Consider the following 72089-nt stretch of genomic DNA (forward strand, 5'->3'; position numbering starts at 1 on the left):
TCATGCCTGGGAAGGTGAAGGAGCATACAATCATGGGAACTGTTTCCAAACACACTAAGGAGAAGAAGGTGACTGGGAGCAGTCAGTATGTGTTTATGAAAGAGGAATCCTGCCTGACCAACCCAGTAGCCTTCTATGATGAAGTGCCTTGCTCACTGGACAAAGCAAAATATCATGGATGTTGTTTGCTATGACTTTGCTAAGACCTTTGATACTGTTTCCCATAATATACTGACACAAAATAATGAACTACGGACTAGTTAAGTGGACAGTAAGATGTAAAGAAAATGACTGAACACCTGGGACTGAGGGGTTAGAAACAGTAATGGCAGTGAATAGTGCCATTTCCTCTCCCCAGTAAAAATGCTTTTCTACACTGTCCCAGGAATTTTCCACCCTAACTACCCACTTATTTTTCTCTTTCCTGAAGGCAGCTGTGAAATAATCATCTGCAAAACTTAAAAATAGATGCAATTTAATGAAGAAAGTCATTGGGTAAAAAAGATTAGACATCTACTCCTGCATCTTACAAAATGTGTTAGGAGATTAAGATGTACTAAATGCCTTAATAATTAGTGATTAATAATTCATGAAATCTCTTACATATGACTGCATGATGTTAGAGCATTACATAGCACTCCATGTGAGCTACACAGCATAGTCTAATATGCCATTCTGTACATCACTAAGAATGTATGTAGTTTTAAAGACTCCATTTGATTGACTGTGAATACCTATGGCATACATAGGTAACACTGTAACAATTTCAGATGCCCAGAGAAGAGCAATACTAAGAGAGCTTAAATATTGGCAGTATTTCAAGTTGACACCTGCACTGTTAACATTATGCTGTTTAGCTGTACTTACAGCAGCTCCAAATGCCATTTGATTAAAACACACTGGCCACAGGCATTTTCCCTATGTTACTATTTACACTAATTGAGTTGTCCTAGTGATAGTAATAGTTCATACAAGCTAGAAGTAAAAAGAAATAAAATAAAAAATAAAAGAAGGTTAGGAAGCAAGGAATGCTTTGTAACATGTGAAAACCATGTTTTTGAAATGGAAGGTGTGTCTAAACCACTATTTTGTGTCATTCACACAACCAGTGCTTCAAGAAATCACTAGCTTAGGAGCGTGTGAAACTTTCTGCTACAGAAAGCATGGAATAGAAAACTGTTACATGCTGTGTTTCAGTAGCCCAACATCAGAATTTGCATCTCAAAAAATTCTGTTACCTTCTTGTACATTCTTCATTTCAACAGTGCTACTACTTCTCAACAGTTACTACAATTCAACAGTACTACCACTCCTCTGTAAGAGTGGTCAGGCAGTGGAATGGGCTGCCTGGGGTGGTCATGTAGCCACCAACACTGGCGGTGTGCAAGGAATGTTTGGATATTGTGTTGACGGACATGGTTTTGTGAGAACTATTGACAATAGGTGGATGGTTGGACTGGGTGATCCTGTGGGTCTTTTTCAGGCTTGGTGATTCTATGACTCTATGATCCATTTCCTCACTGCTATTTCCATGCCCCTTCCAAATTCCCAGTTTCCTACATAGAGACTTCTCCAAATGTTATACTTAGAAATCCTTTATATCTGCTTATTTTACTTCTTCTTTGGGAAAGAGAAAAAAATAACAAACCATGTTCTTGGGTTTTATATGGCTCCCAAGAAGGTGATGGTTTATTCAAGGACATTTTAGACACTGTCCTTGGAAACTCTTTTAAATGCAAATATATATGTGACAGTAAAATGAAGAAGCATGTCAGATTATACAGATTTCCCAGCATCTGACACAAGAACTTCACACCTTTTTTTTTTTTTTTTTTTTTTTTTCCCTATATATATATGTATATATATATATATTTTTTTTTTCCTAACCAATGATTAAATGTCTCCAAATGATTATTTTCTCAATAGTGTTGAAGACAAATAAGGTTTGAACATATACCTGCATTTATGAAATTCACACTTACATTTTAAGACTGATTTTGCTCAACTGATCAGACGATAATTAATTCCCACAGAAAGGGAAAGTAGGGAAAAACATTGTTGGACAATTTTCCATTTCCAAATAGAATTCCATACAGTTCTGACTCATTTTTGTTCTGGCTTCCATGTTCATTAGTAATTTCCAAGGTTTTTACTGATGAATAGAAACAGACTGAAATTCCTCTTAGTGAGGAATTCTAGGAAACTTCACCTTCCATAAAAGTTTTGATCTGATGCTGTAGGAAAGAGGACTGGGGATCACGTCTACAGTTCAATGATATGCGCATAGATTATAGTTGTCTTAACCCACAAACCAGTCTCAGAGATAGACTAATATAGTAGGAGCTTAGCCAAATCTTTCACCTGGAAAATGATAAAGCAACTTTGAACTAGAATCTCTCATTTGTTTGAGCAAATTGTATTTGGTTCATTAATCGGTTGTTAAACAATAGTTGTTTTGGCAAGCTTTCTATATCAGGCTGCCATTTTAGCCTTTGGTTGAACATTGTGTTTCAACAATGTTCTTTCATTACATGTTGTTTGTATTTGTCTTATATACTCTGATCCGAACCATGTATCATTATAATGAACTTTCAGACATTAAATTCTCTTGGCCTTTGCTCTACATTGCCCATGTCATAATTTTACTATTCTAGTACCTTCTTTGCTTATATTACTATGCCTATACTATCACTCTACTATTTTATTTTATTGATGTACTATCTTAAATATCCCATTACTACACTAAACATAATTGAACCAAAATGTATTCTGAGAGAAGTTTGTTAGTGAATCATTTTTTTTCCTATTCAAAATAATGCCCCAATATTCACTTTCATGCTTCAACTGGCATGTATTCTACGATAACACACATTTTAAAAGCTCTTAGGAATACATCATTAAATCTGTGTCCAAATAATTGCCCAATACTTGCTAATCATAATTTATATATTTTTTGTATATGTACATGTACTATGTGCTCCTAAGAAGTACTCCCAACTTTATGTTAGGACAAGCTTACATCAGATACTCTTCTTAAATTTTATGAATGTTCACCAATTAAAAAATTAAAGCCTTGGAAATTACACCAGACTAAAAGACAGAAGAACTAAATCCTCAGTTTTCCTTTATTCTAAGGAATCTAATAATGTTTTAAGCAAATACAGATAACATAGTGCAATGCATACAAGACTCTTAAATGCCAGTTGCAAAATGTCAGCAAAACTCTGCTAATTAGTGGGTTGAGAGCATAGACTGCCTGATGAGGTACCACTAGTAAATCAGCAAGAAAGTAAAGGTAAAAGGGAAGGGGTGGGAGAGAGAAGGAAAGAAAGGAGAGGAGGCAAGAGTAAGATTTAGTCAGTAAGGAAAATTTAAGGAAAATCCGCAGTGTCACTTTACAAAATAGGATAGTGATGCTTCCAATACAGCCGTAGTATTGCATTCACACCAGTCCAGTCCTCTGCTTAGTTGTTTTCTCAATTTATCCTGTTAGGGATTGGCTTTCTGAGGTTTTAGGAGCTAAGCAAACTCCCAGAACTGCTCCGTCCTATCACTGTGTTTTACCAAATGCATGCTACAGTTAAAGTCCAGAGTGAAATCCTGGGCTTTTGCCAGTGATTTCAGCAGGGACAGGTTTTCATACCTGAAGGCATGCAGAGTCTCAACCATTGAGACCTGCACAGCCAGACTTCAAAGCTTAGGCAGCCATCCCCTTGGCTTCTCTACAACCACAGCCGCGGAGCAAACCCACGCCATGATGGCATCTCCCCAGTCCCTGCCTCCTGCCTAATGCAGCTGTTCCTAGCTAGACAAGAGGTAAACATGCTGGAGTTCCTTCAAGAGAGCAACAGGGGACAGGAGTTTTAGCACAATTAAAATAAAGGGCAGTAAGATGTGCTACAAAACAAAACAAAACAAAAAAACCAAAAACAAACAAACAAACAAACAAACAAACAAAAAGAACAGTTGCCACCAGCCACCGTGGTCAGTCTGTGGGCCTGCTGTTACAGCACAGCCTGTCATCACAGCTACATGCGGTGCTCTGAGCATCCCAGGGCAAGACTGCAAAAAAACCTTCCACAACAGCATGGATAAGATTGACAAATTTCTCAGGAGCCAGTCAATAGGACAGTATCTTTGTAAACTCCCAAGTCTCTCTGCACAAAATCAGCAGGTATTCACTAATAACTGTATAAATGAAACAATGTAGTGCCATTTATGTAAGATAGGATGCTAATTTAGCAGGGTTCATCTCCAAGATCCAGCACTTCAGCACTAAACAGGAGATATTAGGAAGGAAAAATAACAATATCACATGTGAGATAGATAAAATATTAATATCTGACATTCATAATTCATACTTGGTTGAAGCACTATGAAAGTTGCTAAGACTATGCAAAATCTGTCTTTGACATCAAAAGCAAAGCTGCATATACCTCAAAGTGGTTTTGTTCTTCTCCATGTATGTTCCTTCAGACATTATTAACTTGCTTCTTCATGACCTGGGGAAGACACGTGCCACTGAAGTCCCTTTTGTAACTGCAAGGTGACTTCTCGTGCTATTGATATCAGTGACAGCTCTTGCATGTTCAGATAGACCAATGAGGTCAACACTTGCTTGATTCAATTCTGCCCAGATCTGATAGTAACATTCCTACTTAGGTTTGTTTGAAAGGGGAATCAGTTTTGTTTCATGTCATTATGAACAAAAATGTAACTGCATGTTCTTAGACACTGTCACAGAAAAAATGTTTATGGGAGTGTCTGGACACCCCTAAATGACTCTGCTAAAGTAATCAGGAGTTTTAGAACCAGTACTCACAAGGAAGTTTGCAGTAGAGCACTGCAGAGACCCGTCTGTGTTGTAAACTTTAGTTAGCTTTCCAGTATCACATTGAAGAAGAACATTACAGTCCTTAATCAATGTTAGTTCAAGAAAAGTCTGTATTTCATCTATTCTTCCTTGCTCTTTCAGAAATCAGATGGAATTTGTTATTAAAAAATGTAGATTTTGATACAGCTGTCTCAGCGCATGTTCTCTTTACCCAGAGAGAGAAAATGTTCCTTTGGACTTTGATACAATAAGGACTGAGAGCACGACATATTTTTAAATGACTCAAAGAAATAAAACATTAAACATAATATCACTGACTGTTATCATAATACCTTCCAGACTTCTAAGGAAGAGAACTATAAATCTTCAGTACATCAAAACTTGTAAGAATTCCTTCCTGTCTCATATACAAATTAACTGAATATATGGTCCATAGGATTAGTTGAATACAATAAAATTCAGTGCAGCAAACACTGCCAGAACATTAAAAGCAAGTATGAGCCTGTAAAACACTTCATAAACTTCGTAAATATCATATTTATACCACTGAGTTTTATTTCCTCAATTATTTGAAAAGCACTTTCAGTTTCAGCTGTTTGATAGTTACAGACATTATAGATCCAATGCCTTTTGTATATTTACTATGGCTACAAATTTCTCTCCATCTCCAGTGTTTACCCAGATGATTTTTTTTTTATTTTTATTTTTTGAAAATGATAACTGTTCTAAAACTTCCACTTTTACAGCTTAAATAGTCTTTGAACCTCCTAGAACACTTCATCCTATTATTATATTGGCCTTCTCTGTATCAGTCCAAATTTACATTATCCTTTGATAATGGACAATAGGATCTTGAACCGACATTTTAAAGAACATCTTACTAATATTACATACCATAGTGCTAGACTGTTCTTGTCTTTACTGAAATATCTTAAATTGTCTTCCTTTCATTACAACAGAATATTCTTCTTGTGCCCTACCAGTAAATCCCATTCCCTCTCCTGGAGTGCCAACTTTAGCTGATAAGTCTTCAATTTAGAGTAGCAATTCTGGATTTTGTTCCTATGTGTATTACATTCTACTGTGTCACTGTATCCTGCTTCCTTAATTTGAGATCAGTGTGTGACCCATCTGTTCCTATTACCAGTGGCATGATTTTTCAAGTGCTGCATCGTCTATACCACGGACTATTAATGTAAACATCAGTCTAATTTTTAAATGTAGGGTTACGCAAATTGGGTTCCACAATTGCTTACTGGAAAATATCGTTGTTCTCCTTTCTTCATCTGACAGCTCTCTTTTCAATGTATCTTATCGTAATCTTTCTTTCAGCTAAGCGAATCATCCCATATTCCTTGCTTTAATTTCTAATTTCATTTCCCTTTCTTTGATTTTAATTCTTGATTAGTCTTCCCTTCAGCATCTACTACATTGCATTATGAGATACTAAGTTTCAGTTCTGATACCTGACACGAGTAAAATAGAGTAATAAGATGAGTAAGCACAGGACATTAAATAAATACTGGATGAAAAATACTCAAGCATCAAGCATCTCCCATCATCCCCTCCTATGAAGTTTTACTATGCAACTTTGATGTAACACAAAATAAAGACAGGCAGAACAAATAATTATCATTAAAGAAAAAAAAAAAAAAATCCTTACCAAGACATTTTCATTCTTCTTTGTCTTCTTTGATTTCATTTTAACTTTTTTTTTTTTTTTTTTTTTTTTTTTTTTTTAACACATTGATATATTACTTCCTTAAATAATTTTCTTAGTTTGTAACTAGGCAAACGGAGAAGAATGATGCACATAATTTATACATGGCATAGATTTTTTTTTTTTTTTTTTTTTTTTTTTTTTAAGCAATAAGAGTCATGTTTTTAACATTCTCATCTTAAGTTAAATCTCTGTGAAAGTTAAGCAACCAGATTTCATGAGAATAAAATTAAACTGCTCTACCGCATCCCACTGGAAGTCCAACAAATTCATCCCAGCTCCAGCAGCAGATAGTAACTGATATTTAGGGAGGAAACAAAGCATATGTGTCACAGTCTTCTCCCTGTATGCTCTCCTGTGCTGACAATCATTATTTAGGGACTTTCAAAGTCAGTATCTCGAGCAACCACTGAAGAGCAAACACTGTGTTTTTTTCTCCTTATTCTTTTTATTTATGCTTTCATCCTCCGTTATGAGTTACATCACTGAACTGCACCTTTTGTTTATTTGCTGTGCAAAACACTGGCTGCTTTCATTCATTTTCTTTTGTTTGTCTGATTATTTCATTTGGTACCTTCCACGTTTTCACTTTGTGAGAAGCTGTGACTAATTCATCCTTCCCTATTTTTCCCTATATCTTATTTGCTAGATTGCAAATCTGTTCAGAACCCAAACCTTTATTATTCCCTTCAATGTCGCTTGGAGGTAGAACATTCTGATTCCTCACTTCAAAGTGAAATGAATTCAAAACTATAATTTTTTCTGTCATTTCACCTAAAGGGACATTTTTAATCCAAGATACACCCATGCAACTTTAAGAAAACTATTTCAATTTAATGTAAACATGCATTGTCTTTATATAAATGGATTCTATTAAAGGCCAAAACATTTAATAAATATATCAATTTCTAAAGACTGTTATGTGTAGATCTTACAGTACAGATTAAATGGCAAATTAAATGGCAAAGAAAAAAATTACTTAGTATTTGTTTGAAATAGCACAATGAAATATTTGGTTATTTTCCAGTTCCAAAAGATCAGGTGAAAATCAAACTATGCAGTGACAACAGTTTCATTCAGATCATCAGAAGTGTGGCTTTTGTTGGCAAATAGTCATTTCCAAATAAGAATAATCATGAGAAATTGAGAATTTCTGAGTCCAAACAAGAAAAGACAGGTTAAGAGCAGAAGTTACCTTTTATTATTCTGAGATATAAAACTGATAGAAGTTCAAATTTAGGCAAAATTTTAACTGGAAAAAAGTTTCAGAGTAGAAGATTTCATCTGAAGTTTTAGAGTGTTTGCGTACTAATATAAGAAAAAGAGAATTGCAAAAACACGGGGCTGTAGGATCCAGAGTCTTACTAAATCCAGACCTCATGTGGAAGTGACTAATGTGTAAAGCTTCAGACCACTGATGATAATTATTCTCTAAATTAAGGATACGCTTTATCCAATGTTCTTTGGTGACTAAGAAAGCTGTGTTTTTAAAGCTAATTAGTTTTTTAGTTATGATCATTGTTGTTTATTGTTCAGTCCCCTTTAGGGTAATTTAGGCTGACCTAAATTAAGAACACTTCATATGTTTTGTTGACGATGCACAATAACAGAACCCCTTGACCAAAACATGTGCTTGACTTTTGTCTCCAGAGGTGGTCTGCCTAGGAAGAAATGTTATATCCAGGGATGCTTCCAACATGAATATCTAGCTGCAGCTCCTTGCTTACTTGGCTAGAATGATTTACCATCCCACTGTAATGGGAAAAAAATAGCCTTAATGCTTTCCTAATCCTGTGATGATGTTACATTTTTCCAAGCATCTAGAGGACCGAAACACAGCCAGCTGGGAAAGTTTTCTGAACTACATAAGGAATTAACAAGATCTAGCTTGCTCTAGGAGCCTAATGGTCTGCCTTCAACATCACAAAGTAGATGGTATTTAGTGAAAGAGCAGAAATAGGATATGTTGAATATTCTTTCCCATCAAACACCCGACCAGCTTACAACAATATCCATCTTAGCAATTCTGTAGAATCACAGAATAATAGAATGTCTTGGGTTGGAACGGACCTCAAGGATCATCAAGCTCCAAACCCCCTGCCACATGCAGAGCCATCAACCTCCATATATAACAGAAGACCAGGATGCCCAGGACTTTATCCAACCTGGCCTCAAACACCTCCAGAGATGGGGTTCTTCATTTTTCCATTATACTAATGTGAAATTTCAGTTATAAATTTAGTCATCCAATATGGGAATATTCTTTTGTAACTTGATGCAGTGAGTCTCACATTTGTTTATATAAATTTATATATTTTCCTCATTTTAAACCAACTATAAATTTCAAAAATATCTTTCCTTTTATTGCAATTTGCCTTTTTTGGCAATAGGATTTATGAAACTTTTTAAACACTCCAGCTCTGATTAAGTAAAACTTAGCAATGCTCTTACTAGCTCCAGCATCACATTACAGCTGATCTGTGAAATACATCATTCCCTTACAAGTCATGCTAATTATTGTCCAGTATTTCATATAGGCCCATGTGCCTACTAAGTCCACCCTTTAATAATTCTGTATATCAAAGGGGACTCTAAGCTAGCTGAATTACAAGTTATATCATGTTGCTCACTTCTTTTTTATCATTGTTTTCTTCTCCATGTCTATGACTCAGAATGCTATCAAAGTGCTAAAGTTCAATATAATACACTGGCGGAGTCATCCTGCAGTAACATGAGCCTGTCACAAGTATCTGTAGTGACTGTGAAACCAAAGCAGCTTAAAATGATGAATACGTTTTCCCTCTTGTCCTTATTCTTTCACTCTAGCCCTAAGAAGGCTAAAATTTCCCTCAAGGAACATCAAATCTAAAAACATCCATGCACATCCATGGTCAAAAGCCCTGCAAAGGAAGAAAGGTAATCCAACATCTCAGTTATGCCAGATTTCTCATGTACAAACCAAAGCCTCAAAACACATCAATAAACTCAAAGACACAGCAAATGGGGCAGGAATTTACTGCAGTTATGCAATACAACACTTCTGATGGGCAGGTCAGCCCGTTTTCAAATAACCTCTCTAATACGCAGACGCTTCCTGCAGATGAAAAAGGCATGAGCAACTCTTAAAGTGCTGTGACAAAAGGCATTTACTCACTCAGGTGGATTTTCCAACTGGATTTTTGAACAGCAGATCAACTCTGACATCGCGGAAGGCCTTCATTTTTCTGGAAGAAGCTCAGAGAAACACAGGAACACAGAAATATTTGTCAGAACCAGAGGCCTACAAGGTCCAGTTGCTCTTTTTCCTTCAGTGCCCATAAGCCCATGCAGCAAGAAAATGGAAGAGTAAGGCAGTCATCTGACACTTCCAACAGCTCTGGACTGAGGATATCATGATACACTTCATTGCTAGTCCAGCATGTATCTCTTCTAACAGCATTTACCACTTTTTCTCTTAAACTCCAACAGTGGCAGCAGGAGCTCTATGTCCAGTGTGTTTCTGTGAGTGCTGGACTTTCTGTAGTAGAGGAAAACAATAGTGGTACAGAGCCAGGCCAGAGGTTTAAGGTTTTTAATTAGGGCTTTTGGGATAGACAGTCTGGGTCATCTGACTCCAGGCACCTATTCTGACAGATGTGGGTTTGTCTCACACTGGCTCCAAATAGAGAATTCAAAAGCTTTAGAAACTAATTTCTGACCACAAGGTTAGTATTCCAGATTATTATGTTTGGAAACAATTGCAGGTCCAGACAAATTCATTCCCTTTCAGTGTCCACAATTACTTCAGTGGAGCATAATGAATTAAAATATTTAGCACCTTTCACGGCCTGGTCTGCTTCTCAAGACAAATCAGGTGTTACCAGGCCTCACAAAAAATAAACCAATTGAATATTGCAGCCATTTTTTCCTCTTCCCCTGAGTCCATATGATAGAGTCTGGTGCAATGCTATGTGTTTATGGTGCAACCATCAGCAGAGCCAGGCTGCCACTTGAACGTGCCACAAGGTACTGCAGCACGTGGCAGTAAGCATCACACACTGCTCGTCACTGCACCCCATACCCAAAGAACTACTGCAATCAACCTCACACTTCCCCTGTGCACTGAGGCCTGTGATGCACTTGCTTGCAGATAAGCAACCATGTAGATGGCCTACAGGGCTAGTGGGGAGCACTGCTGTGTGCTTTCAGCCATTCCATCATTCCTTATGCCTATACAGATGTGCAAGTTTGCTCCTGCCTGATGGAACATCCCCCCTGTCTTCTTGCCACCTACTACACTGGTGGCCTCCTACGTTTCCAGACACAACCAAGCCATCAGCGCTCCTTACTGAGCTTGAAAGCACGAGCAGCTGTAAGGTGCAAACGCTAGGTAGAGGTTTTGTGGAACTTTTGCTGCTCAACCGTGTGTTTGAATGAAAATATATGTATATATTTAGATGTATCTATGGATCTACTTGATCTCCTTTTGAAGTGCTTTATTATGGGTAGATTAAAAAGAAAGCAAACAGAAAAAAAAAAAAAAAAATAGGTTGAAAAGGGGATCGATCCTCCCACAGGGAGCCGCGTGCGCGGAACCTGCGCGGAACCTGCGCGCACCGTGGGGCTCCTCCCGGCCTCTCCCCGGGCGCGGCTCGGCGCGCAGCCGGCGCCGCTGAGGCACAGCGGGAGGGGTTGGAAGCGGAGGGGCGGGACGGCGCGGCGCAGGTAGGCGGGCGGGGCCGGGCGGGGTATCCCAGCGTTGTGCCCGGGACGGGCATTACCGAAAAGGGAAGAAGGGGAGGAAAAAAAAAAAAAAAGTAATTAAAGTCGCCGCTGCCTCCCGCGGTCCCACCCTCCCCACCGGCCGGCTCCTCGGGTAGACGGGAGGGGACAGAGGGAGACGGTCCGCCGCCGGGACACGCACTCCTCGGCGCTGCCCCGCCGCGCAGCATGGCCCGCGCAGCCCCCAGCCTCGTCTTCGGCCTCCTGGTGAGTGGGGCGGCCTGGAGTCGCTCCGCGCGTGAAGGGTGGGAGGGGGGCGCGGATCGATGCGCGGCCGCGGTGCCGATTGCGGGCAGGCGATAGAAAACGGCGCTTCGTTTGATCGCCGATGTCCCGTGCGGTTGTCCCTCCGCCGTGGGGTGCACTGAGCCCCTCGTTGCGCTAGTACCTAGTTTTCTGTACCTTGGATTAATTGTATTTATATTAGCGCATAGCTAATATAAATAGTAAGGCCTTTGTCGGGGAGAATCGGGGAATTGCTCTTTTTCGTTCCTTTTCTTTTTTCCCTTACCATGCATCACTGCTGTGGCCAGAAGCAGGCAATAATACTTTGAGCCTGGAAAAAAGATACTCGGTAGCACCAGAGCACTGCATTTATTATTTTCGTGTTATCAGATATGTATATTTCAATGGGAGCTCTACTATTCCAGACGTGCTGTGCGTTCCTGCTTTTGCTGAGATATTCACGTTAAATCTCACTGAAATGTGGATCAGTTTTACTCATCCTGCTAATTAGATAAAGAACAAAATTCGCCTGTCACATAGGGGAGAGAAAGCCTGCACACACCCTAACCCCAAAAGCTGCTTAAGTGTCTTCTTTGTATGAAGTGAAAGGACATGGTAGCTGTTTTGTACTTGTATTTCCTATCTGTCTTATCATTTCAACTTGTTTAGCCCTTTGGTAGCTCTTTGGATGGGTGTCGAACTGTCCCAGCACTACAGTTTTTGTGTTAGGCGTCACTGATTCTGAAAATATCTTAAAACAATGTAATAAGGGTACGTGACTTTAGTAATTTAAAAATTAGTGTTTGTTGGGATGGGGTTTTACCAAATATTTCTTAATAAGGAAAGTGCCAACTAAGAGTGTTTTATATATGCATATTTTTATGTCTCTGTATACGCATGTGTGTATGTATGTATATATATATATATGAAACAGCACAAACAGCTTTATGATGCAGACGCAGCATTTAAATTGCTTTAATGCAATGCTTGCACTCCCCATTTCAATTTAATTTTTCAGCTGATCTTAGTTTTTCTAAGGTTTGCTAATGACTTAAAGATTTTTTTTCAAGTATTTTTATTTAAATACTAATAAGAAAGAAGTCGTTTTCAGAATTACCACTGGCTGTTTTCTTCTCTATACTTTTAATCCTGAAGATCTTTTTGGTAGACTCTCCTTTTTACCACACTTTCATCCTGGAAGAATGAATGTACTTTAAAGGCAGAATACATTTATTTACATTCTTCTGTTTAAAAGGCAGTGTGATTTTATTTTATTTTTTATTACAACTTTAAATGTGGATAAAAACTAGATCTTTTATATATATGTATATAAAAATCTGAAGTTGGGGCTGAATTACTTGGTGCTGAGAAATGTCTTTGTACCTTGATATATATGATCCTGGTAAGGAGTTCTGGTTATCTGCTCCTTGGTTAACAGCAATCCATTTGAATTTTGAGGAGGACCCCATTTTGTAACAGGTTATATGGGAGTGGTCTGCTGTCATCCACGGCGTTTTATTTATGTCATATCTAATTGCCGAAGCGAGATTTAACCAGCTGAGAATGCGCTTTGAAGATGCAAAACGAGATGTGTTGGCATGTGGGCTTAATAAGACGCTTCTCCCTTTAATGTTCGGCATCACCATGACTCCATTGAGTTAGGGCTGGTTCACCTTTAATGCTCAGAGGCTTTGGCCCTAAATTGACCGAGAGTGCTGCTGGGGAAAGTGTACTGCAGAGCTGTATTTTATATTTACAGGAAATAGATTGCATAGGCAATGTCTCCTAGTCTTAAGGGAAGCTTTACTGCTGATGTCAGTGCTGTGATTTTTGGGAAAACACCACAAATGGTGGACAGATGCAGAGCCTGGTCCTGTTCCCATTCCAGTGCTCTGCATACTGTGCTGCCTGATGGCCGAGGGCTGCTTTCTGGACCATCTTACTGCTTGCCTTTCGAAAAAACAAAGCAACAACAGACGAAACAAAGGCAACTTGAGTAACAGTAGTTATTATTCAAAATATCATGTAGTTTTTTTTCCCCCTAATTTCTTAATTTCTTTTTATTTTAGGTATTGAGCTTGTGCTGTGACGCTTGCAAGAAAGTCACTTTTCATGTTCCCTCTGTGCTCGAGGCTGACACATTGATTGGCAGAGGTGAGAAGCTGCAGATGTCCATCGTAACAGTGCAACATGGCCTCTTTTCTAGGGATGCTGTTAATACTGCAGGAGTGTGTTTTTTATTTAATGGAATGAATGGATGACTGCGCAGCCAGTTGAACAGCTGGATCAGCCGTTTTTGTGGAGGATACGCCCTGTATTTCTTACGGGTTTGAACACGGGCTCTGGGCACCCATTTGACTTATGCTTAAATAGCTCTTGTCAGCTTTCAGCGTACATTTTAAAACTAAAATGGCATTTAGCGCTTTCAGAATTCTGGGGCTTAGTATTCAGATCGGTGGCTTAATATTCCAGAGTGCACCCATAACCCACAGAGTCATTTGAAGAAGACAGTAATTATTTGGATAATGGGAAGGGAGAAAAGAGAACAAAACCCACACAACCCAAGAGCCCAGAAGCCGCTTGTGTGTGACCAGAGTGATTTCAGGGGCTGTGACATCTCAACTCTGCTGGGCTGCTCAGGGCACACGAGGAGATGAGTTGCGGAGGCATCCTGTATGTATGCTCCATTGGGATGGTGCTCCTGGTCTTGGTTTAGGACAGTGTGTAGGGGATGGTGATTCATAGGGGAGGCTGAACAATACACCACTCTCCTTTTTATTCAGTATTCAACAGGCAGCTTTTGAAGGTGTGGCATGGCAGCTGCTACATTCATTACTGATTGAGACTGAATTTGAGGCTTCAGAGGTGCTCTGTGTCAGTCCCAGGGTAACAGAGGTGCATGCTCCAAACCTGCAACCCCCATCCATATTCTACAGTAGGACCAAATGCAGTGCACTTGTAATTTGTCTCAATGCTGCTGCTTGGAAAATCTGGTTTTAAAAGTTGAAAGTACATTGACAATGAAAGGATCACATAGAAGTTTAAATGTTTTCTATGTTCTTGGTGTTTATATTTAAATAAATTAAACTTGATTTAAAAGTAAACTTCACATTGTTATAGTGCTGTAAAAGAAATTGTGTAACATTGACCTTATGCTATTTCCCCCCCCCCCCCCAAACTAGGAATGGAATGCTTGAATGACATTCCTTGTACAATTATTGGGAGAGTAATCATAGGCTACGTAGCATGACAATAAATTAAGTCAGGATTTTCTTCATTGAAAGAAGGTTTTATATATTTCTGACTTATGCTATATTTATGAGACACTATAAAGGAAAGATCCCACAAGGCAACAGCATGCTGAACATAATACTGTTTCACATAATCATCATAAACAAAATACCCATTCTGTTTTTTTTTTTTGTTTGTTTGTTTGTTTTTTTGCAATATGCAGCACTATGATGCACTTTAAACACGGAGGTGATAATTCTGTTCAGAACTAGATTTTCTCTGCATAGATTTACAAGGGAGTGGAGTAATGTTGCAACACTATAGGAAGGCTATGAAACGTTTAAATAAGCAGTTAAATGAAGGGCTTGGTAAGGAGAAGGAAGAGACATGTTTAAAACTATGCTTTCCATGAAATTTATTCTATTTAAAATATCACCTATGTATGTAGGGTGAAATTTAGAATCTAGTCTAGTCTTAGAATTTTATAGCTGTAAAAAAAACTCCGTTCACTGTGATACAGTTGAAGGTTTACTGAGGCACGCTGGTACATAGTTCACTCCACCTTAAAACTTTTTGGTCAAAACAAAACAAAGCCCCACCAAACCCAAGCTATTTTATTTTGGCACTTTCTAAGAGGGAAAAAATATTTGATTCTAAAACATAACACTAACACCTCCATGTGTGTTACAAAGTTGCTTTATCTAGCGCTTAGGTCTCTGCCCTGTATCCTTTTTCAGTGTGCCAAATCAATCTTACTTAGTGCTTTGATGTTGTTTAGGTTAATTATGGCTATCCTGATTTTGCCTCCCACCCCACCCCCCAACTGTTGTGAGGAATTACTATCTGGTGAACCAATTTTAGTGTACTGTATTACACTATAAGCCACAAATATACAGCAAATGCTTTAAGTGTACCGGAGAAACTTGCTAAGATTACCTGACGCTTCCTGTCAACTGCATGGGATTCTGTCTTGTAAATATTAATAAATTGTTCATCCATCATTTGTTCTAGAGTTAGCGTGTATCTCTCCCATCAGTCTGCCTCATAATTTAAAGGCCTTTGTCCTCCCAAGGCCTCTAAATCACATAGACTCAGTCAGTGCTTTCCTCCTGAGGGCAAATCTCCCAAGGAATAATATCTCCAATGGGAATTTGCATTAGTTAATATCTTCACTGATTATGTGGGGCATGGAGCACAAGAGAAACGTAATACCCTCTGATCCACTAATGAACGTGTCTGCAGTGTTCGTTGCATTTGAATGTATTAGTTTGTCTCTTGTTGCTTCAAGAATCCCACCAGTGTAGTAGTATCTTTCTGAGAGGTGGATATGAATTACCCATTTCCTTTACAGAATACTTTCATAAGCACAGTAGTGGAAATTTGTGTGAATTCATTCAAAGCTAAGTGCATAGATGAGTTCTATAGTCTGTATTTGTACTGCTTAAATGCCAAATGATGTGATTTTTAAAGAATGTGTGTCAGAAAATTTTAATTAGGGAATGATTTTTCTCTTTGAGATTGTTTCCCTGTTTGAGTTATTGTCTGAATCTCTTTTTTTCTTGCAGTTAATTTAAATGAGTGCCTTCAGTCTGCAGAACACATCAGTTCCAGTGATGGAAGTTTCAAAGTACTGGAAGATGGTTCCGTGTATACAACATCTGCTGTTTCTTTATCTGATAAGAAAAGGACTTTTACTGTACTACTTAAGGATCTTCAAGAACACGTAGAAAAGAAAATACTTATTGACTTGGAGACAGATGAAAAAAAGGTGGGCCTCTAATTCCAAGGTACCTGCCTTGTTTGGGTGTGATTGTACAATGAATGGTTTCGTGTTGGGTAGCTGTAATTAGATTTTCAGAATTCAAATAATCAGGCAAGCACTCTGCACTATGGTGTGTATTTGTGGCAGTTGTTGATTAAATCTGCAGTCATCCTGCTTGAAAGAGAGGATGCTAATGAGGAGCTTAAAAAGGAATGTCAAGAATCTTAAAAGCCATGTTTGAGGCGTTCAGGCAGATCTTGTTTGCAGTGAAAGAAAATCCTCTTGGATTACTGTCACACATATAATCAGAAATAGAGATCTTAGAAAAATGGATAGCCACTGTGGAAAAATGGGGTGGATGTATGGGAAAAGCGTTATGAAAGTTAAGCAAAAGTATATGGTTATATGAGTATATTCTTACCTTTTGTTTTGACCTGCATGCAGAAGACTAGGCATGCTAGAGATACAGTTCTCAAGAGAACCAAGAGACGATGGGGCCCAATTCCTTCTGTTATGATAGAGAATTCACTTGGACCTTTCCCACTACAAATTCAGCAGGTACATTTTATACAGATCTTAATTTTATAGTGCAACTTCCTTTTAGGTGTTTGTTGTGATTCATGAAGAACAGAAGCGAGCACTCTTGTATTTTCCACTGAGACTATTCCTCTTCCTTCTCAGTCTTGCTCTGTTTTATGTTTCTTGAGATCTGTAGCTGAAATAACTTATGGCTGTAATAGCAACTGAAAATGTGCTACAATTGTAAAAAGCAGAGGGGCATTAGTATGACAGGAGAGCGCACATCTACAAAGTGTGTAATTTAAACAGGAAAATCTCCACAAAAATCCTATAACGTTGCTTAGAAGATTCAGTAGATGCAGGGAAGATAAAATTTTGTCTGATTATATACTTTTTGGAGTTTTGGAGTAAATGTCTGTAAGAGACATTTTTAGTTTAAGACTAAACATGAGCTGTGTGTTATTAGGAAAGGAACAGACAGTAGGAAAACAAATAGACATGAAAGAGAAATACAAGAACTATAGTTATCATTAATGCATCTAACCTTCTCTAGATTACAGAATGACTAGTAGCAGATACGTATGAGTGTAATAACAGAGTCTGTACAGAGCTATCATTCTACTAATCTTATCTGCCTAACTTCTGGCTTTCAGTAGATAAGGGAAGTATTTGGGGAGGGGGTTGTTTGTAAATAGAGAACTGCTGATGTTACATCCTTTCTGCTTCTCATATGATGTACAGAGGCTATTTAAATTGGCATGTTCCTGGACTAAGCTATAGGTTGCTTTCTTTTTCCTTTTTCTTTGCTTTTTCTTCACTAATTCAAAGTCATATTCTCAGTGAATGCACCAAAACTAAAATCTTTAGAGCAGAGACAGAAATAAGAAGCCAACTGCATATGAATGCATACGAGTGCAGTATTTTAGAAATAGTAAATGTCAGAATTGTATTTTTTTTCTACTCATGCTCCCATTTCTTTAATTGTTCAATGATGATAAATGTTTGAGTTTGAATTAACTACCTGTCCCCATGCATGCGCCTTATAAAGAAAGGCAGTTACAAGTTGGTCTGTTTCCCTATTCAGAGAAGCCTAAGCTGCTAAAGAAAATAAATAAATAGAGTTTTATTTTTGTCATTGAAAACTTCTCCTTCTGCAAATGTGATTGTAGAAAGGGGAAGAAAGTGTTAGAGTGCTGCTGCTGTTTTACCCTGAGCTTAAAAATGTGTTCTTTGTAGGTCCAGTCAGATACGGCTCAGAACTACACCATTTATTATTCTGCAAGTGGACCGGGAATTGATCAAGATCCAAAGGGCTTGTTTTACATAGAAAGAGAAACTGGAAATATCTTTGCTACTCGCGCAGTAGACCGTGAGCAGTATCCAAGTTTTCAGGTACTGGGCTCCAGAATGTAAATACAGTTACATCTTTTATTTCTGTAGTGCATGTTTGAAAGCTGGGCTACAGGGGAGACATGGAGCAGACAGGATCTATAATCAGCTGTCTGTTCAGAGTGGTGTGTCTAGTGTTGGAGAGATGAAACAGATGACAAATACAGAAATAGCTGGTTATTCAGATCTTGAGAGTAGCTTTGCTTTTCACTGCCTAGGCTCTAATTACAGCATAGTTGCAGTGAGCTATTGGATTTGCATTGCTTCTAGGAAGAGTCTGAAGTCATCCCAGAGTTTTTCAGGGAGAGTTGAAAAGGTCTGCATAGAAAACAGATTGTGACAAATTCCAGATGGCTCTGTTTTTGAGCTTACTGTTTCATTAACAGGGTAGAGTGCTCTCTCTACTGGCTGAGAAGTGTAAGAAGGCAGCTAGTAGAAATAACATAATAGCTGAATAGCTGCATAATTTGTGCTATTTTTGCATTGCAACTAAAATATGTTGTAGTGAACAGATAGTTTTGCTGCTTTTCTTGATCACATTCTAAATAGCAATAATTATATCTGAATTTTTAGAAATGCTGAAGTTGTTTCAGTGATACCTGAAAAATTGTGTTGAAAAGACTTTGAAGAGATGCCTGACAAATTTGTGGTGGGGAAAGTGACTCAAATATTGCTAGTGAGGGAAATGAAAGATGGGGAAATAGTTCAAGTTTTTGTGTTGCTGTCACTTCCCCTTCCAGGTGGCTGGTCTTGAGGGCACAATTGAAATGCTGCATTTCTTTTTGTTGACTCCTGCAATAAGCTGAAAGTGTAATAATGCTTCATGGTGCCTAAGTATGAAGTGAATTACTGAATTTCTGTCTTACAGATCATTTGCTTTGCAAGCACTCCAGATGGTTATTCACCAGAGGTACCCCTCGTGCATACAATCAGAATAGAGGATGACAATGATAATGCTCCGTATTTTACACAGGATGTTTTTGAGTTTTGTGTCCCTGAAAACTCCAAGCCTGGTAAGAATTGTTTCAAAGTGATCAACACATTTAGCATCATTCAGTATCAAATACATAGTAATGTGCTGCTTAGTCCAATTCAGTGGGATTTCTTAGTATCTTTAAAGCAAAGACTGAATTTTCAAAGAGCAGCTCAAATTTTTTTTAATGATCAGAAATTCCAAAATACCATTAAAGAAAAAAAAAAAAAGTGTAAAGTAATGTGTCAAAAAATGTTTTTTAAAGTGAGATAATTCAGTATTCTTTAAACAGTATAATAAATTCAGAAGACATCTTTAAAATGTATCCACAGTGAACTGCCTCCATTAAATGCTTTGATTGCGAAGACCAAACCAGAGCAACAACTTTAAAAGACAATTTTAAACAACTAAGTTGGTGGTATTCTAAGGTGTGAAATCCTTTTGTTTAAGATTACAACGTGTGTCTAAGGTTTTGAATTAAAGTAGGGCACTTTCTGTCTGGGCAGCGGAAGATCAAAGAATCATCGAATAACCAAGATTGGAAAAGACCTGCAAGATCACCAGTCCAACTGCCCACCTACCATAAATATTTCCTTACTGAACCCTGTCCCTTAGTACTGCATCTAAATGTTTCTTGGAAACACATTAAAGGCTTGTTTGCACCCATAGAAGGGCAGGGTTTTGCCTGTTGCTGAATCCAGATGTTACAGAGAAGAAAAGCAGGAAAATAGCTGGCCACAGAGTAGGAATGGGAAAGTAGTGGTTTGCCATTCCCTGCCATTTCCTAGATTAAGTGTATAGAGTGAGGAGTGTCTTACTTAATTCACAGAGAAGGCAGTGTCTTCACATTCATCCTCAGAGCATCAGTGGCATTTAATTCTCTGAGCTCTTCTACTTTCAACTGCATGAGTTTATGGGTTAATAGTGAAAGCACACAAACTGGGAAAGCAACATGCCCCAAGGGGCAGAACTGCAATTTGTACTGTCAGAAATTGCTGAACGTCCTTTTCAGTTGTGTTTGGGATGTTCAGTTATAAGTAGCTGAAATCTAGACTCTTTATATTTCTTTTGATTATTCTTTTGTCAATAATGGCAACATTGTTTGAGAAGGAAAAAGAAATAAAAGAGTAAAATAGACAATTTTACACTATTCTCATAGTTTCCGTACTATTTACAGTGTTTTCAACACCACTTTTATTTAAACCTAACAGACAATAGCTCTTTTTACCAATCTAAAATAGAAATATCTCTTCAAGTAATGTTTGTCTAATTGTAGATTTTTTTTTTAATTTTTTATTTATTTATTTATTTTTTTCTGTAACTTAAAATTGCTATATTGTGCTTACAGGTGTCATTGTTGGAACAGTGACTGCAGAGGACAGAGATGAGCCGTATACTCTGCATACTGCTTTGAAATACCGCATTGTGTCACAAACTCCTTCTGTAACTCGAGCATTTTCTTTGCATGGTGACTCAGGTGTCATTACTGTGTCATCGCCACATCTGGACAGAGAGGTGATGTTTCCTGAAGCAGTGCACACACTTTGCTTCAGTCCCTAGCATGAGAATCAACAGATAAAGCATTTATGTTACCTTTTTTCTTTGTCTACAAGTTTCTAGCTAAGTCTCCTACTGCTCTCTTATTCAACACTGAAGAGCTGACTGGATTCTTACTCTTTCTCTGTTTGTGAATTGCATGACTACTCTTTCCTCCTAGTGAAGCTCCACGTGGGATGCTCCCTGCTTCTTTACAGGGAAGATGAACTAATTTTACTGCATGTAGCTGGTCAGCCTGCACTCAACAGAAATTTCTCCAATTTGTAAAATCTAAACAGTAACACAGTGTTTCCTGAGATAAGTGTACAAACCATTTATTGTTGTTAGATAGCTTTTAAATAAAGAAGATAGAGAGGTTTTACTTTTTATCATATTTAGAGTTCTTTAGGTTAAAAATAATTATGTTCTGGAATGTTTATGTCACTTCATAGGTGAAAATCCACATTAGTAGTGAATTGCAAAATTGTGCACTTGCAGGCACATCAGGTACAGATTTGCCAGCAAGAGGAAAATGCAGTGACTGAGTATCACTATAGCTGCTAAGGAAGCAGTCACAGTGACTGAGGAGATTAATGCTTGAAAAATGTCCACTGCTTATCTTTTAAAGAAAAATCTATGAAGTGGAGCAGGAGATCTTTTTCTTTTACTCAGGAAACCTGATGCTGCTTTCATGTGTTCTGCAGTGGGGCTACTATCTTGATTTGCAAGCACCTTTCTTGTCTCCAGCCCCTAATTCCCTAGGTTGCTCAGGTATTTCTAGAGTTATTTCAAAACAAACAAAGAAACAAACAAACAAAAAACCCATTTTGTTGTTGTGAGTGATTTGAGAGAAATAAGCTTAATGAAAAGTAGCCACAGACTGAAAGCACTGGAAACGTGGGTGAATACTCTGCAGGGGAGAGTGAAACAGATAAGGGCACATTATTTGAGTCCTCCAAACTATCAGACACTGGGAAGCAAAGGCATTTGTGGATGTACTGGAGAGCTTTATTCGATGTAGGATATGGCTTACACTTTCTAATAGATGCTGAACTCAGTTCTGCTCAGTACTATTTTACTTATTTTCCTTCTAGAACTGTAGGGAAAATGCTCTAAATTCAGCCATGTCCCCTGAAAAATATAACAGTGCACTCTGGAGCTGAGTTGCCAAACAAGAATAAAACATTTATTTCTGTTGTGTGTAACTGTTAAAATAATAATAATAATCAAACTTCTGTTTACTTTTCAGCTGGTGTCCACATACACTTTATTAATTGAAGTGAGAGATATGGCAGGCCAGCCTTTTGGTTTGTGCACAACAGGAACAGCTGTCATTAAGATTGAAGATACAAATGACAATGCACCAACTTTTAAACAGTTGCAAGTAAGTCTTCATAAATTAAGTGACTAAAGATTACAGAAGTTATTTTTATCACCTTTCAGATTTCCCCATGGATGCTTCTTCAAATATGATTCCTAGTGTCTCCAGACAGTTAATGCCAACATGGACCTTTGTGAATGCCATATTGGTTGTTACATTGTTTGATAATTAGACCTGCTGCTTTATTAGTTTTTGTGAGTCAGTGGTCTTATATGACCATTGGGAGAAAGCTAACATGACTAATTCACTTCTGTAATGAACAATCACATGAATCTTGTAATTTAATCATACTATGATTTTTTTTTTTTTTTTAATTTTTATTTTTTTTAAGGGGTGGGGGTGGAGGTACAGATTGACCCCTGAGCATTTTTGGGACCCCATTACCACTGACCAGCCTCTAAATGACTACTCATGTTAATGTCAATGAAGTAGATGTAATTTCATTATCTTCCCTTCTTCATTCACATTTTAACATAAATAATTTTGACTGCTAGCTTTCACAAGCTTTTGCCAGGAAACAAAGCTGATATTGAATTGCTAGGTTAATTTATCTTTTTAAAACAGTGTATCTCAATAAGCATATATACAGCTGAAATGTTATAGGAGGTGTTGGTATGAAAATGGATAAAATACAGTATTGAAGGAGAGCAAATCATTATCTGTGAAGAATACATATACATAATCTTCTCTTTCTGCTACTGTAGAACATCATCAATAATATTAATTCAGAACCATGCTTGCTTCTTGAGCCTGTACAGAATGATACAGCTCTTTAAAAATATGTATATATAAATAAAACTCTTTTGTCTATTGTCATCCAAGTAGAGATATATTTTGCCTTTCAAGTTCTTATGTTTAGTTTATATATATCTACATATAGTGTGTATATATATACATACATGTATAAAAATAATTTAACTTGTGGCATTTTTAAAATGCCATTCTTAATTACATTGTACGTAGATGAGCATCTGTAGCTGATGTAACTTGAGAACTGTGCTCATTTTCCTTTTCCTGGAAGGAGAATTCCAGGCTTTATATCACTGATAGCTGGGAGTAAGTGTAGAGCTATGTTGGCAGGAAAGGGTTCCAGTTTTGGTCAGTGTGTGAGGGGGTGCGGGGGAAGTACATTAATGCATTGAAGTGAAATAAGCCATTGCACCAGCATGGTAAATTGGCTCATTGAGTTTAAGTGCAGTATTGTGGTCTAAAGTTTTAAATGCAGTGTTGTTCACTCCTGAATTGTGGAGTGGTGTTCTATGATTTAAATTTAACTATTTTTCTTTTGATAACTCCAAGTATGAAACGCAAGTGGAAGAAAACAGAGTGAATGTAGACATCCTGAGAATTTCTGCTGTTGATGCCGATGAGTTTGGAGCACCTGGCTCCACAGCTGTGTATGAAATTATAAGAGGAAATGATGACCACACCTTTGAAATTACAACAGACAGAAACACAAATGAAGGAATTTTGTGTGTTGTTAAGGTAAGTAAAAATGGGACTTTAAGAGCAACATTTTTATCTTCAGGTGTTGCTATTATAATCAATAATGTAGAACTCAGAATACTCATCGTGTGTATGCAGAATTCAAGTATTGCTCTGTGTTTTGCCATCTAGCAGAGCATAGTGACTTTTCCTGGTCCCACGGTTTCAGTTGTTGAGATGTAGGAATGTAACTGAGGAATGTTTCATGGACAGGTTTTTAAGAGAAGTGAGAGTATGTGTGCGATCAGGGGAGTGAGGAACACCTCCTCCAGCCGTCTTCCTTCTGGGAGCTGATCAAATTTACTACCTTCAGTTAAAATTTTCCAGACCTTGTTTTTCGGAGTAGTGAGTATATGTCTGCTTTTCTGGGGTGCAGTTTTGCTCTGCCTGTACTTGCTTTGGCTTTTAGTGTCTGTCTGTCGTCTGTAAGAGCTGTGCAATGACAGGTAACATCTAAGGAGCAAAGAAGGCTAATATTAATATTTGAAGGTGTAAGTGGTAAAAGTAGAGAAACTATCTTTTTTTTTTGTTGATGATAACCATTAAAGTTTATCATTTGGGTTCTTAGAGTTATAGTACTATGGTTAGGTTGCATTTGGACTTTGATCTTTGAGGTCTTTTCCAACCTAGCAATTCTATGAATCTATGATAAAGCTATGCCTGTAATTTCTTCTATGTCGTGTAGCTCTGTAGTAGACCAGAGTGTATTATAACTTCAGGATACAAATAACTTTATTAACGGCATAACATGTCCTTGGCAAACGTATCTGAAGAATTACATTTGTAGATACTTACTCATCAGCCCTACAAATTAAGGCATATTTGCAGCATATGATGTCTTACTGGGAAATGAGTTTAGGTACTGGTATGAAGCATGATTGACTTGTGCTGGTATGAAAATATGACCAGTTCGGTGTAGGAGGAGAAAGTCCTTCCACGCATCTCATTCATATTTCAGTTCTGTTGTTAATTCTTTAGCAGAATATTCATCTACATATGTACAGTGATGCTGATTTCCTTATTAGGGACTGTTTTGCATGTTCTTTTCTTTGATAAACTTAGAATGTGTCTTTTTTTATGGTTATTGTTCATATCTTGTCCGTTTACTGTGTCTCAAGCTGGATGTTCCAGATTGATACCTGATTTCTTTTGTAAATAAGAATGGCAGATTTTTACTTAATAATAATTATGAGAAAAGAATGCCAAGTTTTATATTGGCAGTGGGAGGAAAAAAAAATGTGTGTGTCTATGTGTGTTTGTGTATATATATATATATGTGTGTGTGTGTATCTGTGTTTCAGGGGCTGGATTATGAAAGTTCTAAGCAAAGGATCCTTGTGATTGCAGTCAACAATGAGGCACCCTACATGCTGGCTCCACATTCACAACAAGTTGTTCAGAGCACCTGCACTGTTACAGTGAATGTTCTAGATATAGATGAGGGGCCAGTGTTTAAACCCTGCTTCTTCCGCATGGACGCTAGCGAATGTGATGACATTGGGACAAGTATTGGGAAATATCTAGCAGAAGATCCAGAAACTGGAAATAGTGAAGGCATCTGGTATGAAACAGTGTTGTCTACTAGTTTATTTGGAGTAAAGCAAGGAGGGCTGTGGGAAGGGGGAATATTCACATATCTGTGTATGTAAATACATGCATTTGTGTAGGTATGTGTGTATATGTAAATATACACACGTGTGTATTTGAGATCTTCAGCTAAACATGAAAATTATTCTTAACAGCTACAAAATACCACCTGGACAGTGTAACTGGGTCAATATTGATGAAAAATCAGGTGAAGTCAGAACTGTTAGAGTCTTGGACCGAGATCTAGGAGAAGTAAAACGAGGTGAATGCAATATCACAGTCCTCGCAATAGACAGAAGTGAGTACTAAACGTTGTCATCTTCATTTGTAGTTTGTAGAAGAATTTCTTGTGCAAATTTAACATAGCTACAGCTACACTGACTCAGACCAGATGTGCACTTAGTTTGTTGTCATTGTCTTACTTTTGGGATGGTTCTATCAAATGCTTAGGTAATATTATAACCTTTATACATCCAATGGCAGGATTTATTTATTAGCCTTTCTGTGCTAAAACATCAGCTGGAATAAAAAACATACCTTGAGAAGTTGCTTTACAGCTAGGTGTCGTAACTTTCCTTAAAGCTTGGATCTTAAAATTACATGTGAACTACACCAATTTAAATTTCTTTGAGATTCTGTTATATGTAAAATAAGCAACACTTTTAAGAAGTAAATTTGATATAATTTCTCTGTAACACTTATACATGCACTGACTATTCTTAGGTTAGAAAAAAAAAAAAACAGATTAGGATGGATAGATTCAGTTCTTACATGTAGGTTTTGGTGATAAAGTGCACTTCATAGCTGAAAGAAGCATACTGTATCTGAAAGTGTGTTTCCAGGGGAGGGAGAAATCAGTTGTAGGGAAGCATATTTTCCTTCCAGGAGCAAAAATACTGGAAGTCTTCCCTTTTTGCTTTTGTCTCCCAATTTGCCATAACCTCCTTTTGTTTGTTTCATTTACCCTTCTTTTCTCATCCTCCTGTTGGAGCAGTATGTGTACTCACGTAAGATGCTTGTGAACAACAAAAGAAATTCACACACACAAAACATGGACCTTTAGGACATTTTAAATTGGTAGTACTCTTTCTGTTTGTATCGATACACACTGGTGCAATTAACTATGACCAAATTACAAAGAAGAAGATAAGTAATTTTCAAAGCAAGTCAAGGAATTTCTGTGTGGGATCCTGAACTATATAAAAAGATGCACTTCATCTTAAAGGAGTCTATAATTCAGATTTTTATTTTTATATTTTTCCAGTGCAGACTTAACTTGAAAAATTGTCCTGTCTTTCTCACCCACGGGAGTGGACAAACTTGCAGTTGCAGACTTTTTTCTACCTTTTCCATCTTTCTTTTATCTTTTCCCTTCATTACCCACTGGAGGACAGCACATGAATGACACTGACTGTGGCAATTTTTTTCTCCGTCACCAGAAAATACAAGTTCCTTGAAAATCCTGCCACCTTGGTTTATTCCATATAGCAGTTTTTAGAAGAGTGATCTGTTGTATGATCAGCCAAGCAAAGATGTGAAGTGGACAAAAAAAAGCGACGAGAAGGCCCTCTCTGCTTTAGACCAAATCCGTGTTTGCTTTCCACTTTACTTCTCAGCTTGGCTGTTACAGTTAATGATACTTCATTGTGCAGATTAGGACTAGAAATAAAGAAAGGATTGAATATTAGTATTAAATAGTAAAATAATTATTTTTATTTCGTAGATGGCAAAACAGGCACTGGAACCCTTCAAGTTGTCATCCAGCCTTGCGACAGGAATTATCCACGAATTTCTGTCACTGACTATATAATGTGCAGAGACAGAAAACCAATCTGCCTCAGTGCAGGGGATGGAGATGAGACTTCTTACAGCATGCCTTTAGTCTATCGCATGACTGACCGTAGCTTGGGTTCCATGTGGAAGATAACACGGCACAATGGTATGTTGGGCCTTTCTTCTCAGTTTTACTTTCTCCTTCAGCCATGGCCACTGGCCACTTATTTTGCTAAGCAGAGCAGCGGACTAAATGGATTTCACTTTCCACTGAATATGGTTATTCTCATGGGAAATAGCAACAAAATCAAAGAATGGAGGTGATATTAACTGAGATTTGGATTAACTTTTTCCAATTACTGGATGTCCTTTTAATAAATGTTTGTTCTGCTGACAGTCTTTGCTAGCAAACCTAAACAATATTGTTTACTGTAATGAGTTTGGTTAACTTCACACTTTTAAGTTAAATGTTTTTAGGAGGTTGTGTAAGGTTTTGCTTTTCAATTCTAATATTTAGAAGGTGTGGAAAGTATAAATTCTTCAAAATATCACATTCTGTGTGTAGTTCAGTGTCAATACATCAAAACTAGCTTTAAACTAATTAATATGGATTTGACACCAGCTTAATTGTAAGAGTGAAAGATTGTGTTTGCAGTCTGGATGTGGCAGTGGGATTTCATATACTGTTAAAACTGTATCTTGTTTTGTATTTATTTGTTTGTTTGTTTATTTTTGCAGAAAAGTCTGTGTATCTTTCACCAAGGGGTGATATTCCATTTGGAACATACACTATTCCTGTCAGCGTGTCTGATAGTTCAGGAAGGCAGGGAATCAGTGAAATTACAGTTAACTACTGTGATTGTGTTACTCCAAGTGACTGTGGAGCTGCTCGTAGTGCTGGGAGTGTTACTCTTGGTGTATGGGCCATCCTTGCAATGATCTTGGGATCACTGCTATTGCTGTGTAAGTATGCTTTTTATTTTACCAAGTGCAAAACACTTTGTCTGCTCAAACCTGATTCAGACATCTTTACATGTCTCTTGTGTAACTCTAAGCAGTGTTTTACTGCACGTGCTTTGTCTGTATCAATATCAAAGACTTTTAGCTCTCATCTTGTAGTTCGTGTGTGTATTTTTGCTTATTATTCTTAAAAGTACACTTTATGCATGATGTTCTATGTGCTCATGTTAGCAAGATCAAAAAAACACATTCTAACCAAAAGGGGGTGGGATTTACAGCAATTACCAGATCCTGCTGTCAGCTGAGTACTGCAGTTTGTTCATGTGAAAGTTTACAGCTGACTTTGGCTTGTGCGTTCCTATTTATAGGAAGTCTGAAGTCAATTTCCTAACTTTTTTGGTAATCTTTAATGCATCCTGGATTAAATCATAGAGTCTGAGACACTGTTTAACAAGAAGTTTTACAGGAGCCAGCATAATGTTGAAGGACAAGTTAGGTATTTCCATAGCACACTAAACCCTTGAGTATGTTTTGTGTTACTGAAGTTGCTTGCGGATGAAGATTCTGAGCAAGTCAGTATTGTTGTTAACCAGTGAGATGGCCTTACTGTTACATATTGCTGTCACCAAGTTCTTGTTTTTTATCTTTTTACCAGATTCTGATGTAGGCCAACTGGCATCATCTCACTTTTTATGACATGGGGACATGCTATAGTACCAAATGACTCAAAGTGGATTTTTTTCCCATTAGTGGACAACTTGCCTTGCCCCTTCTCAATTTCAGCTAGTTGTTCTTACTTAGATACAACACTTGGACCTGCCCACTTGTGAGGTCAGATAGTTCCATGTTTTATCATTCAGGTCAAACTCCTGAACTCATGATTCAGCCAGGAGGGAATTGTCAGCTGTTGGGATGGCAGAGTAGGGGAACAGCATGAGATGTTGGCTTGCTTTTTCTCATTGTCCCTTGACTGCACCCAGCCAATAAGTACTTGTTTTATTGTGGTTAGGTTTTACCCGGTGTAGCCTGCACTCAGTGATTTTATAGTTGTCTTCACATCTGCCAGCACTAAGAGGTGACCCACTAGAATCATTGATGCAGACCTTGCTGATAGCTGCAACTGCTATTTGTGCTTCCAAGTGGCTCCTGGGCAATTTCCATAGAAGCTTATACATTTAGAGAGGATTGCTCTGTGAACAGTTAGGCAGAACCGATTTATTCTTCATGGCTTTCCTTATTCTTAAGCTAAAAACTGAAGAGAGGTGCTGTCTGAATGAAATATTTAGGTCTTTGTTTTGAGGGAGGTTTAGTTGCTCACAATTTTCTATATAGAATTATTTCTGTCTGAGTCTTACACATAATATTTCTATAAGAACAGTAAGCTGAATTCAAGGTATAAAGTAAGATTGCTCTTATACTGATTGCTGTAACATACTTGGAATCTTTCAGGATTTTTGTCATCCTTTCTGTGAAGCAGAACTTTCTGATACTGGGATCTTCAGCCCACATATTTCCTTATGACATAATTTGTGTGTGCTGTACAATGTTCTCATATAGGCATAAGACATGATTTTTCAACTAGATTTTGTTTTTGTATTATATTGAAATGTTGCAGACTGTTTACATAAAGCTAGCATTTATTCTGGGGAAACCAAAATACATTTTACAGTTCCATGCTATGTTGAAAAATTCATGTAATACTTGAAAAACAGTGTGCATTTATACACTTTTCAGTCTGGGTCTTTTCAAACATAGTATTATTTTTCAGTGATTCATGATACATAAGCATTTAGGCTAACACAACAAAATTTGCTTTCAAGCAGAAGTAAATAACTGTTTTGAGGTAAACTTCATAGCATCTTTCTCACTTCTTTGCAGTAATCCTAATTACAATTTGTGGCTGCTGTGGTGCTGGGGTAATGCACAGGCAAGTGACTGATGATTGCGCTAATCACAACTTAATTATTTCAAATACAGAAGCTCCAGGAGAAGAAGTGATGGTAAGTTGTCTATTTACTTCAATGTAGAAACGTGTAATGATGCCATTGTATTTCATTCTAAGTAATAGAGACCTATTAGCAAATAAGTGGTTTAATAATGGAAAATAAGTAATGAACACAGGGAACATTCATATGCTTTAATATTTTACAAAAATTTGTAAATTCTTACTCTAGGCAGAGTTATTAGCACCGTATACATTTAAGAAAAATACCGGCTTTTACTGCAGAAGCTTCTTCTTGGCCACTAAATGTTTCTTCCAAACTTGTAAATGTTGGGTTTGAAAGTTCCAGGTGAATATTATAATCTGCCACTTTTAAAAATGGGATTAGATGGAAGTTTACTCCTTTGTCCATATTGAATATGTGCAAAACATTGTTGCTGTTCCTTGGAAAAGGAATTTTAAATTTATCATGTAGTTATTGTGAGTAATCATCTCCCTTCTCTTCTGTCCCCCACCAACGAAAAGATTTCTTTAAAAACCATCGAGCTTACTTAACTTGAAAACCAAGATAATCTCTCCTAAAGATGACAGATGTCAGTTCTGTTATTGCTTATAAAATACAATGTAGCGCATAATTTCTGTGATTACATACTAGTTGTTTCTTTCTTTTGTATAAGGTATGCAAACTTTATAAATAAAACAGAATGAACTTTTTTATATGACTGAATACCTGATCTAATGAATTACAGGTGGTTGACTTTGCAAACCAAACATTTAATGTAATATTGTAAAAAACTAACATTTGGGTTATAGTGCATTTCGTTAGGATAAAAACTGATTTGTAGGATCCAGTATCATACTTAAATACAGATTTCCCTCCTATCTTAAGATCTTTCTCTGAAGACCACTTATTGATCTTTATAGACTTCACTTCTAATGATAGCTTATTGTTCAAAATTTCACTGTGCAAAACTAAGCACTTCATTTTTTAGCGTAGAGAGTTTCTGATTGCTCTCTTGTCTTTTGAGTTTAAAAAATACAGTAAAAATGATAATGAAAACAAAGGTTTCTCCACTGTTGACATCTTTTATTAGGATCACAATATAATTCCTCTACAAACTACTGATCAAGTAGGATGTGGAATAAAAACAGGAGATCAACAAACATTTGAAATAGTAGAAGGAAGAGGGCATACCCTGGAATCAACCAGAGGAGGTGGACATCAGACGCTGGGGTCAGTCAAAGGAGGAGGAGGACAGACTATGGTGGACACGTGTAGATACTCCTACTCAGAATGGCATAATTTCACACATCCTCGTTTAGGAGAAGTAAGTATTCCAACACTGGTTTCCTAGAGAGTAGGTTATGATCAGTGCATGTAGTCTCCCCAAAAAAGGCATTTGGGCTAGAAAGCTCTTTGGTTTTGTTTTGTTTTGCTTCCTTGCTTTTCTATTGCTTGTCTGTGTCCTGTTTTGGAATATTGCTCTTATATATTTTGAGGCATAAGCATGAATGACTTTCTTTTCTTGGCTTAAATTGTAAGAAGCATGTGTTTTTTTCATTTAGATCATTTAACTTCACTGATAATATTACTTAAGCTTTTATGAGTTTATTTTTGTTAATTTGTTTGCTTTTATGCTAACTGCTTGCTTGCGCTAACTTAAGCTATGACATTTATCTTAGCAATGTTGTAGGAATGTATGTACAACATTCAAAATGTAGTTACTCTGCGCTTTGGGGATCAAAAACTCACTACTAGACTAACTACTTCTATGTATCAGTTGTTCAGTTTTGAGTGGATTTTAGTTGTCTGGCTGGTTATTTAAACAGGTTCTTCATCTTCTCTTGTTGCATACGTAAATAGTAGAAATGATTTCTTTATTAATATTTATATTTTATAATCTTAATGATATAGACCATTCATGTGCATTTTTTGTATGTAGGAATCCATTAGAGGACACACTCTGATTAAAAATTAATCAATGAAAGGTAAATCAAAAGAAAAATTATTTTTCTGCAATCTTTTTAGAATAACAATTTAAGAAAATAATAATGTGTTCTCTTCCTATGCAGAAGGTGCATCTATGCAGACAGGATGAAGAACAGAAACATTCTGAAGATTATCTCCTTTCATATAACTATGAAGGAAAAGGATCCTTGGCTGGCTCTGTAGGCTGCTGCAGTGATCAGCATGAAGAAGAGGCACTTGACTTCTTAGATCAGCTGGAACCCAAGTTTAGGACATTGGCAGAAACATGTATAAAAAGATAAACAAGTCTTCCATGGTGCTGAAAAAAACTGTAAATAAGTGGCTGTCCTACTTTTGTGATATTAGGTGTTTTGGAATTGAATGCAACAGATTCTTTCTCCTCTTGCTTTCTGGGGGAAAGGTTTATCAAAATCAATTTAGCGGTGAGAGTGTAAGTAACACATTAAATGTACGGCATATTTTTTTTATATACCTACAAGACATCAAAAGTAAAGGATTCAGAACATTGTTTCTTTAGATTACATTCATAGAGTAATACTGTTTTCTATTTAGTTTATACTTCCTATTCTTTGTGGGTGCTTGAAATACAAAACTTAGTATGTCATCCTGGAAAATTTATTTTATTTTTTTGCTTTGGAAAAGGAAAGCTTTTCTCTCTGTTTCTTTGTTTTCTTATAGATCTGTAGAAATAAAACCAAAAACATTACTGGTGGATATCAAGTGCCTTGTTAATTTTTAACGTATGAACCAAGCATATGTGAGATACAAAACACTTTCTCATGTTAAAATAAAAAAATACCAATGACTACACTGGAAAATTTTATATTTTGATTGAAAGTTAAGTATATATATATTGTATATATGTAAAATAATATTCAAAAATATATTTTTCTCCTAATGGGTTACTACCCATCAAACTTGCTATCCCAAGGGATTGATGGCAACAACACGTAGGATATCAGCATTGTATGCACATATATATTTTTCTTTTAAGGAAATAAGAAATTAAAAAAAAAAAAAAAAAACAACAGGAAACAAGGGGTAACTATTGTACTTTTAAATGAATGCAAGATGATTCTCGTTTTTACTTGATAGAAGTTTGTACCTCAGTTTCTTGTGAGTTTAATGTAGTATCATTACAGAAATGAACATTGCCAAGAGTTTTGTCCAGCATACCTTCTTTACTCCTCTAGTTGTGGACATCATGAGACTCTCTTTCTGTAAGTAGAACTGGCAGAAGTTGCAGCCTGAATGGTCTGAACATGTACTCACTAATAATGTGTTTTAGAGGTAGCACTATTTCAGATGTAAAAGTATACTGAGATAAAGAGTCAGTTCAAAGTGCGTTATGCAGTGGTTGTAGAGGAATGCATTCTTACAGTTCTTCGACAGAGATCATATGAATCCCATTTGTTATTTTAAGAGATGTGCGTACATATCATTTATATGTTTTGTATGTACTTGTATCTTGAATTTGTAATACATATGATACATATGGTAGATGACAGTAGAGTAATCTAAGTGTTGTCGTAAGCTATTTCTGGAATTCAGTTTCTGCTTCCTAGGTTTTGTATATTCTTAATAATTGCACTCCTGGTTGTCCTCTGCACTCTGGGAATTCTCTTGTGCCTTGAAAGAATGTCTTCCTGTCTACGAGTAAGACAAACTTCATGCAGTTACTTATCTCTATTTTTCTAATTCTGCTTTTAGCATTTGCTCCATAATCAAATGTCTTAGATACTTTTAAAAATTTACTATAGTTTATTATCTAAGAAGGAATTACTTTGTACCAACAAAGAGTCACATTGCTGTGAATTTCAGTGTGCAGTGTGCAGCTTCTGCTGATTTTGAGCGATTGCAGTTTGTTCCACAGATTATGGTCAGTGAAAACTCATAATAATATGAGTCAATAAAGTTCTAAAATAACACTTTTAAATCCTGTCTCATGCTGTAAAGGGGCTTCAGGCAATTTCTGGTAAGAATGAGCTTGTTAATTATATTAAATATATTTCAGTGTTATTTCAAATTGGAGATGAACTACAACCGCTGCCAGTGAGTGATAGGAGTGACAGTCATCAACAGCAGAATTTTAGATGAGAACCATGATGTCCAGAACTTAATTAAAAAAGAAGTTAACATTACTCATGCAAACACTACTTTTCCTTATCAGTAATATAAATGGGTTTTGCTATACGTTATCCATGGTTAGGCAGATCTGTGGCTAGTATAAGTCAGGATAGCACTGCTGATGTCAGTGGAGCTGTGTTGATTGATTCCTGGTGAAGATCTTATCTCCTAGTGATGTTCTCACTTTCTGTCCCATGTCTTCATTTATTAGCCATACACTTAAGGTGATGTTAATATCCTTCCCTTTCTCCCCTTATTATTATTTTTCATTATATATGCATCCTATAATTCAGGATGTGACCTAGGATAAATAACAAAATACGCTCTTTGAAAATTACTTTTGGGGTGGGATAGAGAAACCTCTAGAAATAATTTCTTTCCTCATAAAATATACTGGTAGTTTTACTTGAAAAGAATGGACCAAATTTATTTGAACTTGAATTGACTTCCATGGTTGCTAACTTCAGAGTTAAAGTAATAACTTATTGAAAGTAAAACAATGTGTTCTACTCTAATTTACATTAAAGATATACATTTCTTTTACATTTCAACAAATGTAATAGGTTATTGCAAGTGAATTAACTAAACTGAATGGACTGTTTCTGTAAAACGAAGTGTAGAAATGTAATTGAGATGCCTTAAAATGTTAGCTGTAAAATGTTTTCAGTGTATGTTTTAATCATGTGACTGGAGACTTAGTATGTTGCATTAACGTTTACGAATACTGTTTTACCAAATAATATTTGTGTAAAACGTACAAATGAAATATTTTAAAATGTATAAATCCACTGGTTGTTATTGTCTTGGATCACATTAAAAATTGTGAAAATTTGTTTTATTCAACTAGATCACACCCAAATTACCTAGTTCTGCAAGCAATGACATTGTTTTACTATTTTGTACAACAGTGAGCAATAAATTTTTGCAAAATAAAAGGAACTTCCACAGAAAGAGTTCATTTCTTATGCTGTTTTATATCGTAAGCTAGCCAGTTTTCTTGTGGGACTTATTCCATTAGGCTCTACCAGGTAGATCTTTGAAGAGGCCAAAGTCTGCTCTCCTGAAGGGTAGGTCTGTGATCTTGTTTTTCACCCTATTATCAGGATCCTGAACTGTGTCATCTTATCACTTCAGCCAAGGGTGTCTTTGGTTTTCACATACCCATTGAGCATCGTCTTGCTTGTGAGAATGAAATTCAGCAAAGCACCTCACTGTAATCTTGATCTCTTTTGTCAGGAAGTTGTAATTGATTAGTCCAGGAATGTTACATATTGCTTCTGTCTTGCTTTCTGTTGCCCTCCAGCTCCTTATCAAGGTGGTCAAATACCATGTGCACCAGATCAGTGTCTGTGAAGCTGCTTCTAAGTTATCTGTAGAAGGCCTCATCCACTTATTCCGTGTTCAGTGACCCTCACCAGGCAGCCACTGCATAATCTCCCACAGCATCTACTCTTCAATTTTTAATCACAAGTTCTCAATTGACAGCATTAAGCAAGACAGAAATTTGGGCTGGCAGATGGGTACTTTCATCCACTGCAGCAGGAAGTTGCCCATTACTGTTATTTTTTCTTCCAGGTTCTCCTGTATGGCTAAGGGTCTGTCAAGACTACACTTGACCTGAAAGTACACTGTTTCCTCCGCCTTGTTGAGGGCAGTGAGCTTGCCTCAGTACACATCTGCTTTCAGTATTCAGGCAATTGATGAATTTCAGCTCAGCTTCATACTTCTGTTGTCCCTCCTTCCAGCTCTGGGTCACACAGTGCTATTGATTCTACTGGGAGGAGCAGCATCATAGGGTCCCTGTGCATCACTGAGCAATGCTGGTCAGGGCACTGAGCCTCACGTTTGAATGCTGGTCATACCCACGAAAGGGGAGCTGTTTACATTCATGGTGCTGAGTTGCTGGTACACTTGAACTTGGGAAAACCTGGGGAGAGATTAAAGAAAATGAGCCCAAAACTGAGTTAACCAAGTTGATCAATTATGCTGAGTCTATACTTAAGCTTCTGTCATGGGTTAAGCTAAAATCTACCTGCACCCATGACATGGGGCAGTTGGCCCGCAGGCCGCTGGCCCAGAAGGAAAAGAAAACACGGAAAAAAAAAGAAATAAATACAGCGGCAACAATCTAAGGAGGCACACTTATTAACTAAATACTATATCGGAATACAGAATAACACAATATAATACAATATAATTGGAATTAAGGCTAACGAATTAAAGTAAAATAAGAGAGAGTGAGTCTCAAAACTGAGAGGTCTACTGTAACTCTAGGCGAAATGGCTGGAACGCTCCCACACGGCTCCCCCATGGCTGGCAGGATCCAAGAGAGCGAGTCCAGCACTGAAGTGACATTATATAGAGTCCGTGTCATATGACTGACCGTGGTGTTCCCTGGGACATTCAGTCTTCTTTTGTGAGCAGCAGATTCGTCAAAATTATTTATGCTTAACATGATGTTATGATGTGGAATACTGATAGCAAAATTACAAAATTGCAAAACCACGACAGCTTCACAATGCAAATGGAATTCAAAGTCTTCTACTGATAGCTGGTTTTTGTTTTTCCTCCCAGATTTAAAGATTTTCCTACGGGAATGCGAAGGGGACAAATAATTCCTTTATCAGAATACGTTACTAGAACAGCAATGTACTTAAGATGAAAAGGGCACCAACTTGTCTAACATTGTTAGACTTACACAGCAAATAAACTGCCATGAAGTCTGTCTTGTGTCATGGTTCTTTCTTTGGCTTTAAAGTATGAATAGATTTATGTTTCTAGGAGGGGCATGTGTGTGCTTTCCAGTGAAGTATGGTTGATTTCTACTGAAGTATTAATCAACTATTATTCTTCAGTGCATCCATTGTGTGGAACTTTAAGTAGAACTACATGAATATTAACACAAGCCTCTTTAATAATCTCTATGAGCTTCAGATAAATGTGTGACATTAAATATCAGACACAGTAGGATTATGGGTTGAAGTCAGATTTGCCAGGTGAGCAACCCTATGCAAATAGATCTACGGAAGCAATGTATCATTTTGCATAGTTCTCAAGCCTTTGTCTTGTGTTGGGTGGAACATGTAAAAAGCACTATACATTATGGCTTTCTGTCAGTAAGTACCTTAAAGAAATCTGGAAGCTGTAAGTACCATCTTCAGATGGCTTGGAACTGACACTGGAATTTATGTTCAAGTTCCCAGAACAATTTGTTCTGCTCTTTGAGCACAGCTTCCTCCCACTAATTTAAAACTTGACCTCTTTAGCTCTATCCTTCAGGTTCCTCCCTTACCCTAGTTTTCCCTTCTCTCTTGCTTTGTTCTCAGCCCTTGCCCCAGGACATGTCTCTGTGTAAACATCATCACTCCCTGAAGGCTTGTTTTATACTTATTTATTTATTTCCATATGTTAAGCTTCCCTGTTGCAGTTTATCCTCTCTTTTTCTCAAATTCCAGTCTGGCCCCTGTGCCAAATGCATCCGAGTGGGCTGCCCACACACCAGGAAAGGCAATGTGGGGAGTGTAAGGAAAAAGCAAACAACCTAGCAGTGAGCATCTAAAATGCTTAAGTGAGGTAATTATCCTGCAGTGAATTTATGATTAGCAAAAATTTAGAATCTTAGGATCATAGAATTGTTTGGGTTGGAAGGGACCCTTAAGGTCACCCAGTTCCAACCCCCTTCTGTAGGCAGGGACACCTCCCTCTAGGCCAGGTTGCGCAAAGCCCCATCCAGCCTGGCTTTGAATGCTTCCAGGGAGGGGGCATCCACAACCTCACTGAGTAACTTGTTCTGGTTTCTCATAGCATCTGTTCAGAGTTTTGGTCATGTGAATTTTAAACTGGAAGTAAAGGCCTCTGGTTGATTGGATTAGTATCACCTGTGTATCTTTGGTTATGGGGCCATGGTTACACTAACAACTGAAAGGAAAATCCTGGTCAACCTTGAACACTTTTAGGTGAAATATGTTTCATAAAGTTCATCATTTACAGAAAATTACAAGTGACGGGTACCAGAACTCTTGAGCAGGTTGGCAGTGGGTGTGAGGAGATAATTTTATTTATATTTTAAATATCACATTCTAGGGAAACATTATACTTTTGAGCTAAAAGTAAGAATTCAATTGGGGAAAAAAAAGTCAGCCTTCACCTGATCCCCAACATTTAGCTTCTCAATGCATTTGATCTTAATCTGTTGAAATTATTCCGAATAACTGAAAGCAGTCTTGGGCAAACAAGGAAACATTGTGCAACTCTTTAAATACGGGTAATTTTGCTGGGTTAACCTGTAATTAAAACATTCCAAATAACTACAATCAAGCCACTACAAACTTATCACATAAATGCTTTAACAGATCAAATAGACCCATAAAGACCAAAGTCTTTCCTCCCACTTTGAGGAGGCTATAATTTGAGCAGATCAAGGAGTATGTAATGAAGTTTTATGCTCCACCTCTGCTCTGGAACACAAAAGCAGCTGGCAGAATTTCCTTACCACCCTAACATCACCCTTAGATCACCTCATAACTTGGTTTTGTTTTGTACACAGCTCACACTGTCACTACCTCAGTAACAAAAAGGAAAAAAACTCAGCAAACACAGAAATCCTTCAGGCAATATTCAGCAGATACACAATTTTCTCACAGTATTATTAAGTTCTATCACAAAAGAGCCTTTGCTGATGATCAGTGACTGTCTATGTCTCTGCAAGTTAATTTTTCCTCCTGCCTTGAAATAACAGGATGACAGCTAGAACTCCAGCAAGCATTTACACAATACATAATCTTTTACATTTAAGACTGAATGGAGAAATTAACAATATCAAAACAAAAAAGTGAAAATTATGGCACTGTGTGAGATAGTATAATGAGACATCCATAACCTCTGTGCTGTTGGCTCTACTAGCTTATTTTCTATCCTATAGAAATTTTATGGTAAAAAATTGTTTGATTCAGCCCTATGTTCAGAATAGATTCAGGACTGAAAAAAAGAACTTTTTATAATGATGTTCTTCTTCCTAAGGAGATTGTTTCCTAAGATGTCTGGATTCAACCTGTTACTTTCATACTGCTGACAGTATAGCATGGATCATCACACTGCTCTGTAACATGATTACCAGGAGAAAAAGAAAGCTTGGTTCGTTCTTACCAGAAAAACAGTCATAGGACAATGTTAAAAATACATTTGTCTTCTTTGTTCACCATGGGTCTCCCTCATTTTTGAATGAAGTCAGGTGTAAATACTGATTGATACTTAACAATTCTCATAAAAATGATTTCATTTTGCCAAAGTCTATTCTGATTTCTGTTAGATGTTTGGATTTACACCCCTCTTTTGTTACTTTATTTTCCTGTATCAGAATAAGATCTCTGAGCCACCAATTTAGGAGGAAGATGCATTTCTTTCTAAGGATCCCATTGAACACTTAAGAAAAGTGATTTCTGCTCCAAGAACTCCTTTAGTAGTATTCATCCATTCAAACAGGAAGTGCATGAGAGGACAGGGCAATTTAAACCCTTATTCAAATCTGATCTGTTGGCAGGAATTAGAGTTTCTGGCAGGAATATCTGGCTCATTTCTTTCATCCTTCCCTGCAGCAAAGGTGTGCATCTCTACATAATTCTCAGCTCTCTGTCCTGGTAATCTAGCCCTTGTTACTGAGCCACAGCAGAGTCTGCATAGAAGAGCAACAGTATTCATGGGAGAGCACAGTCCAGTCTGGAATGCTCTGTATGACTGTCAGAAATGCAGCACTATATATTTTCTGATACTTGGTAAAGTTTCAGGAAGCTGAGAGTCATATCTGAATGTCATTTTACCTTGGCTGAACATGAGCCAGCAGTGTGTCCAGGCAGCTAAGAAGGCCAACAGAGTCCTGGCTTGTAACAGAAAGAATGTAACCATGAGGACTGATGAAGTGATCATCCCTCTGATGATCATGCCCCCCACTGCATGAAAGACATCAAGGCCTTGGACTGTGTCCAGGGAAGGGCAGCAAAGCTGGTGAGGTGTCCGGAGAACAGGCCTTAAGAGAAGTGGAAATTTTCTTCTCCTAAGGTGTGGTGAAGTATTGGAAGAGGCTGCCCAGGGAGGTGGTGGAATCACTGTCCCTGGAGGTGTCTAAGGAAAGGGTAGATATATTACTAAGGGACATGGTTTAGTGGGCCGTATTGGTGGTAGGTGCATGGCTGAACTGGATGATCTTAGAAACTCCTTTCCAGCCTTTATGATTCCATGATTCTAAAGTCTCCTTAGACTTTTTGCTGGAGTAAACCACAATGCCACCATTGTGGCAAATATAAATTTTGGAGGTCTTTTTTGACGCCTTCCTGTTTTTGAGGGAATACACATATACAAGAATTAATAAACAAATAAAAGAATATGAAAATAGGTAGACAGGGTGAAGAACATGTCTGATGTGAGTTTAGCATGGTGGATGGACCTCCCTGCATTTACTTGTGTTAGAATGATAAGAGATAGTTCAATCTGCCAAAACAGCATAGGGATTTTAAACGTGTTCAGAGGAGGGCTACGAAGCTGGTGAGGGGTCTGGAGCACAGGCCTTATGAGGAGCGGCTGAGGGAGCTGGGATTGTTCAGCCTGGAGAAGAGGAGGCTCAGGGGAGACCTTATAGCTCTCTATAACTTCCTGAAGGGAAGTTATACCTCTTCTCTCGTGTAATCAGTGATAGAACTAGAGGGAATGGTTTCAAGCTGTACGAGGAGAGATTCAGGCTGGACATTAGGAAGTATTGCTTCTTGGAAAGGGTAGTCAGGTATTGGAATGCACTACCCAGGGAGATGGTAGAGTCACCGACCATGGGAGTGTTCAAGAAACGTTTGGATGTTGTGTTGAGGTATATGCTTTAGCTGGGAAGTATTGGTAATGGTTGGACTAGATGATCTTCTAGGTCTTTTCCAACCTGAAAAATTCTGTGATTCTGTGATTCTGTGAATTTTATTAGTTGTAATTGCAATGGAAAAGAATGACTTGATTTAGACAGAAGATAGTTTGTCTCAACAGCTGATCCATGGAGCAGTGGTTATGTTTCCAGCTGCAGACTTGTAATAAGATGTCATGCAGGGACTGTCAGTTTTGCACCCATTTATGTATGTGAAGATCTATAAAGATCTGATTGACTGACAAACTCTACTGCCTGTGATTTGCGCATGGAGTTATTAGTGCAGCATTGCTACTGTTAACAAGGACAACAGCTTTGACAGATGGCTCATTTGATTAATGATGGGAACACGATTAGGATAGAAACAGACATCGCAAAAGCCAATCAACAAGAATGGGAACATAACATTGCTTAGCCACTGGTCAAGTCATAGAATAAAAATACGCTATGATGCATGCAAATTTAGAGTCATAGAATCATTAAGGTTTGCAAGATGGATAAGATCACCTAGTCCAACCACCAGTCCTTGCCTGTGACTGCTCTAGACCATGCCACTCGGTGCGACATCCACTCTATTCTTGAGAACCTCCAGGGATGATGAATCCACCACCTCCCTGGGCAGTCTGTGCCAATACCTTACCACTCTTTTTGAGAAAAACTTCTTCCTGACATCCAACCTGAACCTCCCCTTGCACAACTTGAAGCCATTCCCCCTGGTCCTATTGCAACTGGCTGATCAGAGCCTCAAAGTTTGATCCATCAGGGACTGTAGCAGTCTCAGGCTACATTTATATTACTAAATAATCTGGTACACTAATACTTAATCACAAGGTTGAAGCACTTGGTGACAAAGCTTCTGCTTATGCATAGAAGATAGTTAGGGTGATTTCAGGTGTCCTCAGTAAAGATTTAGCCTAATTGCTTGACCTGAACATCTCCATCCATGTGATTAGTTATTATTCAAAGGGTTACTCACTGTTTCAAGCTTTCTGTCTCCATTAGGAGTAATGAGCTTATTTGATAGAAACACAGAGCAGAGCTTTTGACTGAGTTTCCTCCTAAATAAATCATTTGTTTGTCCCCAAACTGGTTGGAGAACTGCAGGGGCATGCAGTAAGTGGGGATGACTATGACTGGGACATTCATTCAAAAATGCTTCAGAGCAAAACGTCAGTGTAAATCCTGTTTCTATGACTGGGCCACTGTTACCCAATGCAGGAACTCTGTGACCCAGCAGCTTGTCAAAGGAATGCATGATCTGAGGTCTGCTATAAATCTCTCTCTTCTGATTGATACAGCAAGAAGTCATCCCTAAATGAATATTGCATGGAACTGAAGAATCATAGAGCAGCTTGGATAGGAGGGAACCTTAAAGATCTTCTATTTCCAACCACTATACCTTGTCAGGGACATCTTCCACTAGACAAGGTTCTCCAAAGCCCCCATCCAATCTGGCTCTGAACATTTCCAGGGATGAGGCATCTCTAATTTCCATGGGCAACCTCCTCCTTTGCCTCACCACCCTCAAACAAAAATAATTTCTTCCTAATAGCTTGTGTAAATCCATCTTTTTTTAGTTTAAAGCCATTAAACTAAAGCCCCTTGACCTATGCCTACAATTCCTGATAAAGAATTCCTTTCCAGTTTTCTTGTAGGCCTCCTATTGTTACTGAGAATCTGCTCCTAGGGTCTCCTTGGAGCCTTTTCTACTCCAAGCTGAACAACCCCAGTTCTTTCAGACTGTCTTCATATTTCCAGTTCTCTGATCATTCTTGTGGTCCTTTTCTGGATCTGGTCCAACAGGCTTACGTATGTCCTACTTATGCTATGAGCTCCAGAGCTGAACCCAGTAATGCAGGTGGAGCCTCACAAAAGCAAAGTAGAGGGGGACAATCTCATTCCTTGCCCTGCTAGTCACACTTTTGATGTAGCCCAAGATACAGATGGCTTTCTGGACTGCAAGCATACATTATTGGCTCACATCCAGTTCATCAACAACCAACACTCCCAAGTCCTCCTCAGTGTACTCTTTGCCCAGCTTATGTTCATACTTAAGATTGTCCCAATCCAAGTGAAGGACCTTGCAATTTACTTGTTGAACTTCATGATGTTCAAAACTCTTACATTTCTCGAGGTCCCTCTGAATGTCAGCCCTTCCCTCCAGCATGTAGAATGCACCACACATCTAGCCAAGGATGCATTCAATCCCACTGTCCATGTCATTGACAAAGACATTAAACTGTGATGCTCCCAATATCTTATGAACACTGCTTGTCACTGGTCTCCAAGAGAGGACCAGTTCTTTATGGGATTATTATATTTCACTAATGTGGAAAGGATACATGAGTTAATACCTTCCAGCTGCCTTCACTAGCAACTACCATATTTATCTGTGACACTCCACAGAGAAAGACAGGTATTTTGCAATAAAAGCACAATGCAAACAGGTTTAATAGTACGAAATCACCAAGTGACAAATTGTTGATAGCATTCAAGTCAAGGTCATATGCACCTCAGGCTATGAAGCTCAAATACACAAGGAAAATAGGATTTGTTTGTCTGGATCAACTTGTAAGTCTGTGGCTCTGTAATGACTGGCATACATATTAAAATGGAAGCACAGAAAACTTTTGATGACATAGTAGATGCAGAATCTGGGACAACTGATAGCATCTTACTAAGAATGAAGAGAATATGAAAAGCAGTTAACATCAAGGCAGAAGACTCATATCAAAACTGGTTAGCTTAAATGTAAGTAATGGCCATGTGAATATGAGTTGTTCCATGAAACTTTCAAAGCAAATTTAAAAAAACAAACAGTATTACGCTGTCCACAGTCTTGAGTTTATGTAAAATATCCTTACAATTAAAATGCTTTCAGAAGGTAATTCTTCACAATTACAGAAGGACTATATTATCCTTGGTGTTGTGAAATAAACATTTTCAATTTCTTGAAGCAGTATTTCCATCTTTGAGATTTTCAGGGGACTCCACTTTCCATTCCAAGCAAACACAGGACAAAGAAAAAATGACAGGGAATGATCAGAGAATATATATTCCAGCAAGCCCTTTAAAATGCTAAAATTCCTCATTGAGCAATTAAAAAAAAAAAAAAAAAAAAAAAAAAAAAAAAAAAAAAAGGAAAAAAAAAACACAAAAAACAGGAAGAGCAGAGAAAATTTAAAAATATTTCTTCTACCATCAGAAGATTTACAAATATCTTAGGTACGCTGACTTGCTTCTCTGTCTCTATTTCAGTAATGTAGTCTGTTTTTAGAAGGAGACGACTTCACAAAGCTGCTCATGAGGTTTCTTGCTTGATGTGATTATTATCGCCCTTACTGAATATTATTCTTCTACATGGCAGTCTCCGACTGTCCAAACATGTCTTACCAACAAGGTTTAATTGATTCTCATCAAAATGAGGATGACAATAACAATTCTCAAAGAACAACGATTGCAACATTTTTCTCACCAATGACTCAGACATGGACAAGCTCGAACATAAATGTAATAGTAGAAGGGAGATATTGAGCAAGTAAAGCTGACTCCTGCCATATGAAATGCTCAGTAAAGCTATTTTGACAAAAAAGGAAAGACACCTTAATTTAACTCTCCTGGAAAGTAACATTAAAATACAAAGCCCTGTCAGGTAACTGGGCCAGCGCAGTAATCAGAAAATGATATTTGAAAGGCAGATTAAACTATAGGGAAGATTAAACTCTTCAAATGTGATCAGTGAAGGCCTGGAAGCAGGAGTTCAGAAACAGAGGCGTGGATCTTTATTTGAACTTACTTAGCTACATGTCATCAACATAATCTGTTTCATGCTTGTGAAAGAGCTTTGTTCTTCTACTGAATCTTTCTTTTCATCATCCTATTTTTGCTGCTTATGTTGGAGAGTGAGACACACAGGAACACACAGCCCATTGGATCAGAATAGGCACAATTCAGTATAAACTTCCTTGAAATACATGCAGATTGTACGCTGGGTCATCAGCATCAATTGGTTTTCTATACAAACCTGTTCCTACCCCTCTGTACTGTGCAATGCAAATGGAGCTGCTGTATCACATATTTTTTTTCCATCGTTCTTCCTATCAACTGCATTCTCAAATGATTTATGATATTCATAACAAATATCACTGTTGTATGGTAGCTATCAGAGGAAGCAAAGACTAGAAGTAAAAGAAACACTGTCAAAAAAAGCCCTTGGAACTAAATAATAACTCTTGACTTTCACAGGAAAAGTGAGGCAGGATGGACAGCACAGACCTCATTTTCGTCTTGAAGGAGGCAATTGTTTCAAGTTGTGTCAGGGGAGGTTTGCATTGGTTATTAAAAAAAAAATCTTCTCAGAACGTGGTGAGATATTGGGAATAGACTGCCCAGGGAGGCAGTAGAGATGCCTCTTGGATTTTTTTAAAAAGGTGAATATCTCAGTGAGTGACCTGGTTTAAAGCAGTCATAGACATGGGCTGATGGTTGGACTAAATGATCTTAGTGGTCTTTCCAACCTTAATGATTCTATGATTTTATGATCTAAGATAAAAATGCAGGCAAGGGCAAGCTGTAAGTATTACTTTAAGTTTTGTGACATTTGAGATTTGCAGCATTCACCTCTTGGGCTGATTTCCCATGAATTTGCATCAAGAATAGGGGGCTAAAGAACCAGGAGCTCATTCACTTGTTGCAGACCACAGATTTTACCAAAATTCAATAGTTGTCAGTTTTGCTGTCAGCTATGGACAAAGGCCTTTTTTTCAGAGACTAAATAATGTGGGTTGTTTTGCTCTAAGGTTTCTGGAACCGCACCTGCCGCATGGATTCATTGGTAAGTTATGTTCAGCTTTACAGCTGTCACTCACTTCATTACAGGCACACACCTATCTTAAACATCAAAATCACACATTATTCTGTGGTATGAGCATATAATTCATAGATTATCTATGGTTTACTTAGGCTTCACTTTGAGTAATTATGCGTTCATAACAAACAATGATCTTAGAGATCTCATAGCATTCTCATGTATGGAAGAAGGCAATTTTATTTCACCATTAATTTTTTTTTTTTTTTTTTTTTTTTAACACAGAAAGGGAACAGAGTAAGAAGAAAGCCTTGATGCAGAAATATGATTATACCATTCCTTATTAAATTTGGTGTTTCTATCATCTTAGTTTGAAGTTACATTTCCTGAGTGAGAGAAAGGCAATGTACTACTGTGCTTTGACAATCATTATCTTACTCTTAATTCGTTTCAGGTTTTTCACAACATTTTAGAAGACAGAAAGTAAAAATTCGGGACTTTTGAAAATAAAATTATATATATATATGTATATATATATATATATATATATATATATATATATATATGAAAAGACTTCATTGCATGTCTTGGCTTGCTATTTTCCTTAGAAATGTTATCAACAGTTGCTCATAATCTCATTTTCCTGTAAAATGGAGCTCGCAGAAATACATGCACATCTACATCTACATTCAACAAGGTAAACTGTAGTTTATTGCATAAATTCAGGCCAAACCCACATAGTCCATTTCATCCTTAGTAAAATGAAATACACCTGTAGATCATCCCAAACATATCTAACAGTAGAACCTGTGTTTTGTGGTTAGGCTCTCGACAGTTCTACAACTGGCAACTTTTGGTGTTTTTTTTAAAATCCTAAATATGTGGGTGCATATCTGTAGATAAGCAGCAGTTAACTGATTATCTTTTTATTTTCCTTTTCTTTTTTTACGGATGAATTATAGTTTTCCTGAAATATCATTTCTCTACAAAAATATGCTTACAGTGCAGGCATCAACAGAACCCTTCAAGTTCATAGTTCATAGAATCATAGAATGGCTTGGGCTGGATGGGACCTCAAGGATCATCAAGCTCCAAACCTTCGATTTCAGGCAGGGCCACCAACCTCCATGTCTAATTATAGACCAGGCTGTGTTCTATACATAATATCTCTGATCATTTTCTAAGAGGTTCACAGTTTCCACTGACAATTTCTATTACTGATGTCTTCATGAAGTATCCCTCAAGTCTCATAAAATCTTCCTAACATTGAAGAAACACTTTTCTCATTCATCTACTCTTTCAATAACCATCTTCAGTGTACACTGAACTAATTAAACAGCCTAATAGCCCAAAAGCAAAACAGAAACAAAACCTTGGCCATCAAAATAATAGTTTTGAGAGAAGTATGTTGATCTTAGCCACTAATTTCCAGGAACCTTGTAAACAGAAACCCTGTTCTTTGTTGTTTTGTTTTATTTTGAAGTAGGAAGGACAGTTGCCTGTACAGATCTTCTAAAGATTTTCACAACTTTTGGGCATAGTTCTCAGAATACTGTGGAAACTTCTTCAACTGTGAAGTCTAAATTCACAAATTCTGGAAGTAACATGCTATAGAATATAATTTGCTTGTTCTAAATTACAGACTTTCAGAAGTCTAGAAGAAGACTTCTATGTTTTATTACATATAATGATGCAGAGTTAAATCCTCATACACACAAATCCTTACTTTCATCTCTTTTTTTTTTCTTTCTTTCTTTTTTTTTTTTTTTCCATTTCTTTTCTTTTCTTTTGAAGCCATGTGATTCAGCTCAATGACATCTACAAGTTCAGGTTGCAATTGCCTCAAGTAATGAACTATTTGGTAGAATACGATCTCTAGTAATTGCTAGAACTGTTCCTCTTTTTTTAACTTTTGTCTAGAAGGAAACTTGCATGTTCTTCCAAAGATTTCTGGTATGTACGTAATGTTTTAAAGATTGAACAACAGGTCAAAACAAGTATAGGTAGACCACTTCATATAATACTTTTTAAAAGACTGAGAACTGAAAGCTTATTTATTTTCACGCAGACTCTGTGTAATCTAGATAAAGATCAATGTAAGATTACTCCTGTGTAAAATCTGGCTTTGGGCTTGCATTCAGTTATAACTCCTCTCCATACTGCTACAGCACACTCTGTTCTTTGCCTTTACTGGCAAAATTTTGCAGCCCTAGTCCATTGAAGAATTCTAGAGCATATCTCATGTATCTAGATTGCATATACACCTGCTCTGCAATATTTTTCCTAGGTTGCCAGTAGTATAACAATGTAATTTTTTTTTCTACATGAATGACAATTCTATTACAAGGAAATGCAACCTTATAACAAAAGCTTATCTGAAGTAATCCATTAGTTTTGAATAAATTTTAAAAAATGAAAGCCCAGACAATCCTTTTTTACTTCAGATAAACGGGTTTCATTAAGGCAGAGCTCAACTAAATATCTGAAGTAAATTAACACAATGAAAGTTGCATCATTCTTTGTCTCTTGCAAGAAGTACAATGATAATTCTTCTCTGCCTTTATCTGTTTTAATTTTAAGAGATGTTCTTTTTGTGGAGGGGCAAGTATGTGCATACATCTGTGAACTGCCAACACTGTCCTCATCCTAGCCTACATCTTTTGATTCCTCAAACAAAGGACATAGAATGATGACAATAGCTCTGACTATATAATCAACTGAGATCCATCCAAAATAGAGTCCCAGTCAAGACTAAAGACCTGCCACACCACTCAGTCGAGTGCCATTACTAGAACATAGAAGAGAACACCTCTAAAGGGGTCTCTTTCCTGCTCCTCATAGTATCATAGTATCATGCAAGTTGGAAGGGACCTTAGAGATCATAGAGTCCAACTCCCAGGATTCGAGCCCTCTAGTGTAGCAGAGCGGCAGTTCTACCACTGTAATCGGGTTATCTAGATTTATCCGTGATAGAGGCTGCTGCCCCTAGAAGGGGGGAAATGAACAAAAACAACGGCAGCAATCTAAGGAAAGAACTTATTTTACTAAATACGAGACACAATATGATACAATATAACTACAACTACTATATCAAACAAGGCAGAGAAAAAGAAAGAGAGAAAAAGAGTCCCGGAGAACCGGGGGCCTACTGCAATCTCTAGGCGACAGGCTGGAACGTTGCTGATAGAGCGAGATGGCAGGGATGGAGCGCTCCAAAGCGATAGACAGGGCAAAAAGAGGGACGTTCCAGCCTGGGAGCGAGATTATATGTGTGTCCTCCTCCTCTGGTGATTCGTCTCTGGCCGCGTTGTCCCCTGGGATATGTAGTTTCCTCCAAGAGCTGAGTACTCGGGGTGCTGCCATTCCACAGATCTGGAGCATGAACCTTCCACACTTCCGCATACCCTCTGTTACACTTCCACATACCCTCTGTTACACTTCCACATACCCTCTGTTACACTTTCTTATACCACCAAAACAGTTCATACCGCACATGATGTCATGATGTAGAATATTGACAGCACAAAACCATGACAACCACTTGCGCCACAGGGGAGATTTGAACCCAGGCTTCTGGTGTTGCAAGCAGCGGTCTCCCAAAGAATTGGGTCTCTATCCTTCAGACTCAAACCCTACACTCACTTCAGGCCAGGCTTATCTGGGACTCATTTTGGATACATTTTGAAAAAAATGCATGAAGTCTGCCTGCGCTGAATAAATGAATGATTATCTTAATTACCTAGAATTTTTATTTATTTATTTATTTATTTTGTTATTTGTAGATTTCAGTCCTTTTAGCTGGTTAGAAAACTCTCCAAAAACACAGATTTTTGAAATTCATAATCATAGGATAAATTAAGACAGCTGAATTTGATTGCAAATCTGCAGCGCTAATCCAGTGATATGGCTATGCTGCCTATTATAGGAGAGATGAGGGAGGAGAGAGTGAGCATGATAAGGTGCATTGGAGGAGTAAGTGAGAGTATGCTGCCTTCTTGGCTACATCTTGGCAGTTGTTTCAGTGCCAAGTCTAACACCTGTGTATACAAATATCTCATACAACACAGCTAGAAAAGAAAAAGCATCCTATGGTTTTTACATAACTCAGAAGGTTTCCTATCAAAATATACCTAGAGACTATACAGTTTTCAAAGTATGAAACAAGCAACAGAAGTTCATGCGTTTGACACTTCCAGGTTCAAATATTCTAATTCTCTGCAGGAAAATCTGAAAATACTAAGTTAAAAAAAAAAAAAAAAAAAAAAAAAAAAAAAAAAAAACGTATTTGTGCTGAGCATAGCAGTTCATTGGCTCAGTAGAGCAACCTACCAAGCAAATATTCAGTAGTTCTCAGCTTTCTTCTCTCAGTGTTGAGTTCCAAGGCCTAGTTTATAAAGTCATTCTTGGCAAGTTATTTGGAAACCGCCTAACTGTGCCTGTTTATGGACTCAAACAATAGTTATACACCATTGGTACCAAGGATTAACTACTCTGATTAACTACTTGACATGAGCTATGAGTCAGCTGTGGGAGCACAGGTGAAGGTAATTCAGCTGTGCTCCTGGAAGGGGTGGAGCTTGGTGCTACCTCTCCGAGATCTCATTTAAAGGCTGACCACCACTAAGGCAGGATCTCTTTCTGGAGATTGCTCCTGTGTGGAGTTTTGCAGTGAGCCGCAACATTGGTGAGCATTTGTCATTTATCTTCTTTTCTACTACATAACCTCTGGTTATCCATGAACTTCACAATTGCATAGTTACAACTGTAAACAACATATGTTATATCTACTAGAGCAAATTCTCTGCTACAAAACACTATTTTTCACTATTTTTCAATGTAGTTGCCACTATTAGCTGTGCATATTCATCAGTGAAGAACAAGAGCCTGCATGTAAAAATCTGAATGGCTGTCCAGGACAGGGTTTGTTTTTCACATCACCGGTTACCACTGCTGTGAAATGCACCGCTCACCACCTCACTGTGCTCATACCCACTGTTAGGTCTGCAGGAATGCTCAGCAAGCATTGATGAATGTCAATGGGTGCCATTTTTTCCTCATGGAGGAATTCAATGACATACTTTGCTCCATATGGACTTCCATGTCAGATGCCATTTTGTAGGAGCATAATTAGAATTTTGTTATGCATTCTTTCCAAATTTATATGCAGGTTGCTGTATTTGAAGCTCCATTTCATAGTCATTGTAGTCTTGAACCAGACTTAAGCTTTGTTTCAGATTCTGTTACAGATAGTCTATTGGCCTGTACTGCACCATAAATGGTTGCTATCTAGTATTTATTAATTTAGCACCTATCACACCTAGAAATAATCATTTTAAGTAACTTAAAGTAATTTAATTGATACTCCAGGTATTAAAACCAAAGAAAAGTTAGATACAACATCAGTTTCATTAGGCCCCAGAGGTTAAACACTGAATACGATGGATAACATTTATATAATGTATTTCAAATTCACAGAATCTTTAAAGGTAGTTCTTTTGAGTTGGCATGACATACTGTAGCTAAAAACGATTAAATTGAATGTTATAAAAACAACAAAAAGCATTTTGTTTGTTGAAGTATTCACATTAAGAACAAAGGAAAGCTGTCAAATGCTGCAGGATGTTTGATCATTTATAAGGAGAAGAAGAAGGAAAAACAATCAGATAAAAACCCCACTTTCTATTTTTTCTTTTGCTGCATGGACAGAATTATGAGAAACAAAACTATAACTCACCACATACAGAGAGAAAGCTAGAATGATGCATCTAAATGGTATTACTGAAATGCAGTACAATAAATTATGTTTTGTCTCTTTTTCTTGAAAAAAGCTTGACAAAGCAATAAATCTCATCTATTTGAGGTGACGGTACTTGAATCGGGGAAGCAGCAAGCCTGTTGGCTGAAATTATCTACAACACCATCTCAAATGTGGTGGATTTTTTGCATCCTAGAAGTTATGCTTCTATGTAATAATGTGGATATTGAGAATTTCTCAAAATCAAAACTACTTCATTATTAGCAATCATCATGAATGCTCCTATTTTTTTATTTTTATTTTTTCCCTCATGAGATACGGTCTGAAATCAAATTGCATTTCCAGATACATTGTTTCTAGTTAGTTGGTGTTTAAGGAACAATCTTGCTCCCAGAGCATGAGAACACAACAGAGGAAATAGGCTATCAGCACTCAGTCGAGTTAGAGAGCTCTCTAAGTTTCTTGTAGCATTAGACTAGTTCTCCTTTATTGTGTTCAACGCATATCTTATATACCATTCACTTCAAACAAGAAAACCCTGTCCTCCTAACAGTTCCTCTAATCAGTTAATTGGTCCTAGCTTCTCCCAAACAACAGTGATAAAGGAAGAAAGGTTTCTTAAAAGTGTCAGGCTGAACACTGCATATCAAAAGAACCTCCTGTCTATCCTTGAAAGCAAAGATACACTGCTTGCTCTTTGTCTCACATTCTGGTCTTCTGGGGTTTCACAGTGATAAGGTCTATCAAAGCTCTTGCTCACAGTTACATCTTCCTCCACAATAGACCATTAGAGTCAGGTGTCTGAATAACTACTTCAGTAATTCAGGGAAGCAAACAATTAGAAATGTATGATATGATGTGAGTATTCTCATGTCACATCATTCCACCTGTGAAAGGTAACCTTCTGAAGAGGAAATTCACCTTAGTTGGATCCATTTCGAACTAGCTGTTCACCTGTGTAAAGCTAAAGCAAGTGCTCAGACTTTGCTCTGTAATGCTACACTGTAACCAGCATAGCATTCAAGTGTGATTTTTTTCATCTTGTGGTCACCTGGAAAGAAGAATAAAGGATCTGCACCATCATGGGAGTTTTGGGAGATCACCTGACACCAAAAGTTCAGAGAAGAAGGGGGATTTTTTTATGGGGAGTCAAAGCAGGGTGCAGGGTTGGACAGGGAGGAGGATGGGCAGTGAAATTAGGTCCCAAAGCTGAAATAACAGCAAGCTGTCTTTGAATCTAGAGAGACTTAAAGTTCATGCTCTGTGATAGTGCTAGACGGACATTGACACTCACAGTTGTAATTTAGGTTAGATTTCTAATATATTCCCCCCCAAATTCTGTTCATTCCACTACTTAGTCCAAGCCTGTCCCAGTATCAGATACAGAAAAGGTAGCACATGGCAACAGAAACATTGTATAAATTGAATAATCTTAAGGTACATTAGTATTGCTCTAACATTTTGCATCAACAACTCTTAGAAGTAAAGAAAACTTTTAAGTTGTTTACCTCAGCTTCCAGCCATAATAAATCACAGAGAAAAGAATTCATTTTAACAGCTGGAAATTCTCCAGATACCTAATGTCACTTATGTCTCTTTTACATTTGTGCTATTGCTTTTTGAAAGTAAATAAAATTGCTGGGCTGTAGCATTTAACTTGAAACTGACTCATAGCCATTGCAGTGTTCCCACCATCACAGGCTGCACTGACTAAAAATACAGGAAGAAAAGGTGGAGAAAACATCTAGAGACATCTGCAGTTTCATTTATAACAGATTCATTTAAATAATTTGGAGAGATATTACAGGAGAAGGTGCTGGTGTGAGAAACTGGGTCTTATGACAGGGATGTCTTTTATGCTGACATCATTCCGTTTTGATGGCTGAGGAAATAACACAAGCCTGAAAAGAAAAAGCATTTCAGGAAAAGTCAATAAATAGGTTAAGTAAAGTATGTGACTACTAGCATGAAGAAATCACTGTATTTCTAAACACTAGCAGGAGAAATAGCTTTGCTTTATGATAATGATGGGTAGCAATGGGATACTTGAAGATGGTAAATCGCTCATTTGTCTGAGGTCTACTCAAAACCATATCATAGCTTTTGTTTCGTTTCTGCAGCTAGGAATCTCAGCCTAAGAGAAAGAAATGCTCCTTCAGAAATCAAGTAATGTGTGGCTGAAGGCAGAAGAATGCTTAACTATCAAATTATGTCGTAAGTAATATGGAAAGAAAAATGTTTAGCGAGGGAACCAGTGCAGGGTAACACTACAGGTAAACCTAGATTTTTTTATATACAATCCACAGGCTGTGATGTAGCTCATATATTGAGTTCATTGCCCTTTTAGTCAATACTCTCTTATTTTTTTCACTATAAGTCAAAGAAATCATTAATCTTTAACAAAAAGCTGAACTGAAACATACACTAATAGAAGCTGCTAGCAACAGTAAGACCAGGAGGCTAATGCAAATTGATAATTAACAAAACATTTTACAGAATTCCTTTAAACTTCAGTTGCATATTAAAGCAATAATGCAAATGCATCACCAGAGCAAAGGCTCCTTGGAGTGATTTACTAACTCAATGACCAAGACTGTCTACATTAAATCTATAAAGGAGGTCTGTGTATTTTTAACAGTGTTTAAATCCCTGTGTTAATTCCCAATGTATCTCATAAATAACACTATTTATAAGTGACTTGGCCTTTTTTTAGTCAAAAACTTCTTTACAATGCAACCAGGAAGTAACTACATTCAAACTACAAGTACCCATCACTGGAACCATCTTTGCTCCTTTATATTACTCAATATATTTTGTAATGTGTGGTACTGCACAATGAATGCTTGCTCCAGAAGCCTTACAATGACAAAACCAACTTGGAACAAACCCTCAGGGATTAAAACACAGATCTCAAATGATATTAAATCATTTTTTCTCTCCTTCACATTTTACTCCTTCCCGAACAATAAATGCGGAAGTGTGATGGTTGTATGCAAAATACAGAACAATAAGAATAGAGTAAGAATACCTCTTTCAAGAGGGAGGCACTTCTTTCCTGTTGCCGTGTGCTTCCATGGTTCGACCACATCCCTGCCCTAGATTCTAGCGTTGCGCCCCGCTAGGGCCAAAAGCCACTATGACTCAGTGTGATAGATGGCAAAATGGCCTTTACTGGGGGTAATTAACACCTTATATACTTTAATCACTACATCTATGCCCCCTTGAGTGTACATTTGAAATGTGCACCCAAGACACATCACAAGGTAGAGGATGGAACAGGGGAGTTACTGCCACATCACAACCCGAATCCTCATTAACACCTACAACACTTTCCAGTAATACTTACCTCTTTCTTATTCTATGAATTGAACGGAAGCCTTCACATTCATTTATTACAATTAAAAAAACTGCCAAAAAAAGAGAAAATGACTTTCATTAGTAATGTATTAGACTATTAGTTTGCAGTGTAATTCCTTATTAATCACTTAGCATGCTCTGAGTTCTTTTTCTGTCCCCTCTTCCATTACCTTGTAACCAACTGTCAAGTCATTCATGAGCTCCACTGAATTTTATTTGCTCTTCAGTGTCCCCCCACACATCTTTTCCTTAAGAACAATACAGAATGTTGTCTACAGCACTCACGAAACCCAGAGAAACAGCTGAGAATACTTACTAGACCCTGTGTGTGGGTCAGTACCTCAGAAGTAAAGTAACACTGGGGTGATGATGAAGCCCATGAGCAAGGAATGCCTGAATAATCTGGGCCCACCAAAGTTGCAGATAAAATGAATTAATACCCTATCACTCTTTTTATGCTATCTTTTTCCTGCCAAAAGAATCTCTGCTTAAGCAGATTAAAGATCAGGTTAAGTTCTCCCAGAAGCAGAGTGTCTTGGGAGCAAATTCTTGTCTGGGGTAAAAATAGTCAAACTTTATGAAGACTTTGGAAGTTTTCCTTCTCCTGCCCCTGAGTCTCGTACTCCTATATTTCCCTCTCCCTGCCAAGATGTTCTACTGAGCATTTCAGTGTTTTTTGAAGGTCCTAATAGCAGCTATTTCAGTTTGAAAGAGGGCTTGGGAAACTTGGGTGTCCAGAGAAGGTCAGTGAAACTGGTGAGGGCTCTGGAGCACAAGTCTTATGAGGAGAGCCTCAGGGAGCTGAGATTGTTTAGTCTGGGGAAGAGGAGGCTCAGGGGAGACCTCATTGCACTCTACATCTTCCTGAAGGGAGGTTGTGACGAGGAGGGGCTTGGCCTCTTCTCCCAGGCAACAAACAGGACCCAAGGAAATGGCCACAAGTTGTACCAGAGGACGTTTAGATTAGACATAAGGAAAAACTTTTTCTCTCAGAGAGTGGTCAGGCACTGGAATGGCTGCCCAGGGAGGTGATGGAGTCAGTGTCCCTGGCAGTGTTCAAGAGGTGTCAGCTATGATATATGGTTTAGTAGCTTGTGGTAGCAATAGTAATGGGAGGACAGTTGGACTGGATGAACTTGTAGGTCCTTTGCAAACTTGTGATTCTATGATTCTACAGAGGATGGTAGAGGCAACAGCTAAATCTATTCTGTTTCAGACCACAAGATCAACACTAGTTGAAAGGAAGCATTTTCATAACTAATAACCAGGAGTTTCATGCTTTCTCAGTTAAGAAATTGTCACGGGTCACCTAGATTTACCTGTGCCTGTGACAGGGAGCAGCCACCCCGTAGGGCCCCCGGCCTGAAAAGGAAGGGAAAAGGGGAATGGAAAAAGAGAACAGCAACGGCAATCTAAGGAGGAAAACTTATTTTACTAAATATGATATCGAAATACAAGATAGCACAATATAATACAATATGATTGAGGCTAATAAATCAAACGAAACAGAGAGAGAGAGAGTCCCTGAAAACTGAGAGACCTACTGTGAACACTAGGTGACATGGCTGGAATGCTTCCCACTCTCCGAGAGTCTGAGAGAGAGAGCTTCAGCCTGGGAGTGAGAATATATGTCCTCCTCCCGTGACTTATCTCTAGCCGTGAAGTCCTCTGGGATACGTGGTTTTCTTCTGAGAGCTGAGTATTCAGGACGATGTTATTCCACGGAATGAGAGTATGAACCTTTTTAATGATCCATACTGCACATGATGTTATAATGTGGAATATTGGCAGCAACATTACAAAACCATGACAAAAATTTCTAGTCAACTTTAGCAACATGATAGAGGACTAAATCAATTACCAGTCTAGCTTATGACAGAACTTAGCCGACATTTCTGACTCCCAGCCTACCAATCAGGCCAGAGCAGAGGATCTGCCTGACCCACAGGCTAAACCAGAGCAGCAAATCCCACCTTCCAACCAGTCTTTCACCAGTTCTGACTTGATGGGCTGTGCTACAAATCTGTGGCACTCTGTTTCTACTCAGCAAAATATTTTACTGATATCCTTGAGAAAGAAGGGGGAAAAGGGAAGAAAGTAGAATAGGTGCATGAATAAGTAACTAGATAAACATTTCCACACACACAAAAAGAAAAAACTAAATAGCTTCAGTGCTCTCCACTGCTCAAAGATAAGAGATGAGAAAAAAAAATGCATATGGATTCAAAAAGAATGAACCTACAATGATTCTCATTAGTCCAGTTAACAATTTAATCTTTGGAATAATCCTTTGTGTTATAACATCTATCTATCTATCTATCTATCTATCTATCTATCTATCTATCTATCTATAGATATAAATTCTCTCTGTATCTCATTGCATAATTTTAATATAAAGTTTCATTTCAGGTATTATTTTTTATGACCATACATTAGAAATAGTGGGCAGCTATGAAAACTACATTAAATAATCATACCTCAGTTTCTAGAACAACATTTAGGACTCACAGAGAACAGGTTATACACCATTTGCAGACAGATAATCTACAGTTCACAAAAGTCAAAGAATAATTGTATTGGGCAGAACTATGCTTATTTAGAGATGAAGTAGGATTTTTTGTCTTCGAGCAAAAAATATAACAGAAGATAGTGTGTTTATTAAAAACAGAATTTAAATTACCTGCTTTGAATGACAGTGAAGGCTTTCCTGAGCTACTTCTGAAATTTCAATGACTTTAAACAGATTCAAATGGTGATCCAGGGTTATATTTCACTGAAGAGTGAAGTGCAGAACTTTGAATTTGTCCGACTTGTACCGTTAATATGTGCTGCAAGAATCTGCCTCAGGATGGCAGCAAACGACGTAAAACAAGAGTATGAAAGGACCTGTTCCAGCACCAAACTGCTTTTTGGTGTACTACAAACATGCCAAATAAAAAGCACACACTGTGGTAGGTCTTAAGTTGAAAAAACCTACAAATCATGTTAGAATTGGATAGAAGAAAAGGCAAAAGTATCCCAACATAGGATAAAATGATTAGTCATCTTTCATTTCTAGGCTCGTGTTTTTTTTTTTTTTTTTTTTTTCCTCCTAAATTTGCAAAGATTATTGTTTTGATAGTTCAATTTATAGTTTGTCTGTTGTATACTTAATCATCTACAAATGAGAAAGGAGCATGGTGTTGGATATTCAGAATTAAGCTTGGGTTTAAAGGAAACCCAGAAACTAAACAGATGTTAAAAGCCTTCCCTCGTTACAGCCTGCTTTCCTTCTTTTGGCAGGACAGATGTAAGAAGCAGCTGCATGTGGAAAGTAAAGATTTCTCTTAAGAACTGTCTTGGCCTGCAAATGAGCTCTGCCCTGCTAAACCATAACCTCAAGCTTGTGTAGGTGGAGCAGATCCCAGAGTGCTGCAAGTGCATCTTGAGCTAAAGGAATTAAAATTTAAAGAAAGTAAGGAAAACTGAGGGTTACAAGAAAATAGAAGATGGTCACTTAAAAAAAAAAAAAAAAAAAAAAAAAAAAAAAAAAAAAAAGATAGCTCTTTGTACTTCTAAGCAGATCTATCTATAGGATCTCAAGATGAAGGTCTTTATTGAAAAAACTGCTCTCAGAAGACTTGAATAGTGTTAGGAAAAGGTTAGGTTTGTGCTTTGCAAAAAAAATCAGCAAAGTTTGCAAGGCTGAAGATTCAAAGTTATCCAGTCTATCTGCTTACCTCTGTTACAATGCACCACGGCTTCTCTGTTCTTTTTTTTTCTGCCTGTGCTGCCATCGTGTGGTAAGTGTTCACTCACGGAAAACGGAAAAACTTCATCATCTGTTTCCCACTATTTCTTTCCTCTCCTTCTTGCTGCAGGCAGTTGTAGTATTACCTTTCAGGAGAGACTGGAGACAAGAATCCCCCTTTAGCGCCTTTCATCTTTCTTGAAACTTTACCAGTTTTGTCTTTTGCTTCCAGGAGTAGCAGAAATTTCACCATGTCATGCAGGTCAACACTTGTCAGTCACAAAAAATCAGAGATGACTGAATGTTTGATATTGCTGATTGTTCTCAGCTTCACTGGATAAAAATCCCATATACTAGTGACCAGAAGCTAATGAAAATATGTCTTCTATTAACTGCTTCCTTGTCACCTGAAAGGAAATACCTGTCTTTATTTGGTAGTAAAGTTTCACTCTCTACCTCAGTCTGTATAAACAATATATCCATTTCACTATTAACACAGGAGAAATTGGAAAATTCCTCCTGAATCCCCTCAAACCTACTGTATTTTATCTCATTCTCCAGCAGTAAAACAAGACAACTGTACATTTGTAAGAAGCTAGGTGCCTAAAAATCTATTTCTAGAGAATTTTAACAATTTCTCTCCAATATCTGTTTTCAGTTCTGCTATGTTTCATTTGTACTGACAAGTGAAGATTTTAATGCAAATCCCATTTAACATAATGAGAAGATCACAGAAATCACAGACAGCTTTGGGTCATAGCTTTGGGTCATATCTTCTGTGGTCTGGTAGTTTCATTGCTGGTTAGGCAGTAGGAGTTTCCAAATTAATTTAAATGGGAAAACAGAGAACCCAAGACATAAATGGTGCATGCCCCATGATCAAAATGACAAAAGAGGTACAAGTAGCTTTTGCATTTTGATTAAAGCAGTAATTACATAAATGAGCACTGTTCATCCAAACAAACAAAAATCTAAACCACCCAATTTCTATGCAGCAATGAGAAGCCGACTACAGAACAAAACTCTGATTTATTTATTTTGCACAATTTCATCAGGATGGTAACATATGGTTCCTCTTTACATCTAGAGCCTGCAGAGTGCTCAATGAACCGACTTCTGGGAAACTGGTTAGAAGTCCATAATGTTACTCACACATTTCCTTCTCACTCAACAGTGGTAAAAAACAACATTTATTTTCCAGATAAGGGAACAAATCACAAAACAAAAGCCCTGCTCCTCTTGGGGAAACAACTAAAAGAAATCCTTTCCCTTTCCCTTACTTTTTTTTCCTTCATTATAATTTCCTTCATTATTTTTTTCTGCCGGCTGTCAATTATTAGGTAAGTGACACTTATTCAAATGGCTCTAGTCATCTGTATCCCTCCTGATTAACTCTGTTTTTGCTATCCATAATGATACCAACTGTGATTTAGCTCAAAATCATTTTTATTTTTGGTTTTACTTAAAAATGAATTTTATCAGCTGAGGGTTAGCACCAGTAAATAACAGAGCTTCTTGTGCATGTAGGAATTACATGCCGAGCTTCTATTTGCCTTATCTACAGAATGGGCCCTGTGATTGCACAAGAAAACAGCATGGAGTATTCACTTGGGGAGAAGGAGAGTTGAATGGATGAGACCAGGATATTCTTGGTGGTGTGTAGTAAAAGGACAAGGAGTAATGGCCTAAAACTTGTGCATAGGAAGTTTTCGTAATAACATGAGAAGAATTTCTTTATGTTAAAGATTATTATGACAGAGCACTGGAAAAGGCTGCCCAGAGAGGCCGTGGCATCTCCTTCTATGGAGATATTCAAGACCCATTTGGACACTACCTGTGTAATCTATTGCTTTAGCAGAGAGGTTGAACTCAATCTCTTGAGGTCCCTTCCAACCCCTGTGATTCTGTAAATGGTTTCTTGGCTTATACTTTTCTCTTAAGCTTATTAATTATGAACATAAAGGAAGAGAATCTGCATGCCCAACCTTATACCTAGAATAAAAAGGAGAGAAAATCTTCTGTGCAGCATTTTCCTTGGTACAGCCTACCTTGCATTTCTGTGCCTACTTATGTTTTACTTATGTTGGGGTGGACACTGGAACCGTCCATGGAGCACTTCTCAAAGTCTCCTCCTTGCCTTTCTGTGGTGATCTGATTTTCATCCTAAGGAAACATCAACCATATGAAAACTTCAGCCCTTGCAAGTGTACTTTCAGAGACAAAGAACAGGATCATAGCACAGTTCTCCGTGCTGGAAGGGAAAAAAATAAACCCTCAAACAAACAGAATAATAATCCCTCAAATCAAACCAAATCAAAAGTCAAAAAACACTCCAGTGTCACACCTATATTATATTTAGTTTCCACCAGACCCAGAAAATCCATAGGATGAAAATATATGTGAGGAAAGGGGCACTGGACTGCAAGTTTCAGTACCCGAATCTTGTAGTAACTTCTATTTTAATTTTAGATATAGCCCTATCTAAATTTTCAGGTCTATTGAATGGAAGTTTATGTTTGTAGTGGGCAAGCATTATGAACAAAAGGAAAAAAAAAATAAAAAAAAAAATACCTCACCCTGTTTCTATAAGATGCTTTGCCTTAATGTTAAGATCTCATGAGAATTTTTCACGTGTATCTTAATGGCACTTATGAAGAAGAAAACATGGTTGTGGAAATTATTTTCTACCTGTTAGAAAAATACATCTTGGATGAAGTGCTCATTTCTGTCATCCATCATGACTGGTAAATAAGCCTTTGCAAAAAGGTCTTTCCTGACTTAACAGTATCTGGACAAATTTCTTCATCTCCCCAATATATGTTGACTGTAGTAAACATCATGTTAACGGACTGAGTGTAAAAATGCAATCACCCTATCAACTACAAATACTTAGATATGATCATAATTTTGAAATATTTTTAATTTCCTTCTGCAAGAAAAATGTACATTCTGCATAAAGAAAATAATGTGAAAAGAAGTAAACAACAGCTTGCAGAATAAACATCGTGAACCAATTCCCCACCGAAGCTGCAGTAATTATTATATGAAGGAGGTTGCCCTTAATACAACAATTAATTATTTTTTCCAAATGAATTATGCAAGCCAATATTTTTTCTTCATTAATGTTTTGTTGGAGTCATTAAGTTCCATTAATGAATAACAAAGAAGCAATTGGAATTTTATTCTGGCTTATGTGTGCTAATGTGCTTAACTTGAACTAAATGTGTTTCCAGTATGTAATCAAAATTGAATCAATCAAATCAATTTACCACTCAAAGTCCTTTTGGAGCTGCAGCTGTTTTGTATGGATGTCTCTTCTCAGAGAAAAGATACAGACAAAACCCCAAAGACTACATGGCTTGGGAATGTACAGTGTAATTAGGAACCAGTCTGTCTGCTTTTTGTTAGAAGGATACTTCATTTAAGGTTTTATTATAAATCAAAGTGGCTAAATTATTGTCTAGGAATAATATATCATCAAATTAATTTAAATTTATTTTTTCTCTCTGAAATCTTCATGAATTCTGGTAAATTTCTTACTTTTTTTCTTGCATAAAACAGCAGAGAATGAATAAGTCAGTTGCTGATATGATGATGTAACTTTGCATTTTATACATTTTTCCTTGTGGATTATTGTTTTCAGAGATAAATGCTTCATTTTAAATGTGGTGAGCAGTGACCAGTTCATATTATTAATACTGATAAATTTCATGAATGCCTTTCTTCATGGAGTTGCAAGGAAGGAATTACCTGATTGGAAGATACATATATGATACATCCAGACTTTCTGTGAACAGAGATTAAACAAGAGGCAATGGACACAACTTGGGAAAAGAAATTCTGATTTATTGGCATTATGAGAATAAATTGCTCCAAGAAGCTGAGAAGTACTGGTTTTCTGCACCAGACATACCATGATAACTGACATGAACATGCTGTAAGACATTATCTGTAACAAGAAACAAATAGAACTGGACATCATGGCTTCCTAGTTTTGCAGGTGTCAGTGGAAAGCTGGAAGATTAAATAACAGAGTGCAAAAGGCCTTTAAGGTTCTAAACGAATGTGTAATTAAGATGTTGAAAAACAGCCATAGATTTGGGGAAGTTCTGTAAGGCAAAGTCTGCTAAGAGTAACAAGGCAGCAGAATTAAATACAGGGATTATCCGTGGCTGCTGTGGAAAGTAAAATGAAGATGAGCAAAGCGAAGGCTGCCCAGAGCTTGCACTGGACATGAGACTCCCATGTTAAGTTTAAAGATGCCAAGGGTCTTACATCTCAAATGTTGAAAGCAGGAAAAGAAAAAAAAAAAAAAAAAAAAAAAAAAAAAGAAAAAAGAAAAAGAAAAAAAAAAAAGAAAAAAAAAAGAAAAAAAAAAAGGAAGAGTCTTATAATTTATAGGAAACTCTTAAAGATGATTAAATTGGGAAGTAACAAAGTGGTTACAGTGAGGGATGGTTTTAAAGTATTCACTGCATACTTTTCTAAAGAACCACAGTGTAATTGACTCAGCAAATACATAGTTAATGTATCAGGTGTTTCTTGTCCATATCTTTGATGTTGGGGTGTTACTGCTGGGGAGTCTGAGTAGCTTAAATATTGTACTGTACACCAGTTGTTTCTTTAAGGTACTGAATTCCTGAATGTGGGCTATGGCACAGCCTTCCTCACGGTCTGTGTAAGTTCTTCTATCAACAGATATAAGAAAAAAAGAAATCTTAGTAGCACAGCTTTTGAAGGTATTCCTCTTGGTGGAAGCAGTTTGGATGTTATGAAATCACAGATCTCATCACCATTTTTGGGAGGAAACTGTAATGGATGAATAGAATCACAGAATCATACAGACAGAATCATGAGGTTGGAAAGGACCTACAAGATCATCTAGTCCAACTGTCCTCCCATCACCATTACCACCACAGCAACTAAACCATATCTTGTAGCTCCTCATCCAGACACCTCTTGAACTCTGCCAGGGACAGTGACTTCACCACCACCCTGGAGGTTATTTCCGTAGAGCTCTAGACTCTGAAGCTAAATAAATAGACCAGTGTATCAGTATTTGTTTTCTATAAACAGTCAATTCTTGCCTCTAACTCAGCTTCTCACAGTAAGCCTTATGGACACAGTGCCACAAAAAAGTTTCATTGCAATTATATGTAATGCACCATATTTCATCAGGAGAATAGATCTACCATTTTTCTGGGAAAAAAAAAAAAAAAAAAAGAATCTTCATTTACACACTGAATGAGGTATCTGAATTTCAGCGTTTAAAATCTGTTCAATGAAAAATTCCAAATAACACAAGGCACCAGTGACTGTTCAATGAACATACATAGAAAAAAATGAGAAACAATACATAGCATTCAATGAAATGAAAAGCTGTAGCAAGTGGACCTTTAATAAACCTTCTGGCACCTCAGTCTGGAAGTCAGGAGAAACTCCTCATCTTCTTAGTGGGGGATGCAGCAATATCTACTGAACAGCTAAGAATCAGAAATTACTCATCAAGCATGTTAAGCTTTTATTTAATCACATTTTGCAAACTGAGAAGGATCAGGATAGCAATCCCTGACATGCATTAGGTAATCACTGTAGGCCTGGTAATCAAAGTGTATGGGGTATGTAGAAAGTAAATCCTGTGTAGTACTGATCAAAACCAGCTGTGGCTGCCCTGTGTTCATGTGTAGGTGGTAATTTTCAGCCAAGGTATACACACACACACCCTATTCACTGGTGGCCATTTAATTCCATAGTGCTTTGACATGAACAGACTGTTGCCCCAGTGGCTACTCATCTTCTCAGTAACAAAAACCTATTAGTAATTCTAATTTTCTTGTCTAATGAGACATAGTCCTCTTCTGCTACCCCTCTTAAGCTAAGTAGCAGTCATATGCTGTTTCTGCAGTAGCTGGCTTTTCAGAAGACCAGGCTACTGCACACTTAAGATTGAATACAAAAAAATAATCACTTAAATGAAGGAGTGCTGTCAACATCAGGGACACCAGCATGATCTTATGTTCCAGTGAAGTGAAACGTTCACTCAGCAGTGACCTCGGATGTGAGTAACATAGACTCAGAGAATCATTAAGGCTGGAAAAGACCTCTACTATCATCTAGTCCAAGAGACAGAGGGAACTGTGACCTTTTATTGAATAAACCTTGTTGTACATGCCTAGGGCTGTGTGCCATGCCCTGAGCAACTTGATGGGGCCTGTAGGAAGACATGTCCCAGGTGCTGGTGATTGGTGTGAAGCACTGATGCAAAGCACATGAGATGTGGGGAGCAATGGAACAAGTGGAGGTGCTGAGGAAAGCCCAGAAATGTGTGCTGGAGCTGGAGTGCTGTTGGCACATGTGCAGCAGGTGAGGCCAGCACATTGTGATGAACAAACAGTGATGGTGGCATCACTGTGGGACAGGTGGTGATGTCCCTGAGTGAAGGTGAGGACCGGAAACATGGCCAAGTGATGGTTTGTGAAAATCTCTGTACAATGGATTGTGACTGCTCAGACCACCCTGCTTTAGCATGGTTGCAGCAGCCCAGCCCAGCAGTTCATGCTTGGACTCCAACCAAGTGTGTGTGTGAGGACTGGACTGTGGAGAGGGTGAGCTTTGGAGCTGGAACATGCTCTGGGTGCTGCTAGTGCAGATCTTTGATGCTGTTTCAGAGCCACTTGTTCTGTACCCCCACACTGCTTGGATCAGGCAACTGGGACATTGTGAAGAGCTGTGTGCAGCAGTTCAGGTAGACAGCATGGCAATGCCTCACACTGGTAGCTGGGGAGATGCTTCTTGAGGGACCCTTCCCAGGTTGGCCTGTGGCTGTGAGATCTCTTGTCTTCTTCCAGTGTGACACCTACTTCTACAGCATCAGTGTTGGGGAGCAAACTGTCATCTCCCACTCCCCTATGCCCACTGCAACTAGTGGAAGCATGGAGGCAGGTTTAGACACCCACTGCCCCATATGCATTGAAAACTGGGACAGCATTGCATGCATCTTGGCATGCTGCCAATAGTTTGGTTTCCACTGCATCCAGCAGCGGACTAGGAGCAGATCCCAGTGCCTGCTCTGCAAACGGGGTGTGCAGTCCATTATCTACACAGTGTGGGCAGGCAGGGACTTTGAGATTGGGAGGATGTCATCTATGTGACCCCCTGCCACCACTGGCTCTGCTATGGCTGTGCTGTCAGGTGATCAAAGGAGAAGTCAAGTTGTGCCATATGTGGGCACAAGGTAGTTACTATCCACTACTCGGTGAGGTTGGATGACAATTATCTTGAGTGTTCCATCCCATAGACCACAGGACACTCAGATGATGACCTGCAGGATGAGCAGTGGCCTGCAGAGCCAGTGCTCATCCCACCTGAGCACAGTTTCCTGGCCAAGGTCTGGGCTGCCTTTTTTGATGAACATCCAGAAGACCTTGCGCCCCTGCTCCAGTGGCTGTAGGAAGAGATCCAGGAGGTGTCCAGTGATGAGTGGTGGGAAGTGCAAGTGGGACAGTGGGCCACTGTGAACTTCCTTTATCAGCATGGGCTTGACCAGGTGGCCTTGGTGAGGGAACTGCAGCTGATCACCAACGGTGACATGATGTCCTTTGTAAGGCACCTCATCATCACTGCCACAGCCCTGTGTGGTCCCGAAATCCACCACCAGCTAGACCACCAGGATGGCCATGCTGCAAAAGGGTGAGAGGAGCCAGCCCCAGCCCCAGTGCCCCCATCAGGATGCTCCTGCCTTTGGCACCGAGGAGCTGCTCAGCAGCTCCACTTGGGGACCTGGACATCCCAGCACCACCCCTGCCCCTCCACCCAGGGAAGAGTCAGCTTACATGGGGGGCTCCAGGGCCCCCAGAAAGGAAGGCCTACAGCGGCCCTGATGACTTGCATTTACTGTGCAAAAGGCAGCCCTCAAAGTGTTACTAGGCCATCACCCCATTACCATCAGAGCGTGACTCTGGCAGGCTGGAAGGCCAACATCTACCTCAGCCTGCTGCTTCGAGAGAAAATAAAATTAAATGAAAAAAGAGAAAGACTAAAAGTCTCTGTGTTATTGACAAGGCTGTGTTGCTGTCCCTATCCACGCTGCTTTCTCCCTCTTCTGGTCCTGTGAGAGGGTGTAGAATCACAACTTTTTATCCACAACCATAAATTGGCACTCACGACAGCACTAACAAAACCTTCCCCAAAAAGGGGAAGGTTGTCCTCCTGGTTCTCTGATCATAATCCAGTCACCAGGACTTGGCTAAATTCCACTCCTACTTCCAAGCTCTGGGCCACAAATAATTTTGTTTGATTTTAGCCATTGAGCTGTGATGTCACCTGCTCTTCACACTTCAGCTTAGTTAGTGTGAAGTTAAAAACTCTGTTTTCTGGGCTTCTTTTAGATGGGACAGCTCAGATCTGAGCTAGTGAGTTACAGATTTTGAAACCCTACTCAATGCAAATCCAAAAGGTAAGATAAATCTTCCCAGATGAACTAATGCCAACTACTCCAGTGCTTATCTTTCTGTACTCAAGCACTCTGAATGTTTCAGACGCTATTTTTCCCTACAAAGTGTTTTCTGTAAGTTCACAACCAGTTTTTACCAGCTATTTTCTCCTCACTTTCCCCTTATGCCTTCAGAGCTCTGTGAATTGATTGATGCCTGTTATCCACAAAAAACATGAGTACTGCTACTCATGTCTAACAAATAAAGTAAATGACACTTGCTTACTTTTCGAGCATCTCTGTAGAGATTGTTTCTTTTCTTGCATGTCTTTCTCATCAGATTGAAAAAAAGGTTTTTGTTAACCACTGGAATATTTAACAGTTTGTAATTTAGATACTTTGGGAAGTTTAAGATGTAATTGGACACCATGTAGTGCAACCTGATCTGATTTGACCTGCTTTGAGAAAGAATTGTACTAGAAGGCCTTTGGATATTCCTTCCAGCCTAGTAATTTGTGATTATGAAATAAATATAAACAAACATGCATTCACCAGAAATCTAGTACAAACAAGGAAGAGCTGATAATGTTGACTCTGCAGGCTTTTCTTTGTTGAAAATAACTTCTTATTCTCATGATTTTACAGACCAGGAGTTGGCAAATACATCAGAGTATCTGAACTTTTCATCACTAGTTATTCTGTCTGGCAAAGAGGAAGAAAAATTACCATACACCCCATAAGGTAACAAAAAACACCCTTAAGGTAACAAAAGGTCCACCAATAAATACTGAGAAACATACTACATATATGAAAAAAAACCTGTGGAAAATTTGAAAAATCTCAAAAGCAGTCACATTATATTTGTGACTTCTGGACATGCTCATAATGACCACTGAAGGGAGAATAATCAAAAACTTTATCTACTTGTTCTTGTGCTCAAGGTGCCTAATATGAGTCAATTTGAACTCTTCAGTCACCCTTCGATAACTTAATTTTAAAGAAAATCTGTGTTCCTTTTGAACAGTATTTGAATAATCTCATACTGCTTCTGTTAAAAAAAACAAAAACAAACTAACAATCCAATGTACTTTGATAGAGGGCTTGCGTCAATGTTAGTATGTTTATTTATAAAAGATGGATGCTTGGAAGATAACAGAAATAAATAGTATAAATGCTTTTCTCTTTAAGAAAGTTTTCCCGCAAATAAAACTTTATCTTTTTCTTGATTGCTAAAGGACATTAGAAAAAGAAATTAACAAAAAATGTTAAGTCCAAATGTTGCCAAATATTGTCTCAGAGTAGAATATTACAATGTTAATACTGTATGTAATATTAATGCTGTTCCTTCACTGGCTATGTTAGAATGTTCTAGAAGGCTGAGACAAAGGTCTTAATAGACATCTCTTAAAACAGTTTATGAAAAACACCATACAATCCTTTGGAATATATATGAAGATAAAAAGAAAGAGAAGATCCTATTTCAGAATTGCTGCAGTGCTTCAGAGCACTGTTACTGTTTGCAGTCTATAAATGAAAACTGAAGGTAAAGATGCTTAACTTCCCATAGCAATCTCAGGCATAATCAAGTTAAAAAGAAAGACTAGGGAACACGGTAAAAAATGACAGTAATAGCAGACAAGCATCTTGTTGTTTCTGATCCTTTTTTTCTACACCCAGAAGTATTGGTGTTCTATTTTTCACTATCTTTTGCTATTTATTTATGGCATTCAGAATGATAAAGTATCGCATTTCTTTCCCCTAGCACTGTGAGAATAACCTAAGCAATTGATAGTATCTGTGTTTTGAAAGGGAGAAAATGATTACATATAGCAGTGCTTTATAGATTAACTGCAAACTGGCAAATCGGAAAAGAAAAAAGTAATTGAGAACAGAAATAGCTGCACTGAAGTACACTATAAATAACAGACCTTGTTTCTGAATTTGCCTAGTTGTTTTACCTTAAACCAAACTGTATGCTAATAAACTTTTGAAAGTTACCTTATATAGTTCAGAATAATAAAGAAATATTATTCTGCTTAGTGTTGCATAGATTTGACTATACATGCCAGCTTATAGTTCCTAGCAGTGATTGTTTCATCAGAGTTTAAGAGTTAGTTCTGGTGTTAAAATAGTGATAAGGGAAATAATTTTTTTAGTAAAATATCTTTTGGAATATACTTGTAGACAATTTATAGTGATTAAAGTGATTACAGTGAATGGAATCAGTGCTATAGTCTGAACTTTGGATTTCTTTCTGAGATAAGGACCAACTAACTTACACTCACTGGCTTCCACGAACATTCAAGGTAGCCTAAGCTACAAAAAGCTTTTGGAGCCTTGGATGAAATATTCTGCATAAAGTAACTTAGTTGAAGTTCAGGGAATAAAACATTTATCCTCCAACCTCCATGTACAAAACAGACTCCTTCCTTGCTCTTCAGTGGGAAAGTAGCCCTCTGAGAAATAAAATAGTTTAAATTCTCTCCATCTGACAGCAGGAACTCAGGAACTAGACATGTAGGAAAGGTCTCCTTCAGCATCCTACAATTTGTCTGCTGTCAGCCAACCTGAGGGCGAACTAAATATATTTATCTCCCATTTTTACCTGCATCATGGATAACTTGTGGACATTTCTTTCACTCATGCTCATCAGATAGTAATGAAAATATGCTATATTTAAACATTTTTCTTGTTAAACATCATGACTATAGTTTTTTGATTATAGAGGAAGAGGAATTAGTGTCATGTAAAGGTGCTGTGCAATCTGTGGCTATGAACAGAGACAGTCAGTGTCATTACACTTGAAAGAAACAGCTAATCACTCACAGGTTACCCCACAATTGCTGCAAAAGTGGGAAGGGTAGATCAAATGGATAAAAATAAGCATGATTTCTAGCCTCATCCATTGCTTTACCCTATCTGAGGTGGGTGTGCAATAGATTCAAAAAGTGGTCACTTGCTTTACAAATGGCAAAAAAAATTACTCAAAACTCTTTATATAATTTGTTGATTGCTGGGAAATCCACGTTTTGCCTGAGTAGAAACACATAAATAAATAAAAGTAACAAATGGAATTTAAACCTATAGACAGATTTGTATTGCAACTATGATGACAGGAAAGACAACATGCTTACAGCAAGCAATACTCACGGAAAGCAAACAAAACAAAACAAGTTTCCTTCTTGCTTCCCAAATAAACAGATGAGGCAATGGAAATAGGAAACAGTTCATCTGAATCTCAGTTAGTCAATACAGGTCAAGGGAGGAGCTGAATCATTATGAAAATGTCTAAGAATAGAAAGGAAAAAATTATTTTATTATTCCTCCATGACAAACGTTTGGAGGGGGGAGCCAATTCAAGAAGTGTAGCAAACACCAAGAGAGTATAAGTAAATGAAATGTATTTCCTTGTATCATTGCACCAAACAGCAATTACTTTTGGAACCCCCTTTTAAAGAGGTTGCAGAAGAACCAAGGGAATCAGACAGTAAGGTCTCAGTCTTTTCAGGGCAATGCTTGACATTCACTAACTGTTATAATCCCAGTTTACAGGTAGTTTGGAATGGAAGGACATCTCTTCTAATGTGAAGGACAGGTTTGTAGAAAAGTAATGTAAAGAGCTCCGTCATCTATTTCAAAATTGACTAATGAAGAGAAAGATATCCTGAAATGAAGAGTGTATGCTTACCACTAACTCAAGCTAAGAAGTCACTGGGTTAGAAAAGTGTGTTAGAATGACTGAATATTTTAACAATTCATAAGTATCTGAAGAAAAACCACAACAAAAAAACAAGGAATAAAGCAACAATGATTTGGGGAGAGAAAAATAATTCATATCAATTCAAGCCAACAGGTCACTGAATGCAAAGGGACTGCATGGTTTTCATATAAATGGGACAGATTTATTGTATGTACCTGAATAATCTTTGCATTACTCAGTTAATACATAAACAAATAACCACTGACAACATGTGGAATATTTGCTATAAATACATGACCTCCTGCATGGTAAGGCCACCTCGGCCTTTTGGAATTCTGCTGTAATACCAGCTGGCACCCTGAGAGGCATGCACATTTTTCACAGTGGCCTAAATCGGAAAATTATGTTCTACTCAAAAGAGATGGAGAGTTCCAGAGGACAACTCAGGTCAGGAATTCACCTCTAGTACTCTGTAGAAGCTCTCTTCATGGAGAATATAAGGGGCTCAGGTTAATTTCAAATACCTGTAGTTTCCCTGTGAGAATACCACTGCCTTTTCTTGTTACTTACACTGTGTTATACAGAAGCACATCAAGGATAAAAGACCCAGGGAAGAGTGAGAGCAGAAATGGAACATGTAATGTTTCAGGTTTGTTATGCATTTTACTCTTTTATTATAAAGCAGCTGACCAAAAGCCTTGAAGACATTATGAATGCAAACGTCTGAGTCCTCAGGATCATGGGAAAAAAACATAAAAAGCTTATGTGAAGCTTTTTCACTTTCTAGGATGCTCTTTGATTTATGTTTAGACTGAGCAACCTGGTGTAACTTTGAAGTTACTCTTGCTTTGATTGGAGGTCCTTTCCAAACTATTTTTTTCCTGTGAAACTGATAAAAGCTCAGAATACTTCCCGTTCTCATCAGATCGTGTTAACACTGAGTCCTGTAGCACATTCATTTTCACAGCTTCCATTCTCATTAAACAAATGGCCACCTGGACTTCTCTCCACTCTCTACATTTGACATTATACAATTACTAGCATTATAGTTAGGACAATTAGCTTAATTAAAGAAATAAGTGATAATCAGCAGGAAGTCTGAAGATTCCCGAACTTCACTTACTGACACAAGATAGCATAAGGGCACATGTGGTGGAAACTCACTGACCTGTTTTGATGGTCACAAATGTTTCAGCTGACACAAAACCACTGTGAT

General features: G+C 37.8%; 1 protein-coding gene across 1 annotated transcript; it reads left to right on the top strand.

Annotated features, from left to right (window-relative positions):
* Positions 1 to 17031: 17031 nt before the first annotated feature.
* Positions 17032 to 32495, top strand: LOC140248419 (desmocollin-2-like). Its single transcript, XM_072329134.1, has 13 exons — positions 17032 to 17091; positions 18289 to 18444; positions 19310 to 19454; positions 20763 to 20929; positions 22200 to 22334; positions 23631 to 23816; positions 25118 to 25377; positions 25559 to 25701; positions 27127 to 27342; positions 27915 to 28139; positions 30015 to 30136; positions 31173 to 31406; positions 32152 to 32495. Exons 1-13 carry the CDS (start codon positions 17047 to 17049, stop codon positions 32347 to 32349), a joined length of 2232 nt encoding a protein of 743 aa, XP_072185235.1. The 5' UTR covers positions 17032 to 17046; the 3' UTR covers positions 32350 to 32495.
* The last annotated feature ends 39594 nt before the right edge of the window (positions 32496 to 72089 follow it).

Source organism: Excalfactoria chinensis, chromosome 2 (genome assembly GCF_039878825.1).
Source record: "Excalfactoria chinensis isolate bCotChi1 chromosome 2, bCotChi1.hap2, whole genome shotgun sequence".
NCBI classification, from domain to species: Eukaryota; Metazoa; Chordata; class Aves; order Galliformes; family Phasianidae; genus Excalfactoria; species Excalfactoria chinensis.

Bases quoted from the DNA above. Each gene is read 5' to 3' on its own strand.
- LOC140248419 (XM_072329134.1), top strand. From the start codon at position 17,047: ATGATAGAGAATTCACTTGGACCTTTCCCACTACAAATTCAGCAG. The intron at 25,378-25,558 runs GTATGAAACAGT...TATTCTTAACAG, and splicing joins GGAAATAGTGAAGGCATCTG to CTACAAAATACCACCTGGAC. The intron at 25,702-27,126 runs GTGAGTACTAAA...TTTATTTCGTAG, and splicing joins AGTCCTCGCAATAGACAGAA to ATGGCAAAACAGGCACTGGA.